General features: G+C 42.9%; 1 protein-coding gene and 6 non-coding genes across 8 annotated transcripts; 1 reads left to right on the top strand and 6 right to left on the bottom strand.

The window, feature by feature from the left end:
* The first annotated feature begins 6,996 nt into the window (after positions 1-6,996).
* Positions 6,997-10,201, top strand: LOC110499968. The gene is made up of 2 exons (XR_005038829.1): positions 6,997-7,462; positions 9,969-10,201. It is a non-coding gene; the product is annotated as an uncharacterized LOC110499968 (transcript).
* Positions 10,202-12,576: 2,375 nt separating this feature from the next.
* On the bottom strand, positions 12,577-28,626 carry ric8a (RIC8 guanine nucleotide exchange factor A). Of its 2 annotated transcripts, XM_021577024.2 has the most exons (12): positions 28,392-28,621; positions 24,095-24,142; positions 23,690-23,707; positions 18,812-19,099; positions 18,048-18,437; positions 17,761-17,855; positions 17,328-17,478; positions 16,363-16,458; positions 16,112-16,256; positions 15,749-15,893; positions 15,396-15,515; positions 12,577-13,529 (listed from the first exon to the last, which is right to left on the bottom strand). In XM_021577024.2, the coding sequence occupies exons 1-12, from the start codon at positions 28,479-28,481 to the stop codon at positions 13,307-13,309; spliced, it is 1,809 nt and encodes a 602-aa protein (XP_021432699.1). In that variant the 5' UTR covers positions 28,482-28,621; the 3' UTR covers positions 12,577-13,306. The 2 variants fall into 2 exon arrangements, with proteins under 2 accessions (XP_021432699.1, XP_021432709.1); XM_021577034.2 differs by lacking the exon at positions 23,690-23,707 and having other exon boundaries at positions 28,392-28,626.
* Positions 28,627-30,076: 1,450 nt separating this feature from the next.
* trnap-agg lies at positions 30,077-30,148 on the bottom strand. Its single transcript has one exon. It is a non-coding gene; the product is annotated as a tRNA-Pro (tRNA).
* A 3,004-nt stretch (positions 30,149-33,152) lies between these two features.
* trnap-ugg lies at positions 33,153-33,224 on the bottom strand. The gene has a single exon. It is a non-coding gene; the product is annotated as a tRNA-Pro (tRNA).
* Positions 33,225-35,704: 2,480 nt separating this feature from the next.
* trnap-agg lies at positions 35,705-35,776 on the bottom strand. Its single transcript has one exon. It is a non-coding gene; the product is annotated as a tRNA-Pro (tRNA).
* An 8,080-nt stretch (positions 35,777-43,856) lies between these two features.
* Positions 43,857-43,928, bottom strand: trnap-agg. The gene has a single exon. It is a non-coding gene; the product is annotated as a tRNA-Pro (tRNA).
* Positions 43,929-47,074: 3,146 nt separating this feature from the next.
* trnap-ugg lies at positions 47,075-47,146 on the bottom strand. Its single transcript has one exon. It is a non-coding gene; the product is annotated as a tRNA-Pro (tRNA).
* Positions 47,147-52,589: the final 5,443 nt, after the last annotated feature.

Here is a 52,589-nt window from a genome sequence, read left to right as displayed (position 1 = left end):
TTGTAAAAATATTTTTACAGTCAAACTTACTGTAATATATATCTGTGTAAATATTCTATAATTGCAATACAAAATAGATTCCTGTAATGTTTTAATTTACTGTAAGGATGTAACTCTCTCTCAATGAGAGACCATGGTTCACGACATGGTCTATAAGTGTAGCAATTATTTCATCTGAAATAACAACTCTTTGTCTTCATTGTCTTCCTCCACACATCCGCCCTCTCCCTGCCACCCTTCTCCCTCCACGAACCCATCTTCCTTGTTCCATTTCCAAAATGAGTCTTTCTGAGCTCTACCTATATATACTGTAATATGTGTGTGTGTTCACTAACAAGTCTAAAACAAGACACCTGCTTAGCCTTTCAGCTGAAATTGCAATCAGCAGTGTTTGAAAGGCACAAGGCTGAAATCTATTCCGTTTTGAATGTGTGGTTCACAGTTTTGACAGCAGTGTGTTAGCATTTGAACAAAATGATGTAAATCCACAGTGTTGGGCAGGTTGTGGTTAAAGTCATGGGATAAGTGTGTAGAGTTTTGAAAACTGTGTTCAAGCAATGAAAAACGAACTAGAGTTTGGTCCACATGAACTGCTGCTGTGCAGACTGTAGTTAGAGTTTTGCACATGTGACTCCAGTTGTGTCCACTGTCGTTTAGCAATCGAAAAAAACTGTAATAACCAGCATCAGGATAAATAATAAACAGAATCAGGATATAAACAAATCAAATCAGTATATTTGTCACGTGCGTCAAATACAACAAATACAAATACAACCTTACAGTGAAATGCTTACTTACAGGCTCTAACCAATAGTGCGGAAAAAAGGTATGTGTGTGTGTGTGTGTGTGTGTGTGTGTGTGTGTGTGTGTGTGTGTGTGTGTAGGTAGGTAAAAAAATAAAACAACAGTAAAAAGACATTTGAAAATAACAGTAGCAAGGCTATATACAGACACCGGTTAGCCAGGCTGATTGAGGTAGTATGTACAGTACATGTAGATATGGTTAAAGTGACTATGCATATATGATGAACAGAGAGTAGCAGTAGTGTAAAAAGATGGGTTGGCGGGTGGTGGGACACAATGCAGATAGCCCGGGTAACCATTTGGTTACCTGTGCAGGAGTCTTATGGCTTGGGGGTAAAAACTGTTGCCTTTTTGTCCTAGACTTGGCACTCCGGTACCGCTTGCCATGCGGTATTAGAGAGAACAGTCTATGACTGGGGTGGCAGTCTATGACCTGGATGGCAGGCAGCTTTGCCCCAGTGCTGTACCTGGAGGCCGGGCAGTGATGCAACCAGTCAGGATGCTCTCGATGTTGGAGCTGTAGAACCTTTTGAGGATCTCAGGACCCATGACAAATCTTTTTAGTTTCCTGAGGGGGAATAGGCTTTGTCTTCACGACTGTCTTGGTGTGTTTGGATCATTCAAGTTTGTTGTTGATGTGGACACCAAGGAACTTGAAGCTCTCAACCTGCTCCACTACAGCCTCGTCGATGAGAATGGGGGCGTGCTCTGTGCTCCTTTTCCTGTGGTCCACAATCATCTCCTTAGTCTTGGTTACGTTGAGGGATAGGTTGTTATTCTGGCACCACCCGGCCAGGTCTCTGACCTCCTCCCTATAGGTTGTCTCGTCGTTGGCGGTGATCAGGCCAACCACTGTTGTGTCGTCTGTAAACTTAATGATGGTGTTGGAGTCGTGCCTGGCCATGCAGTCGTGGGTGAACAGGGAGTACAGGAGGGGACTGAGCACGCACCCCTGGGGAGCTCCAGTGTCGAGGATCAGCGTGGCAGATGTGTTGTTACCTACCCTCACCATCTGGGGGCGGCCCGTCCGGAAGTACAGGATCCAGTTGCAGAGGGAGGTGTTTAGTCCCAGGTTCCTTAGCTTAGTGATGAGCTTTGAGGGTACTTTGGTGTTGAACGCTGAGCTGTAGTCAATGAATTGCATTCTCACATAGGTGTTCCTTTTGTCCAAGTGGGAAAGGGCCGTGTGGAGTGCAATAGAGATGGCATCATCTGTGGATCTGTTTGGGCGGTATGCAAATTGGAGTGGGTCTAGGGTTTCTGGGATAATGGTGTTGATGTGCCTTTCAAAGCACTTCATGGCTACGGACGTGAGTGCTACGGGTCTGTAGTCATTTAGGCAGGTTGCCTTTGTGTTCTTGGGCACAAGGACTATGGTGGTCTGCTTGAAACATGTTGGTATTACAGACTCAATCAGGGACATGTTGAAAATGTCAGTGAAGACACCTTCCAGTTGGTCAGCACATGCCCAGAGCACACGTCCTGGTAATCCATCTGGCCCCACAGCCTTGTGTATGTTGACCTGTTTAAAGGTCTTACTCATGTCGGCTACGGAGAGCGTGATCACACAGTCGTCCGGAACAGCTGATGCTCTCATGCATGCCTCAGTGTTGCTTGCCTCGAAGCGAGCATAGAAGTGATTCAGCTTGTCTGGTAGGCTCGTGTCACTGGGCAGCTTGCGGCTGTGCTTCCCTTTGTGGTCTGTAATAACTTGCAAGCTCTGCCACATCCAACGAGCATCGGAGCCGATGTAGTATGATTCAATCTTAGCCCTGTATTGACACTTTGCCTGTTTGATGGTTCGTTGCAGGGCATAGCGGGATTTCTTATAAGCTTCCGGGTTAGAGTCCCGCACCTTGAAAGCGGCAGCTCTACCCTTTAGCTCAGTGCGAATGTTGCCTGTAATCCATGGCTTCTGGTTGGGGTATGTACGTACAGTCACTGTGGGGACGACGTCCTCGATGCACTTATTGATAAAGCCAGTGACTGATGTGGTGTATTCCTCAATGTCATCGGAAGAATCCCGGAACATGTTCCAGTCTGTGATAGCAAAACAGTCCTGTAGTTTAGCATCTGCTTCATCTGACCACGTTTTTATAGACTGAGTCACTGGTGCTTCCTGCTTTAATTTTTGCTTGTAAGCAAGAATCAGGAGGATAGAGTTGTGGTCAGATTTACCAAATGGAGGGCGAGGGAGAGCTTTGTACGCGTCTCTGTGTGTGGTGTACAGGTGATATAGAATTTTATTCCCTCTGGTTGCACATTTAACATGTTGGTAGAGATTTGGTAGAATTGATTTACGTTTCCCTGCATGAAAGTCTCCGGCCACTAGGAGTGCCGCCTCTGGGTGAGTGGTTTCCTGTTTGCTTATTGCCTTATACAGCTGACTGAGTGCGGTCTTAGTGCCAGCATCTGTCTGTGGTGGTAAATAAACAGTCACGAAAAGTATAGCTGAGAACTCTCTAGGCAAGTAGTGTGGCCTGCAATTTATCACAATATACTCTACTTCGTGCACCAGCTGTTGTTTACAAATATGCACAGACCGCCCCCCCCCCCCCCCCCCCTCGTCTAGGAGTGTGCTGTTCTATCAGACCCGTCGATGTGGATGGGGGGGCATGCTCGCCCCTCCGTTTCCTGTAGTCCTCGATCAGCTCCTTGGTCTGACATTGAAGAAGAGTTTGCTGTTCTGGCACCACCCAGCCAGGTCACTGGCCTCCTCCGTATAGGCTGTCTCATCGTTACCGGTGGTCAGGCCTACCACCGTCGTGTTTTCAGCAAAGTTGACAATAGTTTTGTAGTCGTGCTTGGTCTCCAGGAGGGGGCTAAGCACACACCCCTGTGAGGCCCCATGTTGAGGGTCAGCGTGGTGGAGGTGAGATTGCCTACCCTCCCCACCTAGGGTCAGGAAGTCCAGGATCCAGTTGCAGAGGGAGGTGTATTAGTCCCAGGGTCCTAAGCTTGGTGAACAGCATTCTCACATAGATATTCCTATAGGGCAGTGTAGAGTGCAATTGAGACTGTGTTGTCTAAAGACCAATGAGTAAAAAACAGATCAGAATTAGGCTGCCTGTGTAAACACAGCCATAGACAGACACAACAGCTGCTAAATCCAAGCCTGTGTGTGTGTTTTGTCAGACTGAAATAAACATGCTTTTTAATTAACTTCACCCTCCGTGTGAGATAAACATGGATGTTTCCTTAGAAATATTTTCAAAGAAGGATGTTATCCACTTAATATTTGGCATCTCTCCTCCAGTTTTCTGCTCCTAGATTAATGCTTGTTTACATGTACCGAGCACAGCAGCCTAACTCCCGAAGGCCCCGTTCTATTGTGTTTATCAACACACAGCCCAGTGATTTGTGGGCACTGACATTTCTTCCATTTTTATGATAACAAGCCAGCTTTAGATAAGGACATGGGGATTTCTTATCTTTTGTTAAGCTGCCAAAGCAAATGTGACAACAAGCACAACAGAATCAACTGTTGGATAGGATGGTGAAAGAGAATAATCATTTGTAACGGCGTGCGTCTGTTGAAAGAGGAGCGGACCAAAATGCAGCGTGGTGGTTACTCATGTTCTTTAATGTAGAAGAACAAACGAACAAATACAAAACAACAAACGTAACGCAAAAACCTATACAGCCAATCTTGTGACAACAAACACAGAGACAGGAACAATCACCCACAAAACACTCAAAGAATATGGCTGACTAAATATGGCTCCCAATCAGAGACAACGATAATCACCTGCCTCTGATTGAGAACCAATTCAGACAGCCATAGACTTTGCTAGAGAACCCCACTAAACCACAAACCCAATACCTAACAAAACCCCAGGACAAAACACACCACATACAAAAACCCATGCCACACCCTGGCCTGACCAAATAAAAGAAGATAAACACAAAATACCTCGACCAGGGTGTGACAGCATTAATAAGTATTTTGTATTTTATATCATCACTTTATGTCTAATAAATCAATATGTGTGTTTATTTAATTAAAATGTTGATGGATTTTAATAATTTATTTCCCTGAGCATCTTTTGGCCATTGACATGCTCGGTCTGATTGTGTAGGCCTTAGGACACTAATTTTAAGATATTGGCCATGTTCGAGAAGATCAAACCCATAAATGTATCATGGGTCAATTGTGACTGACTGACTGACTGATCTACAAATAATAATGAGTAGTTATTTATGACACAAGGTTCTTTGTAGATCAGTCAGTCGGCATTCGCCTGCACTGTTGGCTGCAATGTCGAACAACTCATTTACATATGCAGCCCTGATTGGCTGATAGGATGGTCTAGAGCCTAACCCCTTACCCAGATGAACGGTCATTGGTGTATTTATTATAATCAATTCCGATGGGGACGTCATGATCTGGGCCAAAAACTCCATCCCTTTAAGGGTCGACACTGGTAGAGACGAAAAGCAGGTACAGGGAGTGAATATTTAACGTCAACGGACATGGAACAGGACAACACAGCGTCTGGACATGAATACATAACAACATTAACGCAGACACAGGGAACAAACGGAGGAGCAGTTATAGAAGGAGTCCAGGTGAGTCCAATGAGCGCTGCTGCGTGTAATGATGGTGACTGGTGTGAGTAATGAAGGGCAGGCTGGCGCCCTTGACCGCCAGAGAGGGAGAGTGAGAGCAGATGTGACAATTCCATCTGAACAGTCTGAAATTCTAGGCATTTCATTCAAACAGCTCTTACACAAAAATGGTATAATCGTCATATTCACAAATTCACAGTGTTATTTCAACCTCATAGTGTGGAAATATATATTTTTTAAACAGGAAACCCTTAAACTAAGGACAGGTATCACCTGACATGACACGCAGTATAGAATAACTATGTGGCCTTATGTGATTTGTTTTGAAATCAGGACATTGCACAATGCACTGTAACGCTCGTCTGAAGAAGAGGACCAAAGCACAGCATGGTACGTGTTCATGGTTATTTATTCAAACTGAACACTGAAACGAAATAACAAAGTGGAACAAAACGAAACAGTCCTGTCTGGTGCAAACACAAAACAGAAAACATAGAAATAAAGAAACTAGACTGCCCACCCTAGTCAAACCCTGGCCTAACCAAAATAGAGAATAAAAACCTCTCTACGGCCAGGTCGTGACATGCACATAGACATTTATACATTTAATGTATATTTTATTTATACAGGTAGCCTGGATCCTATTCAGATAAAAGTTATATTGTAGCGACCTTAATAACACAAGACCTAGTGACTTCATTAAACAGTTTGGACCCCTGGGCGTAACGGTTAAGGCGATGGCTTGCCAGTCACTGGTTGGGGATTCTCCCAGAATTTGCAACAATTGATTTAAGGCCTGAGTGGGTGTGGTATATTGGCTAAGAGCTGCTAGACCAGATCCTGGATATACCTTTGGAATGTTGGCCATATTATAAACTGGGTAGTCTGAGCCCTGAATGCTGATTGGCTGATAGCTGTGGTATGACAAAACAGTTGTTTTTTACTGCGCCAATGTCATTGGTAAACAGTTTATAATAGCAATAAGGCACCTCGGGGGGTTGTGATAAATGGACAATATACAGTAGCAAGGCTAAGGGCTGTGTCCAGGAACTCCGAGTTGCCTTTGAGATGCCTTATTGCTATTATAAACTGGTTACCAACATTTACATCATCATAGTACGCCAATTATGCATTTTCACCTACAAATACTCATACCTCCAAGACAGTTTACTTAAACCTTTCAATGGATTCTTCCAGGTTAATTCTGAAATCCATCCATCTATCTAACAACAGACACTGTGATAACCTTCACCCTACCCAGTGCTGCACCTCACATAGTTCCATTCTCTATCAGATACACAGGTACCATACTCTGAAATTCTTATTTTCACATTGCCAAAACATCATCATACCTAAATAGCTTCAAGCGAAGACTGGGTGTCAGCTTGATGAACCAAACTACTAAGTAATCTCCTCCATGTAGCCCGACTCGCACACACACACATCCAAACACACATTTAAACAAAACATATACTGTTTATTTTTTGTGATTGCTGATTGGTTCATTTGTACACCACACACTCGTACACATAAACAAATGTACTTTCAAACAGTTCACCTGAATATAGCCCGCACCGTGCACGTTTGTTTCAAAACTACGCACACATTAGTTTCATTTTTTATTTAGGGGCGCGTTTAGGCTACAGCTGTTTTCGTTCCTTTGACTCACTCTGCAGGGTAACATGAAGACAGACAGACAAGCAACCAACTGGAACAGCTCTTGATATCAGCCTCCCCTGTCTGGAGCAGAGCCTCCAACGCAGTTGATTTGACCAATTGAATGCCAGAAGAGTGTTTCAACGGGAGTGAACTTCGATACTCTTTTATTTGCTAAACCCTTTATTACACTTGGCAGATAGACAACAAAAAACAACTGCTACCTCTGAAGGACATTGTTGACTTTCTCCTGGGCACACTAGAGTTAAAGTCTCACCACGATTAGACTGATTGGATTGAAATCAGCCACTAAAGAGGCAACATGTCTGGGATCAAAAGTTCAGTGAATTTGCTGAGGGTCGCAGTCAGGTCGCAGATCGTCTCCAAAGCCGCCCTGTCACACAAGCCTGCGAAGCACCACATATCCGCGGGCGTAAGTTACATGCAGCAGGTTGCTGAGCACTTTCTCTGTCCTAGAATGCTCTGCGGGGAGCAGAGCATAAAGCTCGTCCTTCACAAATCCATTTGATTTCTGTCTATTTGAAGCATGATTTTGCATTATAAGACTATATCAAAGTCATATGGGGTTAATGTAAAGATGGTGATATTAATAACTAACTATTACACCTTTATGACTTCTCACACGGTTAGGCTATAGGGTCCATGGCTAGAAAAGATACAGCTTTTGTCAAATTAAGGTCAACGTTTATTTTTCTTGCAATGTGGCTAACCCTACCCCTAACCCTGTTTCCTAACCTTAGCCTAATTCTCCTAACCTGCTACGAAAAGGGAAATCTGACAAAAGCTGTAACCCGTCTAGTGAACACCAGTCTGGTCTATAGGGGAAGTGCGCATAACGCCATTATCACTGTAAATTCCTTCACGTAGGCTCGTCGGTTGCATGCATGGATAATTCAAGTCCTTTATTTTAAAGTGTGTTTGACATTTGTTTTATGTGTTTGGCATCGGATAACTAAGCTACGCACATTTCCTGCCTTGTGGTCTAGTTCATGTGCATGGAGCCTACTTGAAATTGTGCCAAATAATTTGACCTTGTAGGACTTTGCCAAATATAGTCAAACTGTGCCCAGTTTGATTTAAATCTACAGCTGGGACGTTGGGAACGATACTGACAGAAATGTCTCACCACTGTTTAAAGTCCACATTCTCATCTGGGGGTGAATTCAGAACAAGTATGGACACTTTTTACATCTATGTCTTCTGTAACTTCTTCAGACATTTATCCCAACATATTAGCCAAACACATGATGCATTTTTTGAAACCCTCAAGATCACATACAAAAACATGTGGATATCATATTCACAGGAGGCATGACACACCCATGTGTGTACTTTGAGTCAAAACCATAGTTGCAGCTTGCATTTTGTAGACTGGGACAGCAGACTGGACACCCTCATAGTACTAACTGTACCCCAGTGACAATTCAGTTCCATTTGATGTGATTAGGAAACATCTGAGGATTTCAGAAATGTATCATGTGTTGGGTTAATATGTCTGAAGAGGTTACAGAAGACGGAACAATCTAAAATCTCTTTCTGAATTCACTCAAATAAGATTACTAATATGAGTATTAATAAGAGTACTGATAACAGTACTAATAACAGTACTAATAAGAGTACTAATAACCGTATTAATAACAGTACTAATAACAGTTGCAATAACAGCACTAAGTACAGTACTAATAACAGTAGTAATAATAGTACTAATAACAGTACTAATAACAGTACTAATAACAGTACTAATAAAAGTACTGATAACAGTATTAGTAACAGTACTAATAACAGTACGAATAACAGTATTAATAACAGTACTAATAAAAGTACTAATAACAGTACTAATAACAGTACTACAATGAAACATGAACAGGATACAATACTAGAAGAACCAGGGCACCAGTACAGGGGGTCCCAAATGTAAACTGGTTCTCTTTCCTCCATTGGAAAAGCCTATAGGACTGTCCCACTTCAGCTACTCCATGCTGTCCTACTTTAGCTAGCCATGGTTGGTAAAGTGGGTGGGACAACAACAAAAATGACTGAATTACAATTGAAACATAATATTGAAACATCCCATACGGAAAAGTAATACATGGCAATATATATACAGTACCAGTCAAAAGAATGAAATAACACATATGGAATCATGTAGTAATCTCAAATATATGTTGATATATCTCAAATATATGTTGATTTGTTTAACACTTTTTTGGTTACTGCATGATTCCATATGTGTTATTTAATAGTGTTGATGTCTTCACTATTATTCTACAATGTAGAAAATAGTAAAAAAATAAAGGAGAACCCTGGAATGAGTAGGTGTGTTTTGACTGGTACTGTGTATGTTATGGGAGCATTATTTCAGTCGTGGTAATAAAATATAACAAATTACACAAAAAAAACCATTACCGTTAATGCCCTATTTGCAATGATTGATTTGTAAATGAATTAAAGGCATAATTCTCTCTTTTTTTACCCCTTATTGTCAGTCAGATGGTTCTTTACCCTGTCCAAGGGCCAGGAGAAACTGTAATCCACGATTTAGAGGTGTTTAAATAGGCACTAATAACATGAGGGGGATTTGGCCATGAACATTTAACTTTGACTAATTGCCCCCATCAACCCCATAGTTGTTTTGTTAGCCATCTGACTATAATGTGTAAACAAGTCAACTATACCTTTAACATCCTTCAATTTATTCATAAAAAAATAACAACAACAGTATTATGGTGTATACATTTTTTTAAATGGGATACTGTGAGATTTTCGAGATGTAGATCATTTGTCTACTTACCCAGAGTCAGATGAATTGATGAATAGAGTTTTATGTCTCTATTGAAACGTAGTATTGAAAGAAAATATTTTCAAGATCAAATAATTGTAGGCCTAAACATTGTGTAAATGGTGTTGTTTTCATCCAGGAGCAAGCCATGGCATTGACAGTCTTTTTCATCACCATCCTGGGGCCGTCTGGTTATGTCCTGGCCCATCTGGAGGACTACAAGCACCACTCCTAAGTGGACCTGTCCGGACTGACCCCGATCCACTTCACCGGTGGATTACTCCAGATGGCTTCTCCTGAAGTCTCCTAAACCCTTTATATGAGGGATGATTATATTAATGAATGTACCAATAAATTAATGTCCCAATAGTACGACTGTCTCATCTTCTGATCTAAACCATCACACACATGCACATGTAAAGCATATACAAAAGTATGTTGACACCCCTTCAAATTAATGGATTTGACTATTTCAGCCACACCCGTTGCTGACAAGTGTATAAAATTGTGCACACAGCCATGCAATCTCCATAGACAAACATTGACAGGAGATTGGCCTTACTGAAGAGATCAGTGACTTTCAACGTGGCACCGTCATAAGATGCCACCTTTCCAACAAGTCAGTTCATCAAATGTCTGCCCTGCTAGAGCTGCCCTGGTCAACTGTAAGTGCTGCTATTGTGAAGTGGAAACATCTAGGAGAAATAACGGCTCAGACGCGAAGCGGTAGGCCACACAAGATCACAGAACGGCACCGCCAAGTGCTGAAGTGCATAGCGTGTAACGCGTAAAAATCGGCTGTCCTCAGTTGCAACACTCACTACCAAGTTCCAAACTGCCTCTGGAAACAGCTTCAGCACAAGAGCTGCTAGTCGGGTGCTTCATGAAATGGGTTTCCATGGCCGAGCAGCCGCACACAAGCCTATGATCACCATGTGCAATGCCAAGCGTCGGCTGGAGTGGTGTAAAGCTCGCCGCCATTGGACTCTGGGGCAGTGGAAACGCGTTCTCTGGAGTGATGAATCACGCTTCACCATCTGGCAGTCTTGACGGACGAATCTGGGTTTGTCTGATGCCAGGAGAATGCTACCTGCCCCAATGCATAGTGCCAACTGTAAGGTTTGGTGGGGGAGAAACAATGGTCTGTGGCCTTTTTGCATTGTTCGGGCTAGACCCTTTATTTCCAGTGAAGGGAAATATTAACACCACAGCATAAAATATTCTAGACAATTTTGTGCTTCCAACTTTGTGGCAACAGTTGGGGGAAGGCCCTTTCCTGTTGCAGCATTACAATGCCCTCATGAACAAAACGAGGTCCATACAGAAAGGGTTTGTCGAGATTGATGTGGAAGAACTCGATTGGCCTGTACAGAGCCCTGACCTCAACCACATCGAACACCTTTGAGATGAATTGGAACGCCGACTGCGAGCCAGTGCCCTACCTCACTAATGCACTTGAGAAACTAATGCACTTGAGAAAACAATTATTCTGATTGGCTGGGCCTGGCTCCCCAGTGGGTGGGCATGACTGCCAAGTGGATGGGCCTATGCCCTCCAAGGCCCACCCATGGCTGCACCCCTGCCCAGTCATGTAAAATCCATAGATTAGTGCCCAATGAATATTTTTCAATTGACTTATTTCCTTAGATGAACTGTAACTCAGTAAAAATGTAGAAATTGTTGCATGTTGTGTTTATATTTTTTGTTCAGTATAGAGTTCATTTGACTATAAAAATTGTTTTTGTGACATGTGTTGTATACGTTTAGATTTTGAAAATATGTAAACAACATTGCCTAACTTTTTTTAGGAATGATATTCCTGAAGCCACTGAAAATAACTTTGATTCCTCCCAGAAAACACTTTCCAGTACATTGCATCAGCCACCAGAGGGCAGCTTTTACTGTCAACGAGACAGGCTATGTATCCATATGACAGGGCTGCCCCCACCACTCTTCCTGGAGATCTACCGTTCTGTAGGTTTTCAATCCAACCCTAACCTAACCTACATGATTCAGCTAGTTAAGGTCTTGGTGAACAGCTAATAAGATAAATTAGAGTTGGGACTGAAAACCTACACGATGTAGAACTCCAGGAAGAAGGTTGGGCAGCCCTGACATAGTAGTCTGATTCTCCTCTTCCTCTATTTACATAATGTCAGAAGACAGAAGAAGCTCATCTCATCTCTGCAGTATAGCTGTGTTCACCTAAAATGACACCTCTAATTCTGAGCCGGGACGCTGGTGTCTGTTATGCGTTAGTGGCCAGTAAGTGGCCAGTAAAGCAAACCCTGGGTCGTGTTCATTAGGCACCAAAAGGAAGAAAATGGACTGAAACTGGGAGGGACTACCTGGAGTTGTCCAATAAGAATCCTTCAGTTGTAAGTTCCATGGCAAACATTTTTTACAGTGTTTCCTGTTGGGTGTGCCCTAATGAACACAACCCAGGCCTTGAACCAAGTGCCTTACCCGTTCTCTTCCTGTAGTCATGGAAATCCCCATTTCCCTCTCTATTGTATTAGTGGTCAATTAATAATTATAGGTGGTGGTTAAATCTAATATTTGTTTACTGTTACTGTTTACTACAACAAATCTTTTTTGTAATATAAGATATTAATTAATAATTCATATTTATTACTGTTTAATTACCATTCTGCCATGGACTTTCTCGGTAGATACCTGATAATTACTGTAAAAGTCAAATAAAATGCCAAGAATATTTATTTATAAAAGATGCCAATTCAAGATAATGTTTTTGAAACATTTTTACTGAACCTCACATTAGAGTTGGTATACAATATAAATTAGGGTAAATATATAAGTGGATTATTTTCATCAAACCTTTAAATTGCAATGAAACCACCTAAAATCAACAGATTGTTTTCTCATTCCCATTCTGAACTGAAATGTGCACATAACTGAGATAGCATAGTGGCACACCATATCAAGATCACCCATCCCCCAAAATGTCAGGTATCACATAACATGAAAAACACCTCATAATATCATCAGATATTATACTTCATTTTGAGGCTCTCTGATCACTAGTTTAGAACAATGCAACTACTGAAACAGTATTAATGGATTCATAATTTAATCTATAAATAACTTCAATATAATTTGCTCAGTATAAGAACAATGCAAACAAAACCAGGGACAAATGAAGGGAAACTTTTGTCTTTTGAGAACGTAAAGAAGATTAAAGTCTTGAAACAACATTTGATGTGAAAGGAGTCCGATATGTAAAGTATTTCACCTACAAAAGGCAGAAAACATACCTAAACACACTGATGGAAGTTAATCACAACCCAGAACATTAATATATACTTAAGAAAGACAGTTAACATTTCACATGCTACTCAAACACTGTAGCTATTTTAGTACACAGTCATTGTCTTACATCAGATGATGATTCCGCCTGCACCGATAAGCTTCAGAGCCTGTGACAGAGGTTACACAACAGGTGACAGTCCATTATATTCATTCTACCTCCCCCTCGTCCTCGCTGCCTGAGCCTTGCTGTTGTTGTTGATCTTGTTGTTCTTTTTTATGTTCTTGTTGTTGTGGTTCTAGACGTAGTTGTGTTTGTAGGTGTAGTTGTTGTCCCTGTGGTATCTGGTCTCTCATTCGTCGCAGGTCGCCAGAATTCATCTGTGTCATCGAACCATCAATCCCCAGCATCATTGGCTGGATAATATTGGACCTGAAAGATAGAAAAGTCTCAACTGAAAAGACATGCATGAAGAATCATTATTCCAATACATATGGCTGCAGTGCTGTGATCATTACTGTGTATTATTGATAATATTACATGTTTACCTTGTATTGAAGATCACTATTGCTAGGAAAGGAGGTAGTGGATTAAGCAACAGGTAGACAGTCTATTTCCACATTTCCAAAGTCATTTTCCACATGTCAACAGTCCATTTCCACATGTCTACAGTCCATTTCCACGTCAACAGTCCAATTCCACATGTCTACAGTCCATTTCCACATGTCAACAGTCCATTTCCACATGTCAACAGTCCATTTCCACATGTCAACAGTCTATTTCCACATGTCAACAGTCCATTTCCACATGTCAACAGTCCATTTCCACATGTCAACAGTCCATTTCCACATGTCAACAGTCCATTTCCACATGTCTACAGTCCATTTCCACATGTCTACAGTCCATTTCCACATGTCTACAGTCTATTTCCACATTTCCAGTCATTTTCCACATGTCTACAGTCCATTTCCACATGTCAACAGTCCATTTCCACATGTCTACAGTCCATTTCCACATTTCCAAAGTCATTTTCCACATGTCAACAGTCCATTTCCACATGTCTACAGTCTATTTCCATATTTCCAGTCATTTTAAAACATGTCAACAGTCTATTTCCACATTTCCAGTCATTTTCCACATGTCTACAGTCCATTTCCACATGTCTACAGTCTATTTCCATATTTCCAAAGTCATTTTCCACATGTCAACAGTCCATTTCCACATGTCAACAGTCCATTTCCACATGTCTACAGTCCATTTCCACATGTCAACAGTCCATTTCCACATGTCTACAGTCCATTTCCACATGTCTACACTCCATTTCCACATGTCAACAGTCCATTTCCACATGTCAACAGTCCATTTCCACATGTTTCCAGTCTATTTCCACATTTCCAAAGTCATTTTCACAAGTCTACAGTCCATTTCCACATTTCCAAAGTCATTTCCACATTTCTACAGTCTATTTCCACATGTCTACAGTCCATTTCCACATGTCTACAGTCCATTTCCACATGTCAACAGTCCATTTCCACATGTCTACAGTCTATTTCCACATGTCTACAGTCCATTTCCACATGTCTACAGTCCATTTCCACATGTCAACAGTCTATTTCCACATGTCAACAGTCTATTTCCACATGTCAACAGTCTATTTCCACATGTCTACAGTCTATTTCCACATGTCTACAGTCCATTTCCACATGTCAACAGTCTATTTCCACATGTCTACAGTCCATTTCCACATGTCTACAGTCCATTTCCACATGTCTACAGTCCATTTCCACATGTCTACAGTCCATTTCCACATGTCTACAGTCTATTTCCAGATTATAGTCTGCTAACCAGTTTTATGACACTATGTTGCACAATCGTACATGTTAGCTGTTCTTTTAGGGGGTAGATCAACTTTAATATTGCATATAGATTGTAGCTTCCATCAATGTAATTATCTGCAATATTTCCAATCCCCCATATATATCTAAAATAAATATCTATATATATATACACTCTGTTAGCTGTTGGTAACAGCTCCTGCCTCAGCTCATTAATGATGCATGAACCACAGTGGGAAGGGAAGCGATGAGGACACCTGCTGGGAGCCTGTGGCACTGCTGTAGTGAGCTATCTGTGTCTGTGGCCCTGTTCCAATAAATGCATCCTTCCTTACGTTGTTCTTTAGAGTAATCCCTGATCTCACACGACTGGGTTGCTGTAGGATATCTAGCGGAGTCCTGGGTTTCACCTATCCAACCATTTTAGATCAGCGATCAGGCTACTTTGAAAATGCATCTTTACCTGGAGAGCTTATCAAACATGTTGACCAGCTTCATGGCCTCCAGCTCCTTCTGTTCCTCTGTCATTCCCTCCATGGGGTTGGGCTGCTCATCCTCCACTCTGCCTGTCACAGGGTTAATTCTGGCCAGGACAGAGAACACAATGCTACTCATTCTGAATAAGGCCAAGGTGGCCGAAACTAAATGTCAATGATTTTTAACTCTTCTAAATAGGGCATGTATGCATTAATTTCAAGCGCAAAACTGTGTCTGTTTCCCCCAAGGACAGAGAACAGAGCAGGGCTCCATTATTAATAAACTTCAATTCAACTCACTGAGATTTATCCATTATTAATGAAGTTAAATTCAACTCACTGAGATTTGGCCTCACGGTACTCTTCTGTGTCACTGTCCTCATCCTCAGAGTAGACGCCTGGGTTGCCCCCCCCTCGCAGAAGCCCCCGGGCGGCCAGGAGACCCGCTGCATTGCCATAGCCTGTGTACTTAATGAACCTGGACACTGCACAGGATGGAAATAGGGTGGAAAGGGGTGTCGATGGGGGAGAATAATTATATTACAAATCCTATAGTTTCCTCATTATGGTAGTTACCATACTTCCAAATCTGGTTCATCACTCGGCTATTGAGAAAGCCAGAAATCAAGGTTCCTACTATGATGGACAACAGTGAACAACACAGCAATAGAGGGTACACACTTCAGAAAACACTACCACTCACCACTTTCTTTGCACAGGACGAATAGGAACTCTGCTGCACAGTTCTTGACATCAGTGTCAATGTTGGTCATCAGGCGAACAAGCTTGTTGCGAAGGGCGTTCCCCACTTCTGGTAGATTCTTCACGTCCCGCAGAGGAGGGAGTACCTACACATACACACGCACACACACAAATGAAGAACCAACTCAATGGGACATTCAGTAATTGACATGCAATTGGATGAATGATGAGATGAAACGTCCAATCACCTACCTTCATCCTGAGGAACTTCCTGGTCTCCCTGTGGATGCGGGCGCTCTCAGTCAGCAGGTTAAGAGAGGGGAGCATGGTCTCCTTCAGTTTCTTGCCCTGGAAACCCACACACATAACTGTTATTAGACAGATAATACAACAACCTCTTCAGCGCGCAGCTAGACCCACACACATAACTGTTATTAGACAGATAATACAACAACCTCTTCAGCACACAGCTAGACCCATACACATAACTGTTATTAGACAGATAATACAACAACCTCTTCAGCACACAGCTAGACCCACACACATAACTGTTATTAGACAGATAATACAACAGCCTCTTCAGCGCACAGCTAGACCCATACCGACCGATACGGTGGGTGTTACTTGACAGATATCATCAAAGTCTCTCACAAGATTTGGTTCTGCGTGCCGAGATGAATTATTGCCATGTCTCTTATGGATGAGACTAGACTGTTTCATTACTGAGGCCTTCCAGCTGTGTCCTGGTTGTTTACCCATATCCCCAAAGACACTGGTGTGCCTTCCGGAACACCCTCGTGACAACCTCCTTCAAGAACAACATCAAATTTGGAGAGGTAATCATATCCCATCCACACAGCCAGACACCCTCTGCAGGGACATTATTACATCACCTTAAATACCTGGATGGCACACAGAGAGCAGCTCCAGGAGCAAAGACTCTACAAGAGATCCAAGAGATGGCAATAAACTGATACACACTAATGCACGTCCAAACAATGTGTGTATGCAACTGTTTATGCCACCTTTATGAAAACACGTTGTCTATGTAATGCCGGTTAGAGTTTTCCTTCATTCCATTTTAGGGCACCGTAAACTACGCCCACTGACCGTTGAGCTTTCATCCATTAGTTCTGCCATCAGAACAAGATTGAAATCTCCACTGAGCATTTCTAAAGGCATCTCAACCTGCTGTTGAGGGTTAAAACCCAGCTCACCCTGTCTAGCCTCTTCTCCATGTACTCCAGGAGCATGTTGACGGCGTCCATGTTGACCCCCATGTATTCTATTGAGCCCTGCTGAACCTTGGGCATCAGCAGCACATCCAGACAGGACAGAGGGAGGTTCCCCAGTAGGTTCAGTGAATGACTGCAGCCCAGGAGAAAAACAAAGGGTTTTCACAGGACACAGTTTAGCTCAGGTCAAACTCAATTCCTGGAGGGCAAAGTGTCATCAGGGATTCGCTGCTCCCTTACTTGATTGAATAATTAAGGTCAACCTGGTCATCACCTGGCTGTCTAGGCCTTAATTGGACACAAATTGAAAGGAAATAACAAAACCAGCAGAGACATGGGACAGCCCTCCAGGAAGTGAGTTTGACACCCCTGATTTAGGTTCAGAAGCCTTTACTAAGATAATAAGACCTATTACCTGTGAAACTCCTCTGTGTCGTCCTGTGCGTCAGCGCTGCTCATCAGACAGTGTCTAAGGATGGCTCCCAGGTGTCTGAACGCCGCTGCCTCCTCCTATAGGTTCAGCAGAGGAACTGTGATTATCATTATATTGATGTATGTAAACAACACTATGAAAAGTTTACAGTATACAGTAATATGCTATGGTGGACAGGGTTAGAGCCAATTCCATTTCAATTCAGTTTACCTCTTGCATTGATGAAATTGACCCAAACCGTGATGGCGGATCCACTCTTTAGTGCTCACCTCGTCCACCTCCCGCCGGTTGGCATCGTAGGTGATATTGAAGAGGATCTTGAGGATCTCCATGGCTCTCTCGATCTTCTCCCGGCTGAGTGGGGGCAGTTCGGTCGGTTCCTCAGAGTCCGGATCGACCTCCACCCCGGCCCGCCCCACCTCGAAGGTATCAGGCCAACACAGCCCCAATGTAGCATCCAGGTGGTTGGACAGCAGACTGACCCCCCGCAACTCCCTCAACAGCTGGGTTCGCATCGCCACACGCTGGGCGGTGAGAAGGAACATGAGGCGCAGGTCGAAGAACCTTACGTAGTGGTTCCACTGGTCCTCGCCACACTGCTTGAGACGCTCCGCGATGCCAACAATCAGCTGCAAGTCCTGGCCCACCTGCACAGCCACCTTGGTTAAAGAAAGAGCTAAATCATTAGGAATGCATCCTAAATCACACTCCATTCATATTACATTGAATCTGGCCCCATATAAGTTATGTCCCAAATAACCCCCTATTCCCTATATAGTGCACTACTTTTGACCAAAGCCCTTTAGACTCTGGTCAAAATAAGTGCACTTTAAAGTGAACAGGATGCCATTTGGAACACAGCCTATATCATTATGGTGCAGGAATAAAAAGCTCTGGGGAGTAGTTATATACAGCATTCTCTATATTCAGACCTCTTATTTCTTGATCTAAATATTATTTTTGCCCAGCACCGTCCGGTATTCCCCAGTGTGGTTAAGCCTATATCATCACATCACCCTGTGTTTTAATCCACCTTGTTGTGCAAGCAGATGTTGCAGATGCTCTTCAGCGCCTCTACGATAATCTCCAGGTCCGGGTTCTCAACGAAAGGGACGAGGACCACATCGCCCTCGCAGTCCACGTTGCCGTGGGAGATTGCGATGCCAGCGTGCCGGCTGAGGGTCTGCATGGCGGTGTGCGTGATGAAGGGTGCCACGTTGTTCTTGTCACGTGACAGGATGCGGATGGTCTCCAGACAGGCAAGCTGGCAGGACGGTTGGAGGTCTCGCTCCAGGAAGCCCAGCACTAGCTCTCCTAACCTCTGAGGACACAGGTGGTTCAAAGAGACAGCATCACTAGACCTAACTACTCAGTATGCAAGTATGACGACACTGCCAAACGTTTCTATACCAATGAGGTGCTTGTCTGTGTAACTAAAGTACATGCATGTCAGTACAGTTCCAAAAAGGCCTTTCCCCATCTCCAGAGGAGAGGATGGGATGGGAAATGGCTTATTTTCATGAGATTCAACATCAATGGGGAATAGGTGTTTAGGAGGTTCTTCCACTAGTTCTGCATAAGGTATAGGTTTTAAGTTCCAGAACGTCCTCTGTTTGGGCTTAAAACTGTGTAAAAAATAGACCAAGTCAGAATCAAAGCCACCAAGCTACCCTGTGATCTGTGAGTAACAACAATCCTTTAATCATCAGAGACGCTCTCTTCCTTTCTATAAAAAGCCTTTTAATAATACACACACGATGCCTCTGACAAAGAACTGTCTCGATTGACTGATATGATGACGGGAAACAGTCTAAATCAAATCTCTGCATGTCTGTGGGCCGTGATAGTGACTGGCAGCTGTCTGCACAAAAGCTGCCACACTGGGACGAGCTTGGACGTATTATTCACTGGGGTCTCAGATGCTTCCAATATACATAAATAAAGTACAAATGCCAAGTAATCAATAGCCAGTATATTTGAATGCCAAAATTGTGAATTTGAATCAATCTAAATCAAATTAAGAGTTGAAAATAGACTACAGTCCAGCATCGCTTTGTCATTATGAAGGTAGACTATGAAGGTAGACTACAGTCCAGCATCGCTTTGTCAATATGAAGGTAGACTACAGTCCAGCATCGCTTTGTCATTATGAAGGTAGACTACAGTCCAGCCTTTGTTTTGTCATTATGAAGGTAGACTACAGTCCAGCCTTTGTTTTGTCATTATGAAGGTAGACTACAGTCCAGCATCGCTTTGTCATTATGAAGGTAGACTACAGTCCAGCATCGCTTTGTCATTATGAAGGTAGACTACAGTCAAGCATCGTTTTGTCATTATGAAGGTAGACTACAGTCCAGCTTTGTTTTGTCATTATGAAGGTAGACTACAGTCCAGCTTTGTTTTGTCATTATGAAGGTAGACTACAGTCCAGCCTTTGTTTTGTCATTATGAAGGTAGACTACAGTCCAGCCTTTGTTTTGTCATTATGAAGGTAGACTACAGTCCAGCTTTGTTTTGTCATTATGACGGTAGACTACAGTCCAGCCTTTGTTTTGTCATTATGAAGGTAGACTACAGTCCAGCATTGTTTTGTCATTATGAAGGTAGACTACAGTCCAGCTTTGTTTTGTCATTATGAAGGTAGACTACAGTCCAGCCTTTGCTTTGTCATTATGAAGGTAGACTACAGTCCAGCCTTTGTTTTGTCATTATGAAGGTAGACTACAGTCCAGCCTTTGCTTTGTCATTATGAAGGTAGACTACAGTCCAGCCTTTGTTTTGTCATTATGAAGGTAGACTACAGTCCAGCCTTTGTTTTGTCATTATGAAGGTAGACTACAGTCCAGCCTTTGTTTTGTCATTAAGAAGGTAGACTACAGTCCAGCATCGCTTTGTCATTATGAAGGTAGACTACAGTCCAGCCTTTGTTTTGTCATTATGAAGGTAGACTACAGTCCAGCATCGCTTTGTCATTATGAAGGTAGACTACAGTCCAGCCTTTGTTTTGTCATTATGAAGGTAGACTACAGTCCAGCATTGCTTTGTCATTATGAAGGTAGACTACAGTCCAGCTTTGTTTTGTCATTATGAAGGTAGACTACAGTCCAGCCTTTGTTTTGTCATTATGAAGGTAGACTACAGTCCAGCTTTGTTTTGTCATTATGAAGGTAGACTACAGTCCAGCCTTTGTTTTGTCATTATGAAGGTAGACTACAGTCCAGCTTTGTTTTGTCATTATGAAGGTAGACTACAGTCCAGCCTTTGTTTTGTCATCATGAAGGTAGACTACAGTCCAGCTTTGTTTTGTCATTATGAAGGTAGACTACAGTCCAGCCTTTGTTTTGTCATTGTGAAGGTAGACTACAGTCCAGCCTTTGCTTTGCCATATGAAGGTAGACTACAGTCCAGCATCGTTTTGTCATTATGAAGGTAGACTACAGTCCAGCTTTGTTTTGTCATTATGAAGGTAGACTACAGTCCAGCCTTTGCTTTGTCATTATGAAGGTAGACTACAGTCCAGCTTTGTTTTGTCATATGAAGGTAGACTACAGTCCAGCATCGTTTTGTCATTATGAAGGTAGACTACAGTCCAGCCTTTGTTTTGTCATTATGAAGGTAGACTACAGTCCAGCATCGTTTTGTCATTATGAAGGTAGACTACAGTCCAGCCTTTGCTTTGTCATTATGAAGGTAGACTACAGTCCAGCATCGCTTTGTCATTATGAAGGTAGACTACAGTCCAGCTTTGTTTTGTCATTATGAAGGTAGACTACAGTCCAGCCTTTGCTTTGTCATTATGAAGGTAGACTACAGTCCAGCTTTGTTTTGTCATATGAAGGTAGACTACAGTCCAGCATCGTTTTGTCATTATGAAGGTAGACTACAGTCCAGCTTTGTTTTGTCATTATGAAGGTAGACTACAGTCCAGCATTGTTTTGTCATTATGAAGGTAGACTACAGTCCAGCCTTTGCTTTGTCATTATGAAGGTAGACTACAGTCCAGCTTTGTTTTGTCATATGAAGGTAGACTACAGTCCAGCATCGTTTTGTCATTATGAAGGTAGACTAGAGTCCAGCTTTGTTTTGTCATTATGAAGGTAGACTACAGTCCAGCCTTTGCTTTGTCATTATGAAGGTAGACTACAGTCCAGCTTTGTTTTGTCATTATGAAGGTAGACTACAGTCCAGCTTTGTTTTGTCATTATGAAGGTAGACTACAGTCCAGCATCACTATGTTATCATCAGAAAGACACAGCATAACCCATCCATAACCAAGTAAAGTTCAGGATCATGAGTCTGTGCACGTCAGATGTTTTCCTGTCCCGATATAACACAGTGCACCCAGTGGGACCTGAATGTCCTGAGGCAGTAAGTTAAAAGCTTCAGAAACAGAATTATAGCTGCCTAAGTCAGGAGTCTGGGCCATTTAGGATACCTCCCAAATAGTACCCCATTCCCTCTGGTGTGCACTACTTTTGACCAGGGCTCTTGCCGAAAGTAGTGCACTATGTAGGGAATAGGGTACCATTTGAACCCAGCATATGTAGGGCTCACAGCATAATGTCTTTTCCTCCCCTTTGGGAGACAGAGTGAGGACGAGTCAGTTGTTGAATGCTGAGAATGATTGATGGTTGCTGCTCACTCAGCTTGCCTGTGCTCTGCTCTATACTTGGGGAAATTATGATAATGAGAATCGACAATGCCCTCATCAATTAATTGCCTAAATAGCTTGCGTTGTGTGAGGTCTCCAGAGATAGCATGTGGCTACCCGAAATAAATAGCTTTGAGGGATAGGACACAGCAAATGTAGGACATCAGATAAGAATGACATAATAGCTTGTAACTGGTTGTAACCAATTAGACTGAAGCAAGTCACAGATACAAGTCACAGATAAAAGTCACAGATAAAAGTCACAGATACAAGTCACAGATACAAGTCACAGATACAAGTCACAGATCCCTATTTCTCCAAAACACAGTACATGAATGCACACTTCCTGTCGGTCAGGGCTTCTCCAAGTAGCGCCAAACCAAAATAAATTCACCACAGAATAGTGGGCTTGTCCCAAATGGCCCCCTATTTCCTATATAGTGCACTGCTTTAGACTGGAGCCCAATGGACCCTGATCAAAAGTAGTGCACTACATAGGGAATAGGGGGCCATTTGGGATACAGCCAGTATCTGCTAAGTTCTCTCATAATGCCTTCTTTCAGATAGGGTGCTGTGTCAATAGTGGACTAACCGCATCCCACATTTAACTTGACCATGGCATTGAGAAAACTTGACCATGGCATTGAGAAAACTTGACCAAATCATCCAGTCCCGGATATAATGGAATGCTGCTGTTGATGATGGCCTTTACTCCAGCAGTTGTAAGCCCTAAGTAAATATTTGGCAATAACATTTGTGGAGAGGGACTATAACGTTACATACAGCTATGGACAGCATCTCCAAGGATCATCAAATGATATGGACTCTCAAATAAGTATGGGCTACATTTCAACACACCACGAGGAGCGATGGGCCTAAGTACCTTTCAACATGGCAGTGATAAGACTGATAAGCCTAATTGTGATGGATATCAGACAACATGCTGTCAATAGTGGCAGAAGTGCAGCAGAACATGAGTGAGTCATCATCAACTAGCTGTGAAAACATCCAGGAAGAGGGTCTGATGCCCCTGTAGATGTAAAGACAATGTCTTGGTCACTTGCTGCAGGTTGTCTCTCATGAAAATAATGATATGTCTACTTCTACGAACCCAAAGTGTATTTCTTGATATAATGTAACAACAATTATTAATTACTTACATTATGCCAAATGTCTAAATACATCATTAAGAATTGAAATAGTTGTAGAGATAAACTTTGGGTTGAAATATACTGAAACACTACCATTACACACATATACCTCTTGTAACTTCCCATCCTAGTGTACAGGCACGCAAGAAGAAAGAGATGAAAGATGAAAAAGAGAGTTAGGGCGGAGGGAATTTGGTGAGACTGACCAGCATGGGTTATACTATACTCTATACAGTTTGGTTGATACCAACTATCAACTTTGGTGTTTGGGCTGTATCTCACTGTGATTCTACATAATCCAGATTACAAACAAACAGTATAGTTAAAAAGCTGATAATTCCAATGCCTCAATGACCAACAACCGTACAAGGGAGATAGGGTGCCTTTTCAGATGTAGCCTATTCCCTAGATAGTGCACTACTTTTGACTAGGCCCCATAGGGCTCCGGTCAAAAGAAGTGCACTACATAGGGTGCCGTTTCCGACACATCCATAGTAAAAAATAAACTCCGTACCTCTCTCTGCTCCTCTTCATCTGTGGTAAATGTGAAGCACTGGGTCATCTAGGAGGATACAAGAAAGTGAAGAGAAAACATTATAAAACATTTCACACAATTGATTGTGAATTAGCATACAGTACAGTAAAGTAGAGTGCTCGTGTTCCAGTGGTGAGAGCTTTTGCCTATCTCTCTCTCTCTCTCTCTTCCACTTCAGGGTGGAAGATTATTACAGTTTACCTACAGTAAGCCTGTTACCAGACCAACCCTTTGTAATGCTACAGTAAGCCTGTTACCAGACCAACCCTTTGTTACACTACAGTAAGCCTGTTACCAGACCAACCCTTTGTAATGCTACAGTAAGCCTGTTACCAGACCAACCCTTTGTAATGTTACAGTAAGCCTGTTACCAGACCAACCCTTTGTTATGCTACAGTAAGCCTGTTACCAGACCAACCCTTTGTAATGTTACAGTAAGCCTGTTACCAGACCAACCTTTTGTTACACTACAGTACGCCTGTTACCAGACCAACCCTTTGTTATGCTACAGTAAGCCTGGTACCAGACCAACCCTTTGTAATGTTACAGTAAGCCTGTTACCAGACCAACCCTTTGTAATGTTACAGTAAGCCTGTTACCAGACCAACCTTTTGTTATGCTACAGTACGCCTGTTACCAGACCAACCCTTTGTAATGTTACAGTAAGCCTGTTACCAGACCAACCCTTTGTAATGCTACAGTAAGCCTGTTACCAGACCAACCCTTTGTTATGCTACAGTAAGCCTGTTACCAGACCAACCCTTTGTAATGCTACAGTAAGCCTGTTACCAGACCAACCCTTTGTAATGCTACAGTAAGCCTGTTACCAGACCAACCCTTTGTTATGCTACAGTAAGCCTGTTACCAGACCAACCCTTTGTAATGTTACAGTAAGCCTGTTACCAGACCAACCCTTTGTAATGCTACAGTAAGCCTGTTACCAGACCAACCCTTTGTTATGCTACAGTACGCCTGTTACCAGACCAACCCTTTGTAATGCTACAGTAAGCCTGTTACCAGACCAACCCTTTGTAATGCTACAGTAAGCCTGTTACCAGACCAAGCCTTTGTAATGTTACAGTAAGCCTGTTACCAGACCAACCCTTTGTTACACTACAGTAAGCCTGTTACCAGACCAACCCTTTGTAATGCTACAGTAAGCCTGTTACCAGACCAACCCTTTGTAATGTTACAGTAAGCCTGTTACCAGACCAACCCTTTGTTACACTACAGTAAGCCTGTTACCAGACCAACCCTTTGTAATGTTACAGTAAGCCTTTTACCAGACCAACCCTTTGTTACACTACAGTAAGCCTGTTACCAGACCAACCCTTTGTAATGCTACAGTAAGCATATTACCAGACCAACCCTTTGTAATGCTACAGTAAGCATATTACCAGACCAACCCTTTGTAATGCTACAGTAAGCATATTACCAGACCAACCCTTTGTAATGTTACAGTAAGCCTGTTACCAGACCAACCCTTTGTAATGCTACAGTACGCCTGTTACCAGACCAACCCTTTGTAATGCTACAGTAAGCCTGTTACCAGACCAACCCTTTGTTACACTACAGTAAGCCTGTTACCAGACCAACCCTTTGTAATGCTACAGTAAGCATATTACCAGACCAACCCTTTGTAATGCTACAGTAAGCATATTACCAGACCAACCCTTTGTAATGCTACAGTAAGCATATTACCAGACCAACCCTTTGTAATGCTACAGTAAGCATATTACCAGACCAACCCTTTGTAATGTTACAGTAAGCCTGTTACCAGACCAACCCTTTGTAATGCTACAGTACGCCTGTTACCAGACCAACCCTTTGTAATGCTACAGTAAGCCTGTTACCAGACCAACCCTTTGTTATGCTACAGTAAGCCTGTTACCAGACCAACCCTTTGTAATGCTACAGTAAGCCTGTTACCAGACCAACCCTTTGTAATGCTACAGTAAGCCTGTTACCAGACCAACCCTTTGTAATGCTACAGTAAGCCTTTTACTAGACCAACCTTTTGTTACACTACAGTACGCCTGTTACCAGACCAACCCTTTGTAATGTTACAGTAAGCCTGTTACCAGACCAACCCTTTGTTACACTACAGTAAGCCTGTTACCAGACCAACCCTTTGTAATGTTACAGTAAGCCTGTTACCAGACCAACCCTTTGTAATGCTACAGTAAGCCTGTTACCAGACCAACCCTTTGTAATGCTACAGTAAGCCTGTTACCAGACCAACCCTTTGTTACACTACAGTAAGCCTGTTACCAGACCAACCCTTTGTTATGTTACAGTAAGCCTGTTACCAGACCAACCCTTTGTTATGCTACAGTAAGCCTGTTACCAGACCAACCCTTTGTAATGCTACAGTAAGCCTGTTACCAGACCAACCCTTTGTAATGCTACAGTAAGCCTGTTACCAGACCAACCTTTTGTAATGTTACAGTAAGCCTGTTACCAGACCAACCCTTTGTTACACTACAGTACGCCTGTTACCAGACCAACCCTTTGTAATGTTACAGTAAGCCTGTTACCAGACCAACCCTTTGTAATGCTACAGTACGCCTGTTACCAGACCAACCCTTTGTTATGTTACAGTAAGCCTGTTACCAGACCAACCCTTTGTTATGCTACAGTAAGCCTGTTACCAGACCAACCCTTTGTAATGTTACAGTAAGCCTGTTACCAGACCAACCCTTTGTTACACTACAGTAAGCCTGTTACCAGACCAACCCTTTGTAATGCTACAGTAAGCCTGTTACCAGACCAACCCTTTGTAATGCTACAGTAAGCCTGTTACCAGACCAACCCTTTGTAATGTTACAGTAAGCCTGTTACCAGACCAACCCTTTGTAATGTTACAGTAAGCCTGGTACCAGATCTGTTTGTGCTATCTTGCCAACTCATTGTCACTCATTGGCACACCAAACAATGGTTGCCATGACAATACCATTTGGAGTTGGAAAGAGAGCAGAAGCTGCCTGGGGGCCAGGCTAAAGCTACAGGATCAGATGAGAACCATTTAGATGGACAGGATTTGAAGGGCCTCAAAGCTTCAGGAATCTATTTGTGTTTCTCAGAAGACTTAATCCTGTTATGCCAATAGATACGAACCCACAGAAGTCTAGGTAGGGCTGACTACTGATGCTCGGTGGGTAGTCTCTGTGAGGTAACTCTGTCTAAGGAAAGACAAATCAAACAAGCATCACTCTAAACTATGACTCAATAAGTATTGACTCATTGGGATGAATTTGTAAAGCTGAATTGTTTCTGCATTGCCTTCAATCCAATTTGACTCAATTATGCCTGTTTCAAAGTCACATGTTAGTAATGGTCACATGGTATACGTCTCTGCAGAGATGTGTATGTTGTGAAAGGCACTTTGTGTGTGCAGGAACGGGATACTCATCCACTGCTGAGATATGGCTCTATCATTTTACTGATTCATTTCCAGTCAGACATCATCACATAAGGATGTCAGAATTGGGACTAATGTGTTCGTCCACAGACATATGTAGGCTGAATACCTACTATAAATAATAATACAGTGGAATACGATGGGAATTATACAGTAATATCACACACACACACACACACACACACACAGTGGGGATTGTTGACTAAAGAGGGTTACAGGGTATGAGGTCAGTTGCCCAGGCAATGGCCTCCACAGAGTAGACTGAGCAGACAGCAGGGTGGTAACATAGAGATCCGATTAAATTATACTTATGGGTGGTAGTCTGAGGGTTAGGAAGGCTGATATATACTCAAAGTGTGTCTGCATATTGCTAGGCTTCCTTTAGCTTTCTCCTGCTATGATATCGTACAGATATCCCACAAATCAATGCCTGTAATGATATCGAGAGATAGAGAAAGATACTGTAGCCTTCCTATCCATGACAACAGCATGATGTGCACAACATGCTACAATGACATGTTGATATATTTATGAATATGCCTACAGATGTATTATGGCTGCTGGTGCTCAACTGACAGTTAGTTGACTGTCACACTGTAGTACCTAGCCTATGTAAGTGCGTGTGCGTTTATGCGTCGCTCCCCAAAATAACACTTATTATAAGAGCTCAGGACGTCTACGAGGTTGAACAGTCCGTTCGCATGTTTCTGTTGCAATTGATCATCAAAGTGTCATGACGTTACATTATCGTCAAAAGAGATGTTCAACCTTACTACTGTCAAATTGCAGAGGAATTCAACTTAGAAGAAAACATATTTCATACGGTACTTGATAACGATAACGAAAACAATGTACCTTTTTATTGTACGTCTGCAGTGCCATCAATGCGGCATCTTGATCACCCGTTTCCATGTTTTCTATTATGTCATTTAAATCCATGTTCATTTTTGTTGTGTTCCCTGTCCACCCGAATGTTTAGCGCCTCGCGGATGTCATGTACAGGGCTCTACCGTACTGATAGCTATATGCACATATGACTCTGTGTGATAGTCACTCGGCTCTGATCCTGGAACTCAAAAACCAGCGATGATAAGATTAGCGGAGGATTGCAAATTTACCACACAGCACCCTGGGATTTGTAGTTCCATTTCGGTAAACAGCAAAATATGGAGATATTATTTACACAGAGGATGATCTGGATTCGGAGAAAGTCAAATAGAAATACGTATTTACAGCTAAACTGTAGACCAACACAACAGCACTCCTCCCAACCCCTATTTTACGCTGCTGCTACTCTCTGTTTATCATGTATGCATAGTCACTATAACTATACATTCATATACATACAACCTCAAATGGCCTGACCAAAAAGTGCCCCAGCACATTGGCTACCGGGCTATCTGCATTGTGTCCTGCCACCCACAACCCGCCAACCCCTCTTTTACGCTACTGCTACTCTCTGTTCATCATATATGCATAGTCACTTTAACCATATCTACATGTACATACTACCTCAATAGGCCTGACTAACCGGTGCCTGTATGTAGCCTCACTACTTTTATAGCCTCACTACTTTTATAGCCTCGCTACTGTTATTTTTCACTGTTATTTTACTGTTGTTTTTATTTCTTTACTTACCTATTGTTCACATAATACCTTGTTTGCACTGTTGGTTAGAGCCTGTAAGTAAGCATTTCACTGTAAGGTTTACACCTGTTCTATTCGGCGCAAGTGACAAATACACTTTGATTTGATTAAAGATATATATGTACATGGCCACACCTCTGAATTGTGAACACTTTTGGTACGTCAAAAGATTCTAAAAGTGTAATTTCCTCAGAAAGCGTCTCAGTCATCCAGTGGCTTCATCCCCAGGGAGGCCTTCCAGAGACTGTTAGATGAGCTGGACAGGATCAAACAGGTATTTATTATTTATCTCTACGACGATGTTCATTTCTTCAAAACTATGCAGTTGGCAGACTGTCATTCTAACTCCAAGCAGACTTTCATCATTTGCCTTTGTGCTTGCATTTGCAACTGAAGCAAACATTTGGACAGAAGCAAATCTGAAAAGTTATTGTGAAAGGAGACTGAACAGCAAATTGAAGTCATTGTTTCCCTCTGTAGCATCCTCCATTGCCTGAGTACTCGTCTAAGTTCCTGCACATAGGTTCAGTTTATCTTCAGTCAGCATTATGTCACTGCGGTGGGGAATGTGGCCCTGGCCAATGTTATATACATCTGTGTGAGTTCACTATGTCACAAGTTCACAATGTCACAATATTTAATGAATTAACATAGATGTTTGTGTTTCTGCTTGATCCTAACAGCTCTTAGTTACGACACTAGCCTGGAATCCTAACTGACATGCTTTGTTTCACCATAACAATACTGAAACAGAGCTTATCAGTTAAGATTCCAGGCTACTTATTCACAGTAATATTGTTGATAGAGATGCTTTAGTGAATGTACACTACTATGCTTTGTACACTCTATGAAGGGCCTGTTCATCCTGTAAATTGCTTGACAACTTAAAAGGAGGGCTCGTCCGGGATTTGAACCCGGGACCTCTCGCACCCTAAGCGAGAATCATACCCCTAGACCAACGAGCCTCTCATAGGTTCAACAACCAAGAGTTTAAATTACACTGCATGCCACGTGCATGAGGAATTCCTCTCAAGTTAATGTTGCATGCTCAGTCAAACTGCTCAGAGACGGCCACCTAGTGGCTATTCTAGACTCTACACAAACACAGACATGTTGATCAAATGGAAACAGATGGAGGACTCATCATGGACATAACGCATTTTAAAGTAGTCAACTGGGTGGGTTTTCCTATGAGTTGGGAGGAATCAGTCAATGAAGAAGAAGACAATTGACTACTTTAAAATGGAGATAATATAAGTCCTCTATTTATCTCTGTTATTGATCATCATTAGAGTCGATTAGAAAGGCAGTAGATATAGGCCCTGACCCATTTTGTTCACCTTCTCTGCATTTGATGTCTCTGGTCTAAAAATGAGTGTGCATGAGGGTGCATTGTATCCCATTTTATTTTTTAGAAAATGTGTAAGGTCAAAGGTCATGTACGGTATATGCATGTTTTATGTCTTCTGTATATGCATGTATTAAGTATTCTGTATATGCATGTATTATGTCTACTGTATATGCATGTATTATGTCTACTGTATATGCATGTATTATGTCTACTGTATAAGCATGTATTATGTCTACTGTATATGCATGTATTATGTCTACTGTATATGCATGTATTATGTCTACTGTATATGCATGTATTATGTCTACTGTATATGCATGTATTATGTCTACTGTATATGCATGTATTATGTCTACTGTATATGCATGTATTATGTCTACTGTATATGCATGTATTATGTCTACTGTATATGCATGTATTATGTCTACTGTATATGCATCTAAGCATCATAAATGTTCCTCTAGAATCTCCTGGTGATTGACTGTGAGTAGAATCTCTGAACGAGACAACTACTATTTAGAGGCTCAACATTTAAGGCCATTTGAACGTAAAATGTACTACAAGTAGTAGTTACAAGTAGACATTAGTTACTGTGCTTGCAGGGCACTGCCGACATGAATGACTCATGTATAGCAGGTATGGGTCTTGCACAGTTTATGTCAATAGCTCTGTGCAATTCACAGACTTTATATGTATCTCTGTCACAGGAGGTTGGTGGCACCTTAATTGGGGAGGACCGGCCCGTGGTAATGACTGGAGGGGAATCGGTGGAATGGTATCAAATACATCAAACAGATGGTTTGATGCCATTCCATTTGCTCCGTTCCAGCCATTATTATGAACCGTCCTCCCCTCAGCAGCCTCCACTGATCTGTTTTTTCAGACAATCAACTGTTTCTTCATCCTTTACTACCTGCTGGAGATGGCGCTGAAGGCATTTGGCTGGAAAGGATATATGTCATATGGGAGTAACGTGTTTGATGGATCTCTCACAGTTCTTTCACTGGTAGGTGCAGTTCAGTATTATATACTGTATGCAAGGATAATGCAGGATCCATTTTGAAGCATGGGCAACTTTGAGAAGATTCTAGTTGATGTATCTATATTACCGTCTGTCACACAATTCAAAGTCACTCGTTGACATTACGACACTGTACATTATATTTCACACTGACTGGATATTGTTTTATATCTCTGTTTTATCAAAGGGTAAAGATATGCATATTTGCTACTTACAGTCTGCCATTTTCCTTTTGGTAAGATTTTCCTACCCACTTTGTTTGTGATCTTTCAATATTCTAACTCACTTAGGACAACCCTAAATACATCTATCACATATTTTCTCAAAAGGTGGGCTCATCTGGGATTTAAACCCAAGACTACTCACACCCTAAGAGAGAAGCATACCCTTAAACCAACAAGCCTGATTAGCGAAACCCACCCGATCGTTACACTTCTCCCATCCCCTTCACCTCATCAGCCTGTGAGTTAACTTCCATAATCTGTGATGTGGCAGGTTTTGGCTATTAGACTGCCCTCTAGTGGTAACTGACACTTTTGGGTGAGTTTTACATACATCGAGTGCACAAAACATTATGAACACCTGCTCTTTCCATGACATAGACTGATCAGGTGAATCCTGCTGAAGTCGATCATCCCGTATTGATGTCACCTGTTAAATTCAGTTCAATCAGTGTAGATGAAGGGGAGGAGACAGGTTAAAGATGAAGGGGAGGAGACAGGTTAAAGGAGGATTTTTAAGCCTTGAGACGTATTCTGTATGTGTGCCATTCAGAAGGTGAATGGACAAGACAAAATATTGAAGTGCCTTTGAATGGGGTATGATAGTAGGTGCCAGGCGCAATGGTCTGAGTGTGTCAAGAACTGCAATGCAGCTGTTTTTTTCACTCTCAACAGTTTCCCGTGTGTGTCAAGAATGGTCCGCCACCCAAAGGACATCCAACCAACTTGACACAACTGTGACCAACCATGGTAACATGATGGATGGGTACAGCACTCAACTCGACATCAGAAGGTTCCTAGAGAGACCAGCTCTCAGAGAAAAGACACAACTGCATTGGAGTCAACATGGGACAGCATCCCTGTGGAACACTTTAGACACCCTGTAAAGTCCATGCCCCTGACGAATTTAGGCTTTTCTGATGGCAAAAGGGAATGCAACTCAATATTAGGAAGGTGTTCTTATTGTTTAGTACACTCAGTGTATATTTCATTGTCAGATTTGCAAATGAAACCATTGTCTGTAGTTGACATCTTTCTTAAGTGCTGTAGGTTATCATTTGCATTATGAGGACTGAAGCCTATCCAGGACTTTAGTGTTACAGCTGCAAATAAAACCATATGGAAGTTTCTCCGTGGCTGACAGAAAAGAGTATTTATCTAATTAGGCTTGTCAGTTATACGACCAGTCGTTCACCTTGTTCTCATAATACAAACATTGTCGACATTGGTATCCTGTGAGCCTGCTATTTGTTATAGAAACCTGCACATGACTGAATGTCACTGTTTCTGCTGAATATGCACAGTCATCTCCACTTTCCCAAGTAGACAACCATTACCTTGGACAGTACCCTGAGCCGGTAGTGTTCAGAAAAGTAGGGCTCGTCCGGGATTTGAACCCGGGACCTCTCGCACCCAAAGCGAGAATCATACCCCTAGACCAACGAGCCTTGTTTAAAGAAAGGTAAACACAGACTATAATTTTGCTCCCATCTGCCCTGTAACTGATGTCAAGCGTGTGTGAAATCTGAGGTGTGTCCTTAGTGAAACTTTGTTACTTTACTCACCTCTACTGGTGATGATGTATACTGCATCATCACTATAGTAAAGTTCTGACCTGTAGAAAACATTACATTTGTCTGTTATACGAGGCCATATATCGTATTATGTATGGTATATATTTCCTCTGATATATAAGTCAATAATATATTGTCCAAGGCATATTCAACACAAAAGAGCTGAAATATCCAGTAGAACTATAACCATACCTTAACATATTCCGGAACACTTTACTTGACCCCTTTGTCATAGGTCATAAGGGCTGTCCCGACCATTTTATGTGCTGCTTATTGTAGTCTTCAGCGAAAAAGTAACAAAGAATTGCCTGAATTTGTTTGGATTTTTTTAAATGTATTTTATTTAACCTTTATTTAACTAGGCAAATCAGTTAAGAATAAATGATTGTTTACAATGACGGACTACCAAAAGGAAAAAGGCCTCCTGAGGGGACAGGGGACTGGGATTTAAAAAATAAATACAATATAAACATAGGATGACACACACATCACAACAAGCGTGACACAACACCACATGTAAAGCACTATCAGAACAACAAAAGGCATAGGAACCCTACATTTAAGTGAGATGTGTGTAGATTATGAAGATGAACTCGCTGAGAAGATTTAAGGATGGAGCAAAATGTAAGCTTTCCTTTCCTTTATTTTCTTAGTCTCCTGTTATAAACTTGTTGAGCAACATTGTGGTGATGATGGAGAGTTTCCCCCTGCTACTTAGGGGGGTTCATTCTGGAACAGACAATTACAGGGCTCCAAAAGAAACACCTTTCTATTGGGGGACACAGGGACATGGTAAGTTCTTCAAAATCGCTCGCTCTCTCTCTCTCTCTCTCACACACATACACAGAGTAAGATCATTCAATTAAGCCCATGTTCTCTACATGTTTCCCTTCATACAGATGAGGAGCTGTACATTCAACAGGTTGTGGTCCTCAACGAAGATGCTGTACATGTAGGAATAACTTGTTATTTTCCACCATGAGCTGCTTTTGAAATACAGTTTCTGTACATTACTTTGTTTATCAACACTTTTATAGTACATTTGTTTACATTCCTTATGGGCACCGGCGCTGAAGAAGGCTCCGGACATGGAGCTGAGTTGACCCTTGTGCCTGGTCTGGGCCGGCGCAGAAGATATCTCCTCCCATGGAGCGGGACAGAACGCTGTGCCTGGACTGACTTTTTCCTAGCCACCGTGCTTCTACACCTGCATTGCTTGCTGTTTGGGGTTTCAGGCCGAGTTTCTGTACAGCACTTTGTGACATCTGCTGATGTAAGAAGGACTTTATAAATAAATGTTATTGATTGATAACCCTTTATTTAGCAGATGTCAATCCAGACATCCATCCTGAGGAGACATTTGGGCGTCAGGGCAGCTTTTGAGCTGCTGCACTGTCAGAGCCAGGAACCTACCTTCTCTGAGGATGTTACCGTGTAAGACAGGACCCCTTTGTGGTGTTTATTTTCTTATTATACAACAGGTTATAACATAGATGCCATCATGAAGGTGAGATGGTTCCCTACTTACCTGAAACAACATACTGTAATACATAGTGTTAAACAACGTTATGTTTTATGAAGTTATATATGTACATGGCCACACCTCTGAATTGTGAACAAGATTCTAAAAGATTCTAAAAGTGTAATTTCCTCAGAAAGCGTCTCAGTCATCCAGTGGCTTCATCCCCAGGGAGGCCTTCCAGAGACTGTTTGATGAGCTGGACAGGATCAAACAGGTATTTATTAGTTATCTCTACGACGATGTTCATTTCTTCAAAACTATGCAGTTGGCAGACTGTCATTCTAACTCCAAGCAGACTTTCATCATTTGCCTTTGTGCTTGCATTTGCAACGGAAGCAAACATTTGGACAGAAGCAAATCTGAAAAGTTATTGTGAAAGGAGACTGAACAGCAAATTGAAGTCATTGTTTCCCTCTGTAGCATCCTCCATTGCCTGAGTACTCGTCTAAGTTCCTGCACATAGGTTCAGTTTATCTTCAGTCAGCATTATGTCACTGTGGTGGGGAATGTGGCCCTGGCCAATGTTATCTGCATCTGTGTGAGTTCACTATGTCACAAGTTCACAATGTCACAATATTTAATGAATTAACATAGATGTTTGTGTTTCTGCTTGATCCTTACAGCTCTTAGTTATGACACTAGCCTGGAATCCTAACTGACATGCTTTGTTTCACCATAACAATATTGAAACCGAGCTTATGAGTTAAGATTCCAGGCTACTTATTCACAGTAATATTGTTGATAGAGATGCTTTAGTGAATGTACACTTCTATGCTTTGTACACTCTATGTTAACCTGTTCAGTCTGTAAGTTGCTTGACAACTTAAAAGGAGGGCTCGTCCGGGATTTGAACCCGGGACCTCTCGCACCCTAAGCGAGAATCATACCCCTAGACCAACGAGCCTGTCACCCGGTTAACAACCAAGAGTTTAAATTCCACTGCATGCCACGTGCATGAGGAATTCCTCTCAAGTTGATGCTGTTGCATGCTCAGTAAAACTGCTCAGAGACGGCCACCTAGTGGCTATTCTAGACTCTGCACAAACACAGACATGTTGATCAAATGGAAACAGAGGACTCAGCATGGATTTAAAGCATTTTAGAATGGACATTGCAATTGAGGGCTTCCACCATTTTTAAAGTAGTCAACTGGGTGGGTATTCCTATGAGTTGGGAGCAATCAGCCAATGAAGAAGAATACAATTGACTACTTTAAAATGGAGATAATATAAGTCCTCTATCTATCTCTGTTTTTGATCATCATTAGATTCGATTGGAAAGGCAGTCGATATTGGCCCTGACCTATTTTGTTCACCTTCTCTGCATTTGATGTCTCTGGTCTAAAAATGAGTGTGCATGAGGGTGCATTGTATCCCATTTTATTTTTTGAAAATGTGTAAGGTCAAAGGTCATGTACGGTATATGCATGTATTATGTCTACTGTATATGCATGTATTATGTCTACTGTATATGCATGTATTATGTCTACTGTATATGCATGTATTATGTCTACTGTATATGCATGTATTATGTCTACTGTATATGCATGTATTATGTCTACTGTATATGCATCTAAGCATCATAAATGTTCCTCTAGAATCTCCTGGTGATTGACTGTGAATAGAATCTCTGAACCAGACAACTACTATTTAGAGGCTCAACATTTAAGGCCATTTGAACGTAAAATGTACTACAAGTAGTAGTTACAAGTAGACATTAGTTACTGTGCTTGCTGGGCACTGCCGACATGAATGACTCATGTATAGCAGGTATGGGTCTTGCACAGTTTATGTCAATAGCTCCGTGCAATTCACAGACTTTATATGTATCTCTGTCAAAGGAGGTTGGTGGCACCTTAATTGGGGAGGACCGGCCCGTGGTAATGACTGGAGGGGAATCGGTGGAATGGTATCAAATACATCAAACAGATGGTTTGATGCCATTCCATTTGCTCCGTTCCAGCCATTATTATGAACCGTCCTCCCCTCAGCAGCCTCCACTGATCTGTTTTTTCAGACAATCAACTGTTTCTTCATCCTTTACTACCTGCTGGAGATGGCGCTGAAGGTGGTAGCATTTGGCAGGACACAATATATGTCCTATGGGTGTAACGTGTTTGATGGATCACTCACAGTTCTTTCACTGGTAGGTGCAGTTCAGTATTATATACTGTATGTAAGGATAATGCAGGATCCATTTTGAAGCATGGGCAACTTTGAGAAGATTCTAGTTGATGTATCTATATTACCTTCTGTCACACAATTCAAAGTCACTCATTGACATTACGACACTGTACATTATATTTCATACTGACTGGATATTGTTTTATATCTCTGTCTTACCAAAGGGTACAGATATGCATATTTGCTACTTACAGTCTACCATTTTCCTTTGGTAAGATTTTTCTCACCCACTTTGTTTGTGATCTTTCAATATACTAACTCACTTAGGACAACCCTAAATACATCTATCACATATTTTCTCAAAAGGTGGGCTCATCTGGGATTTAAACCCAGGACTACTCACACCCTAAGAGAAAAGCATACCCTTAAACCAACAAGCCTGCTTAGGGAAACCCACCCGATCGTTACACTTCTCCCATCCCCTTCAAATCAAATCAAATCAAATCAAATCAAATTTTATTTGTCACATACACATGGTTAGCAGATGTTAATGCGAGTGTAGCGAAATGCTTGTGCTTCTAGTTCCGACAATGCAGTAATAACAAGTAATCTAACTAACAATTCCAAAACTACTGTCTTGTACACAGTGTAAGGGGATAAAGAATATGTACATAAGGATATATGAATGAGTGATGGTACAGAGCAGCATAGGCAAGATACAGTAGATGGTATCGAGTACAGTATGTACAAATGAGATGAGTATGTAAACAAAGTGGCATAGTATAGTATAAAGTGGCTAGTGATACATGTATTACATAAGGATACCGTCGATGATATAGAGTACAGTATATACGTATGCATATGAGATGAATAATGTAGGGTAAGTAACATTTATATAAGGTAGCATTGTTTAAAGTGGCTAGTGATATATTTACATCATTTCCCATCAATTCCCATTATTAAAGTGGCTGGAGTTGAGTCAGTGTCAGTGTATTGGCAGCAGCCACTCAGTGTTAGTGGTGGCTGTTTAACAGTCTGATGGCCTTGAGATAGAAGCTGTTTTTCAGTCTCTCGGTCCCAGCTTTGATGCACCTGTACTGACCTCGCCTTCTGGATGATAGCGGGGTGAACAGGCAGTGGCTCGGGTGGTTGATGTCCTTGATGATCTTTATGGCCTTCCTGTGACATCGGGTGGTGTAGGTGTCCTGGAGGGCAGGTAGTTTGCCCCCGGTGATGCGTTGTGCAGACCTCACTACCCTCTGGAGAGCCTTACGGTTGAGGGCGGTGCAGTTGCCATACCAGGCGGTGATACAGCCCTCCAGGATGCTCTCGATTGTGCATCTGTAGAAGTTTGTGAGTGCTTTTGGTGACAAGCCAAATTTCTTCAGCCTCCTGAGGTTGAAGAGGCGCTGCTGCGCCTTCTTCACGATGCTGTCTGTGTGAGTGGACCAATTCAGTTTGTCTGTGATGTGTATGCCTGTGAGTTAACTTCCATAATCTGTGATGTGGCAGGTTTTGGCTATTAGACTGCCCTCTAGTGGTAACTGACACTTTTGGGTGAGTTTTACATACATCGAGTGCACAAAACATTATGAACACCTGCTCTTTCCATGACATAGACTGATCAGGTGAATCCTGCTGAAGTCGATCATCCCGTATTGATGTCACCTGTTAAATTCAGTTCAATCAGTGTAGATGAAGGGGAGGAGACAGGTTAAAGGAGGATTTTTAAGCCTTGAGACGTATTCTGTATGTGTGCCATTCAGAAGGTGAATGGACAAGACAAAATATTGAAGTGCCTTTGAATGGGGTATGATAGTAGGTGCCAGGCGCACCGGTTTGAGTGTGTAAAGAACTGCAATGCAGCTGTTTTTTTCACTCTCAACAGTTTCCCGTGTGTGTCAAGAATTGTCCGCCACCCAAAGGACATCCAACCAACTTGACACAACTGTGACCAACCATGGTAACATGATGGATGGGTACAGCACTCAACTCGAAATCAGAAGGTTCCTAGAGAGACCAGCTCTCAGAGAAAAGACACAACTGCATTGGAGTCAACATGGGACAGCATCCCTGTGGAACACTTTAGACACCCTGTAAGTCCATGCCCCTGACGAATTGAGGCTTTTCTGATGGCAAAAGGGAATGCAACTCAATATTAGGAAGGTGTTCCTATTGTTTAGTACACTCAGTGTATATTTCATTGTGGGATTTGCAAATGAAACCATTGTATGTGGTTGACATCTTTCTTAAGTGCTGTAAGTTATCATTTGCATTATGAGGACTGAGGCCTGTCCAGGACTTTAGTGTTACAGCTGCAAATAAAACCATATGGAAGTTTCTCCGTGGCTGACCGAAAATAGTATTTATCTAATTAGGCTTGTCAGTTATACGACCAGTCGTTCGCCTTGTTCTCATAATACAAACATTTTCGACATTGGTATCATGTGAGCCTGCTATTTGTTATAGAAACCTACACATGACTGAATGTCACTGTTTCTGCTGAATATGCACAGTCATCTCCACTTCCCCAAGTAGACAACCATTATCTTGGACAGTACCCCGAGCCGGTAGTGTTCAGAAAAGAAGGGCAACATTGTGGTGATGATGGAGAGTTTCCCCCTGCTACTTAGGGGTTTCATTCTGGAACAGACAATTACAGGGCTCCAAAAGAAAAACCTTTCTATTGGGGGACACAGGGACATGGTAAGTTCTTCAAAATCGCTCGCTCTCTCTCTCTCTCTCTCACACACATACACAGAGTAAGATCATTCAATTAAGCCCATGTTCTCTACATGTTTCCCTTCATACAGATGAGGAGCTGTACATTCAACAGGTTGTGGTCCTCAACGAAGATGCTGTACATGTAGGAATAACTTGTTATTTTCCACCATGAGCTGCTTTTGAAATACAGTTTCTGTACATTACTTTGTTTATCAACACTTTTATAGTACATTTGTTTACATTCCTTATGGGCACCGGCGCTGAAGAAGGCTCCGGACATGGAGCTGAGTTGACCCTTGTGCCTGGTCTGGGCCGGCGCAGAAGATATCTCCTCCCATGGAGCGGGACAGAACGCTGTGCCTGGACTGAGTTTTTCCTAGCCACCGTGCTTCTACACCTGCATTGCTTGCTGTTTGGGGTTTCAGGCCAAGTTTCTGTACAGCACTTTGTGACATCTGCTGATGTAAGAAGGGCTTTATAAATAAATGTTATTGATTGATAACCCTTTATTTAGCAGATGTCAATCCAGACATCCATCCTGAGGAGACATTTGGGCGTCAGGGCAGCTTTTGAGCTGCTGCACTGTCAGAGCCAGGAACCTACCTTCTCTGAGGATGTTACCGTGTAAGACAGGACCCCTTTGTGGTGTTTATTTTATTATTATACAACAGGATATTACAGAGATGCCATCATGAAGGTGAGATGGTTCCCTCCTTACCTGAAACAACATACTGTAATACATAGCGTTCTAACTTCCACGACGCATATAAGGCCCTGCTCCGCTCTCCTTTCGGAAAAGCTGACCACGACTTCATTAGGTTGATCCCTGCCTACAGACAGAAACTGAAACAAGAATCTCCCGCGCTGAGGTCTGTTCAACGCTGGTCCGACCAATCTGATTCCACACTCCAAGACTGCTTCCATCACGTGGACTGGGATATGTTTCGTATTGCATCAAACAACAACATTGACGAATACGCTGATTCGGTGAGCGAGTTCATTAGAACGTGCGTTGAAGATGTCGTTCCCATAGCAACGATTAAAACATTCCCAAACCAGAAACCGTGGATTGATGGCAGCATTCGCGTGAAACTGAATGCGCGAACCACTACTTTTAATCAGGGGAAGGTGACCGGAAACATGACAGAATACAAACAGTGTAGCTATTCCCTCTGCAAGGCAATCAAACAAGCTAAGCGTCAGTATAGAGACAAAGTAGAATCTCAATTCAACGGCTCAGACACAAGAGGTATGTGGCAGGGTCTACAGTCAATCACGGATTACAAAAAGAAAACCAGCCCCGTCACGGACCAGGATGTCTTGCTCCCAGGCAGACTAAATAACGTTTTTGCCCGCTTTGAGGACAATACAGTGCCACTGTCACGGCCCGCAACCAAAACATGCGGACTCTCCTTCACTGCAGCTGACGTGAGGAAAACATTTAAACGTGTCAACCCTCGCAAGGCTTCAGGCCCAGACGGCATCCCCAGCCACACCCTCAGAGCATGCGCAGACCAGCTGGCTGGTGTGTTTACGGACATATTCAATCAATCCCTATCCCAGTCTGTTGTTCCCACATGCTTCAAGAGGGCCACCATTGTTCCTGTTCCCAAGAAAGCTAAGGTAACTGAGCTAAACGATTACCGCCCCGTAGCACTCACTTCCGTCATCATGAAGTGCTTTGAGAGACTAGTCAAGGACCAAATCACCCCCACCCTACCTGAAACCCTAGACCCACTCCAATTTGCTTCACGCCAAAATAGGTCCACAGACGATGCAATCTCAACCACACTGCACACTGCCCTAACCCATCTGGACAAGAGGAATACCTATGTGAGAATGCTGTTCATCGACTACAGCTCGGCATTTAACACCATAGTGCCCTCCAAGCTCGTCATCAAGCTCGAGACCCTGGGTCTCGATCCCGCCCTGTGCAACTGGGTACTGGACATCCTGACGGGCCGCCCCCAGGTGGTGAGGGTAGGCAACAACATCTCCACCCCGCTGATGCTCAACACTGGGGCCCCACAAGGGTGCGTTCTGAGCCCTCTCCTGTACTCCCTGTTCACCCACGACTGCGTGGCCACGCACGCCTCCAACTCAATCATCAAGTTTGAGGACGACACAACAGTGGTAGGCTTGATTACCAACAACGAGGAGACAGCCTACAGGGAGGAGGTGAGGGCCCTCGGAGTGTGGTGTCAGGAAAATAACCTCACACTCAACGTCAACAAAACTAAGGAGATGATTGTGGACTTCAGGAAACAGCAGAGGGAACACCCCCCTATCCACATCGATGGAACAGTAGTGGAGAGGGTAGTAAGTTAAGTTCCTCGGCGTACACATCACAGACAAACTGAATTGGTCCACCCACACAGACAGCATTGTGAAGAAGGCGCAGCAGCGCCTCTTCAACCTCAGGAGGCTGAAGAAATTTGGCTTGTCACCAAAAGCACTCACAAACTTCTATAGATGCACAATCGAGAGCATCCTGTCGGGCTGTATCACCGCCTGGTACGGCAACTGCTCCGCCCACAACCGTAAGGCTCTCCAGAGGGTAGTGAGGTCTGCACAACGCATCACCGGGGGCAAACTACCTGCCCTCCAGGACACCTACACCACCCAATGTCACAGGAAGGCCATAAAGATCATCAAGGACAACAACCACCCGAGCCACTGCCTGTTCACCCCGCTATCATCCAGAAGGCGAGGTCAGTACAGGTGCATCAAAGCTGGGACCGAGAGACTGAAAAACAGCTTCTATCTCAAGGCCATCAGACTGTTAAACAGCTACCACTAACATTGAGTGGCTGGTGCCAACACACTGACTCAACTCCAGCCACTTTAATAATGGGAATTGATGGGAAATGATGTAAAATATATCACTAGCCACTTTAAACAATGCTACCTAATATAATGTTTACATACCCTACATTATTCATCTCATATGCATACGTATATACTGTACTCTATATCATCGACTGTATCCTTATGTAATACATGTATCACTAGCCACTTTAACTATGCCACTTTGTTTACATACTCATCTCATATGTATATATTGTACTCAATACCATCTACTGTATCTTGCCTATGCCGCTCTGTACCATCACTCATTCATATATCTTTATGTACATATTCTTTATCCTACACTTGTAGTAAGGTAGTAGTTTTGGAATTGTTAGCTAGATTACTTGTTGGTTATTACTGCATTGTCGGAACTAGAAGCACAAGCATTTCGCTACACTCGCATTAACATCTGCTAACCATGTGTATGTGACAAATAAAATTGGATTTGATTTGATTTGAATAAAATTTGATTTGAATTGATTTTTTAAACAATGTTATGTTTTATGAAGATATATATGTACATGGACACACCTCTGAATTGTGAACACTTTTGGTACGTCAAAAGATTCTAAAAGTGTAATTTCCTCAGAAAGCGTCTCAGTCATCCAGTGGCTTCATCCCCAGGGAGGCCTTCCAGAGACTGTTAGATGAGCTGGACAGGATCAAACAGGTATTTATTATTTATCTCTACAACGATGTTCATTTCTTCAAAACTATGCAGTTGGCAGACTGTCAGTCTAACTCCAAACAGACTTTCATCATTTGCCTTTGTGCTTGCATTTGCCACGGAAGCAAACATTTGGACAGAAGCAAATCTGAAAAGTTACTGTGAAAGGAGACTGAACAGCAAATTGAAGTCATTGTTTCCCTCTGTAGCATCCTCCATTGCCTGAGTACTCGTCTAAGTTCCTGCACAAGGTTCAGTTTATCTTCATTCAGCATTATGTCACTGTGGTGGGGAATGTGGCCCTGGCCAATGTTATCTGCATCTGTGTGAGTTCACTATGTCACAAGTTCACAATGTCACAATATTTAATGAATTAACATAGATGTTTGTGTTTCTGCTTGATCCTTACAGCTCTTAGTTACGACACTAGCCTGGAATCCTAACTGACATGCTTTGTTTCACCATAACAATATTGAAACCGAGCTTATGAGTTAAGATTCCAGGCTACTTATTCACAGTAATATTGTTGATAGAGATGCTTTAGTGAATGTACACTACTATGCTTTGTACACTCTATGTTGGCCTGTTCATACTGTAAGTTGCTTGGCAACTTAAAAGGTGGGCTCGTCCGGGATTTGAACCCGGGACCTCTCGCACCCTAAGCGAGAATCATACCCCTAGACCAACGAGCCTGTCAAACAGTTAACAACCAAGAGTTTAAATTCCACTGCATGCCACGTGCATATGAAATTCCTCTCAAGTTGATTCTGTTGCATGCTCAGTAAAACTGCCAAGAGACGGCCACCTAGTGGCTATTCTAGACTCTGCACAAACACAGACATGTTGATCAAATGGAAACAGAGGACTCATCATGGATTTAAAGCATTTTAGAATGGACATTGCAATTGAGGGCTTCCACCATTTTAAAGTAGTCAACTGGGTGGGTATTCCTATGAGTTGGGAGCAATCAGCCAATGAACAAGAATACAATTGAGTACTTTAAAATGGAGATAATATAAGTCCTCTATTTATCTCTTTTATTGATCATCATTAGAGTCGATTAGAAAGGCAGCAGATATAGGCCCTGGCCCATTTTGTTCACCTTCTCTGCATTTGATGTCTCGGGTCTAAAAATGAGTGTGCATGATGGTGCATTTTATCCCATTTTATTTTTAGAAAATGTGTAAGGTCAAAGGTCATGTACGGTATAGGCATGTATTATGTCTACTGTATATGCATCTAAGCGTCATAAATGTTCCTCTAGATTCTCCTGGTGATTGACTGTGAGTAGAATCTCTGAACCAGACAACTACTATTTAGAGGCTCAACATTTAAGGCCATTTGAACGTAAAATGTACTACAAGTAGTAGTTACAAGTAGACATTAGTTACTGTGCTTGCTGGGCACTGCCGACATGAATGACTCATGTATAGCAGGTATGGGTCTTGCACAGTTTATGTCAATAGCTCCATGCAATTCACAGACTTTATATGTATCTCTGTCACAGGAGGTTGGTGGCACCTTAATTGGGGAGGACCGGCCCGTGGTAATGACTGGAGGGGAATCGGTGGAATGGTATCAAATACATCAAACAGATGGTTTGATGCCATTCCATTTGCTCCGTTCCAGCCATTATTATGAACCGTCCTCCCCTCAGCAGCCTCCACTGATCTGTTTTTTCAGACAATCAACTGTTTCTTCATCCCCTTCTCCTCATCAGCCTGTGAGTTAACTCCCAGAATCTGTGATGTGGCAGGTTTTGGCTATTAGACTGCCCTCTAGTGTTAACTGACACTTTTGGGTGAGTTTTACATACACCGAGTGCACAAAAACATTAGGAACACCTGCTCCGTCCATGACATAGACTTACCAAGTCTGTCATAGACTGTATGTAGTCTGTCACGTGGACTGTGTGTAAAGTCTGTAAGTCATTTGACTTCTTAAAAGGAGGTCTCGTCCGGGATTTGTATCACATCCGGCCGTGATTGGGAGTCGCATTGGGCGGTGCACAATTGGCCCAGCGTCGTCCGAGTTTGGCCAGGGTAGGCCGTCATTATAAATGAGAATTTGTTCTTAACTGACTTGCCTAGTTAAATAAAGGTTACATAAAAAATGTAAATAAATAGTCTGTGTTTACAAAACATTATGAACACCTGCTCTTTCCATGACATAGACTGATCAGGTGAATCCAGCTGAAGTCTATCATCCCGTATTGATGTCACCTGTTAAATTCAGTTCAATCAGTGTAGATGAAGGGGAGGAGACAGGTTAAAGAAGAAGTTTTAAGTCTTGAGACGTATTCTGTATGTGTACCATTCAGAGGGTGAATGGACAAGACAAAATATTGAAGTGCCTTTGAATGGGGTATGATAGTAGGTGCCAGGTGCACCGGTCTGAGTGTGTCAAGAACTGCAATGCTGCTGTTTTGTTCATTCTCAACAGTTTCCCGTGTGTGTCAAGAATGGTCCGCCACACAAAGGACATCCAACCAACTTGACACAACTGTGACCAACCATGGTAACATGATGGATGGGTACAGCACTCAACTCGACATCAGAAGGTTCCTAGAGAGACCAGCTCTCAGAGAAAAGACACAACTGCATTGGAGTCAACATGGGACAGCATCACTGTGGATCACTTTCGACACCCTGTAAAGTCCATGCCCCTGACGAATTGAGGCTTTTCTGATGGCAAAAGGGAATGCAACTCAATATTAGGAAGGTGTTCTTATTGTTTAGTACACTCAGTGTACAGTACATTGTCAGATTTGCAAATGAAACCATTGTCTGTGGTTGACATCTTTCTTAAGTGCTGTAGGTTATCATTTGCATTATGAGGACTGAGGCATATCCAGGACTATAGTGTTACAGCTGTAAATAAAACCATATGGAAGTTTCTCCGTGGCTGACAGAAAAGAGTATTTATCTAATTAGGCTTGTCAGTTATACGACCAGTCGTTCAGCTAGTTCTCATAATACAAACATTGTTGACATTGGCATCCTGTGAGCCTGCTATTTGTTATAGAAACCTACACATGACTGAATGCCACTGTTTCTGCTGAATATGCACAGTCATCTCCACTTTCCCAAGAAGACTATCATTATCTTACCCACTGGCTCCATGTCATCTATAAGACCCTGCTAGGTAAAGTCCCCCCTTATCTCAGCTCGCTGGTCACCATAGCATCACCCACTGTAGCACACGCTCCAGCAGGTATATCTCTCTGGTCACCCCCAAAACCAATTCTTTCTTTGGCCGCCTCTCCTTCCAGTTCCCTGCTGCCAATGACTGGAACGAACTACAAAAATCTCTGAAACTGGAAACACTTATCTCCCTCACCAGCTTTAAGCACCAGCTGTCAGAGCAGCTCACAGATTACTGCACCTGTACATAGCCCACCTATAATTTAGCCCAAACAACTGCCTCTTTCCCTACTGTATTTAATTAATTTATTTATTTTGCTCCTTTGCACCCCATTATTTGTATTTATATTTTGTACATTCTTCCACTGCAAATCTACCATTCCAGTGTTTTACTTGCTATATTGTATTTACCTTGCCACCAAGGCCTTTTTTTTGCCTTTACCTCCCTTCGCACCTCATTTGCTCACATTGTATATAGACTTGTTTCTACTGTATTATTGACTGTATGTTTGTTTTACTCCATTTGTAACTCTGTGTCGTTGTATGTGTCGAAATGCTTTGCTTTATCTTGGCCAGGTCGCAATTGTAAATGAGAACTTGTTCTCAACTTGCCTACCTGGTTAAATAAAGGTGAAATAAATAAAAAATAAAATATTCTTGGACAGTTCAACGACCCTGTAGTGTTTAGAAAAAAAGGGCTCGTCCGGGATTTGAACCCGGGACCTCTCGCACCCAAAGCGAGAATCATACCCCTAGACCAACGAGCCTTATTGAAAGAAAGGTAAACACAGACTATAAGTTCTGCTCCCATCTGCCCTGTCACTGATGTCAAGCGTGTGTGAAATCTGAGGTGTGTCCTTAGTGAAACTTTGTTACTTTACTCACCTCTACTGGTGATGATGTATACTGCATCATCACTATAGTAAAGTTCTGACCTGTAGAAAACATTACATTTGTCTGTTATACGAGGCCATATATCGTATTATGTATGGTATATATTTCCTCTGATATATAACTCAATAATATATTGTCCAAGGCATATTCAACACAAAAGAGCTGAAATATCCAGTAGAACTATAACCATACCTTAACATATTCCAGAACACTTTACTTGACCCCTTTGTCATAGGTCATAAGGGCTGTCCCGACCATTTTATGTGCTGCTTATTGTAGTCTTCAGCGAAAAAGTAACAAAGAATTGCCTGAATTTGTTTGGATTTTTTTAAATGTATTTTATTTAACCTTTATTTAACTAGGCAAATCAGTTAAGAATAAATGATTGTTTACAATGACGGACTACCAAAAGGAAAAAGGCCTCCTGAGGGGACAGGGGACTGGGATTTAAAAAATGAAATACAATATAAACATAGGATGACACACACATCACAACAAGAGTGACACAACACCACATGTAAAGCACTATCAGAACAACAAAAGGCATAGGAACCCTACATTTAAGTGAGATGTGTGTAGATTATGAAAATGAACTCGCTGAGAAGATTTAAGGATGGAGCAAAATGTAAGCTTTCCTTTCCTTTATTTTCTTAGTCTGCTGTTATAAACTTGTTGAGCAACATTGTGGTGATGATGGAGAGTTTCCCCCTGCTACTTAGGGGGGTTCATTCTGGAACAGACAATTACAGGGCTCCAAAAGAAACACCTTTCTATTGGGGGACACAGGGACATGGTAAGTTCTTCAAAATCGCTCGCTCTCTCTCTCTCTCTCTCACACACATACACAGAGTAAGATCATTCAATTAAGCCCATGTTCTCTACATGTTTCCCTTCATACAGATGAGGAGCTGTACATTCAACAGGTTGTGGTCCTCAACGAAGATGCTGTACATGTAGGAATAACTTGTTATTTTCCACCATGAGCTGCTTTTGAAATACAGTTTCTGTACATTACTTTGTTTATCAACACTTTTATAGTACATTTGTTTACATTCCTTATGGGCACCGGCGCTGAAGAAGGCTCCGGACATGGAGCTGAGTTGACCCTTGTGCCTGGTCTGGGCCGGCGCAGAAGATATCTCCTCCCATGGAGCGGGACCGAACGCTGTGCCTGGACTGACTTTTTCCTAGCCACCGTGCTTCTACACCTGCATTGCTTGCTGTTTGGGGTTTCAGGCCGAGTTTCTGTACAGCACTTTGTGACATCTGCTGATGTAAGAAGGGCTTTATAAATAAATGTTATTGATTGATAACCCTTTATTTAGCAGATGTCAATCCAGACATCCATCCTGAGGAGACATTTGGGCGTCAGGGCAGCTTTTGAGCTGCTGCACTGTCAGAGCCAGGAACCTACCTTCTCTGAGGATGTTACCGTGTAAGACAGGACCCCTTTGTGGTGTTTATTTTCTTATTATACAACAGGTTATAACATAGATGCCATCATGAAGGTGAGATGGTTCCCTACTTACCTGAAACAACATACTGTAATACATAGTGTTAAACAACGTTATGTTTTATGAAGTTATATATGTACATGGCCACACCTCTGAATTGTGAACAAGATTCTAAAAGATTCTAAAAGTGTAATTTCCTGGAATGGAAACAGAGGACTCAGCATGGATTTAAAGCATTTTAGAATGGACATTGCAATTGAGGGCTTCCACCATTTTTAAAGTAGTCAACTGGGTGGGTATTCCTATGAGTTGGGAGCAATCAGCCAATGAAGAAGAATACAATTGACTACTTTAAAATGGAGATAATATAAGTCCTCTATCTATCTCTGTTTTTGATCATCATTAGATTCGATTGGAAAGGCAGTCAATATTGGCCCTGACCTATTTTGTTCACCTTCTCTGCATTTGATGTCTCTGGTCTAAAAATGAGTGTGCATGAGGGTGCATTGTATCCCATTTTATTTTTAGAAAATGTGTAAGGTCAAAGGTCATGTACGGTATATGCATGTATTATGTCTACTGTATATGCATGTATTATGTCTACTGTATATGCATGTATTATGTCTACTGTATATGCATGTATTATGTCTACTGTATATGCATGTTGTCATGTATTGTCATGTTGTGTCTTTCTGTCCTTTCCTTTCACCCTGTCTCCCTCTGCTGGTCGTATTAGGTTACCTTTTCTCCCCCGCTTTCCCCCAGCTGTTCCTTGTCTCCTCCTGACTACCTCGTCACCCCGTTTCCCACCTGTTCCCTTTTTCCCTCTGATTAGTCCCCTATATCTCTCTCTGTTTTTGTTCCTGTCCTTGTCGGATTCTTGTTTGTTGTGTTTCATGCCTGAGCCAGACTATCGTCATGTTTGCTGTAACCTTGTCCTGTCCTGTCGGAATCTGCCGGTCTATCTGAGCCTACCTATGTTTGGTTATTAAAGAAGCTCTGTTTAAGTTAGTTCGCTTTTGGGTCCTCATTCACTCACCGTAACAGAAGAATCCGACCAAGAATGGACCCAGCAACTTCGGATCCTCTCCACTCAGCCGTCGAGATCCAGGGAGCGATGCTAGGCAGACACGAGCAGGAATTGTCTGCTGCTCGACATGCCGTTGAGACCCTGGCCACCCAAGTCTCCAACCTCACAGAACAGGTTCACCATCTCCGCCTCGATCCAGCCGGCTTTGCTCGCTCGTCTTCTGGAGGGTCTCCGCGCAGAGGTAAAGGATGAGATTCTCTCCCGGGAGGTTCCTTCCAGCGTGGATTCCTTGATTGAACTCGCTATTCGCATTGAGCGACGGGTTGATCTTCGTCACCGAGCTCGTGGAAAGGAGCTCGCGTTCTCCGTTGCCCCCCTCTCCGCATCACTACCATCTTCCTCTGCCGGCTCGGGAGCTGAGCCTATGCAGCTGGGAGGTATCCGCATCTCGACTAAGGAGAGGGAACGGAGAATCACCAACCGCCTCTGTCTCTATTGCGGTTCTGCTGGTCATTTTGTCACTTCATGTCCAGTAAAAGCCAGAGCTCATCAGTAAGCGGAGGGCTACTGGTGAGCGCTACTACTCCTGTCTCTCCTTCAAGATCCTGCACTACCTTGTCGGTCCATCTACGCTGGACCGGTTCGTCAGCTTCCTGCAGTGCCTTAATAGACTCTGGGGCGGAGGGCTGTTTTATGGACGAGACCTGGGCTCGGGAACATGACATTCCTCTCAGACAGTTAAGGGAGTCCACGGCCTTGTTCGCCCTGGATGGTAGTCCTCTCCCCAGGATTCAGCGTGAGACGCTACCTTTAACCCTCACTGTTTCTGGTAATCATAGCGAAACCATTTCTTTTTTGATTTTTCGTTCACCTTTTACACCTGTTGTTTTGGGCCATCCCTGGCTAGTTTGTCATAATCCTTCCATTAATTGGTCTAGTAATTCTATCCTCTCCTGGAACGTCTCTTGTCATGTGAAATGTTTAATGTCTGCTATCCCTCCTGTTTCCTCTGTCTCTTCTTCACAGGAGGAGCCTGGTGATTTGACAGGGGTGCCGGAGGAATATCACGATCTGCGCACGGTGTTCAGTCGGTCCAGGGCCACCTCTCTTCCTCCACACCGGTCGTATGATTGTAGTATTGATCTCCTTCCGGGAACCACTCCCCCCCGGGGTAGACTATACTCTCTGTCGGCTCCCGAACGTAAGGCTCTCGAGGATTATTTGTCTGTAGCTCTTGACGCCGGTACCATAGTCCCCTCCTCCTCTCCCGCCGGAGCGGGGTTTTTTTTTGTCAAGAAGAAGGACGGGTCTCTGCGCCCCTGCATAGATTATCGAGGGCTGAATGACATAACAGTTAAGAATCGTTATCCGCTTCCTCTTATGTCTTCAGCCTTCGAGATCCTGCAGGGAGCCAGGTTTTTCACTAAGTTGGACCTTCGTAACGCTTACCATCTCGTGCGCATCAGGGAGGGGGACGAGTGGAAGACGGCGTTTAACACTCCGTTAGGGCACTTTGAATACCGGGTTCTTCCTTTCGGCCTCGCTAACGCTCCAGCTGTCTTTCAGGCATTAGTCAATGATGTCCTGAGAGACATGCTGAACATCTTTGTTTTCGTTTACCTTGACGATATCCTGATTTTTTTCACCGTCACTCCAGATTCATCTTCAGCACGTTCGACGTGTCCTCCAGCGCCTTTTAGAGAATTGTCTTTTTGTGAAGGCTGAGAAGTGCACTTTTCATGCCTACTCCGTCACATTTCTCGGTTCTGTTATTTCCGCTGAAGGCATTAAGATGGATCCCGCTAAGGTCCAAGCTGTCATTGATTGGCCCGCCCCTAAGTCACGCGTCGAGCTGCAGCGCTTTCTCGGCTTCGCGAACTTCTATCGTCGTTTCATCCGTAATTTCGGTCAGGTGGCAGCTCCTCTCACAGCCCTTACTTCTGTCAAGACGTGCTTTAAGTGGTCCGTTTCCGCCCAGGGAGCTTTTGATCTCCTCAAGAATCGTTTTACATCCGCTCCTATCCTTGTTACACCTGACGTCTCTAGACAGTTCGTTGTCGAGGTTGACGCGTCAGAGGTGGGCGTGGGAGCCATTCTTTCTCAGCGCTCCCTCTCTGACGACAAGGTCCACCCATGCGCGTATTTTTCTCATCGCCTGTCCCCGTCGGAACGTAACTATGATGTGGGAAACCGCGAACTGCTCGCCATCCGGTTAGCCCTAGGCGAATGGCGACAGTGGTTGGAGGGGGCGACCGTTCCTTTTGTCGTTTGGACTGACCATAGGAACCTTGAGTACATCCGTTCTGCCAAACGACTTAATGCGCGTCAGGCGCGTTGGGCGCTGTTTTTCGCTCGTTTCGAGTTCGTGATTTCTTATCGTCCGGGCTCTAAGAACACCAAGCCTGATGCTTTATCTCGTCTCTTCAGTTCTTCAGTAGCCTCCACTGACCCCGAGGGGATTCTCCCTGAGGGGCGTGTTGTCGGGTTGACTGTCTGGGGAATTGAGAGGCAGGTAAAGCAAGCGCTCACTCACACTCCGTCGCCGCGCGCTTGTCCTAGGAACCTTCTTTTCGTTCCCGTTCCTACTCGTCTGGCCGTTCTTCAGTGGGCTCACTCTGCCAAGTTAGCCGGCCACCCTGGCGTTCGGGGTACGCTTGCTTCCATTCGCCAGCGTTTTTGGTGGCCCAGCCGGGAGCATGACACGCGTCGTTTCGTGGCTGCTTGTTCGGTCTGCGCGCAGACTAAGTCCGGTAACTCCCCTCCTGCCGGCCGTCTCAGGCCGCTTCCCATTCCCTCTCGACCGTGGTCTCACATCGCCTTAGATTTTGTCAC

The sequence above is a fragment of the Oncorhynchus mykiss genome, chromosome 2, assembly GCF_013265735.2.
Source record: "Oncorhynchus mykiss isolate Arlee chromosome 2, USDA_OmykA_1.1, whole genome shotgun sequence".
NCBI classification, from domain to species: Eukaryota; Metazoa; Chordata; class Actinopteri; order Salmoniformes; family Salmonidae; genus Oncorhynchus; species Oncorhynchus mykiss.
This window is presented reverse-complemented; position numbering and strand designations above follow the sequence as displayed.

Bases quoted from the DNA above. Each gene is read 5' to 3' on its own strand.
- ric8a (XM_021577024.2), bottom strand. From the start codon at position 28,481: ATGAACATGGATTTAAATGACATAATAGAAAACATGGAAACGGGTGAT. The intron at 24,143-28,391 runs GTACATTGTTTT...GTATCCTCCTAG, and splicing joins TGCAGACGTACAATAAAAAG to ATGACCCAGTGCTTCACATT. The intron at 15,894-16,111 runs GTGAGTGGTAGT...CATCCTGTGCAG, and splicing joins CGTCCTGTGCAAAGAAAGTG to TGTCCAGGTTCATTAAGTAC.